This window comes from Phascolarctos cinereus, unplaced genomic scaffold, assembly GCF_003287225.1.
Source record: "Phascolarctos cinereus isolate Bilbo 61053 unplaced genomic scaffold, phaCin_HiC Scaffold_5;HRSCAF=322, whole genome shotgun sequence".
Lineage (NCBI taxonomy): Eukaryota > Metazoa > Chordata > Mammalia > Diprotodontia > Phascolarctidae > Phascolarctos > Phascolarctos cinereus.
The window spans coordinates 256507360-256579448 of record NW_027555958.1 but is presented as its reverse complement, the minus strand read 5'-3'; the positions used below and the strand labels follow the sequence as shown (position 1 = coordinate 256579448).

At 38.1% G+C, this 72089-nt stretch overlaps 1 protein-coding gene and 1 pseudogene across 5 annotated transcripts; both read left to right on the top strand.

Annotated features, from left to right (window-relative positions):
- Positions 1-21566: 21566 nt before the first annotated feature.
- Positions 21567-22066, top strand: LOC110194207 (vacuolar protein sorting-associated protein 26A pseudogene; annotated as a pseudogene).
- A 3007-nt stretch (positions 22067-25073) lies between these two features.
- On the top strand, positions 25074-60468 carry ZNF496 (zinc finger protein 496). Of its 5 annotated transcripts, none has more exons than XM_020966747.2 (8): positions 25074-25171; positions 36898-37831; positions 38701-38956; positions 43173-43211; positions 44148-44233; positions 46030-46162; positions 46742-46891; positions 56905-60468. In XM_020966747.2, exons 2-8 carry the CDS (start codon positions 37442-37444, stop codon positions 57696-57698), a joined length of 1848 nt encoding a protein of 615 aa, XP_020822406.1. In that variant the 5' UTR covers positions 25074-25171; positions 36898-37441; the 3' UTR covers positions 57699-60468. The 5 variants fall into 5 exon arrangements, with proteins under 5 accessions (XP_020822406.1, XP_020822411.1, XP_020822412.1 ...); XM_020966751.2 differs by lacking the exon at positions 25074-25171 and adding an exon at positions 34019-34109; XM_020966750.1 differs by lacking the exon at positions 25074-25171 and adding an exon at positions 34082-34167.
- Positions 60469-72089: the final 11621 nt, after the last annotated feature.

The window sequence follows — 72089 nt, the reverse complement described above, 5'->3', positions numbered from 1 at the left end:
TTCTAAGGATAAAGGAGATGACCACCCAGTAAAATCAGTAAGGAGACTTTTTTTACCTAAAAATATTCTTAAAGTGTCTGGAAAATAATGGTGCAAAAAATTAATGTGGCTTTTATTTAATAACTAGGAATACAAAAATTTGCAAAATACTTTACATAACACTATCTTCTTTGAGCCTCACTACTACAATGTAATATAAATGCTACAGTTATTATTATGCCCATCTTATAGGTAAAGAAACTAAGTATCAGAAAGATTAGGTGATTTGTCCAAGGTCATACATCTAGTGAATTTCTGAAGTATAATTTAGACTAAGGTCTTCCTAACATCAAGTTCAGCCCTCTATCTACTACGATCCACTGCCTCCCTGGCAGGAGGCAGAGCATCAGTGACCAAGTGTGAAAAGAGGTGAAGAGTGATGGAGAAGAGAATAAAAATTTTCAGTGGTTATGGAGAAGGTGAGCATAGAAGCAAGGGGCATGAAAAAGGTGGGTTAATTACTGACCCATCTTGTGGATCCTCCTCAGATTATTCCCACTTGGAGCACAATCTGCAACGCAAGTAAAGCTTCATCTCTGACTCTTCTCTTGGAAAGGGACTAGCTCTTTGGTTAAACAATACACTGAGTCTACACAGATTACCTCAGATTTCACAGAAATCTACAACCTTACTAACATGACTTTTAATTTACTGGCTATATGGAAACTGATCTGAAGAAAACAATCATGGTTGGCTACTCATGCTACCTCACTATGTTTTCTAAGTTTTCTTCCACTTCTCCTGGCCTCTTTCTAAGAGAGATTAAGTTTATCTTGGAAAATAGAAGGGAAAATAATTTCTTCTCTTTCATTTCTACCCATAAATTGTAAGGTTAGACAAGTTTCCTCAGTGCTACTTTAGTTTATAATTTAGCTGTGATTATGAAATACAAGTAAAACATTCATTCAACATGTATTCCTTCCACAAATATTTATTGAGTGCCTTCTGTTCGCAGAGTGCTGTGCTCTGTACTAGAAGATACACAAAGTTTGAATAAGACACAAGCCCTTATAGAGCTAACAGTCTAACAGTTGAATAAGACACAACATAAATGTCTATAATATACAATGTTAAATGTACCAGAGTTTTGTAAAACAGTGCTGTACGACATTCAGGCAGGATGTTTCATAGCAAAGGTGGTATTTGAGTTGAGCTTTACAAGGTAGTCAAAAATTTGACAAAAGAAGATAGGAAAGATAATCATTCTGGATCTACAAAAAAGCATAAGCAAAGGCTAATAAGCAAGAAAATACAGTGCTTTGGAATAGGAGGGGACAGGGAAAGGAGAAAGGAGGTAGAATGACTTTGGTTTGCCTAAAATATGAAATATAGAGAAGGAAGTAATATTAGACAAGGCTAGAATACTTTTCCAAAGGTATTTTGGTGCAAATGAGAAGGCAATGAGTTTGAACAATAAAATAGGTAGTAGACAGTCACTGAAGCTTTTTTGCAAATATAATCCATGGTTCATTACCCTATGTTTGAGGTTTGATCTTAGGGCCTGACCCCTCACCCCCCAAAAACTGTGTCTCTACCCAGAGTTTACTCTGAGAAATGTCAGAATATAGCTTGTGTGTAAATCAAATCTAGCTTGTATCTATGTTCCCACATTTATGAGTAAAAGGAACATATATTCACATAGTATTTTAGTATTATAAGCGAACTATAGGCATTCCCATAATATAGTGCAATAAAAAAGATGATTGCATATGAAGTTGTAAATCTACTATGTATAACTTGCTCTTTCTTCCAAATATACAACAAAATTATCATGTAAATTTCTTCTTTTTTTTTACACAAACATATATTGAGTGCAGGATGGCCTTCATTCTAGTCCATAGAAAATGAGGGAAAAACACATAAAGAGATTCACAGGAGCCCATAAATAGTATAGACAATATGTAAAGGTCTCAGTGTCACATAAACGATTGATGTAATTCCCATCACTCTACAGTATCACTTTCCATTCTTTTCTGAGGAAATGCATGCAGTCTCCATGACTGTCATGTCATGCACTAATGTCTAATACATGTCATGCACTGTCATGTATTAAACTCCCTATAGGAAGCCTTCCTTGAAGTTGCTAGACATGTACCTCCCTTCCCATCAGAATGGCACCATCAAAATTATTCAAGGAAATAAAATAGTGCAAAGTCCAGGTTTATTGATGATATTATAACTTTTCCACTTTCCCACTCTCCAGTTTTGGCATCTATGGTTAAGTCACTCTTCTATACGTGAGCCTAGTATTTCTCAGGAATGCCTTCTCTTAAGGAAAAAAAAAAGGGGGGGTGGATTCTGAAACTCTCAGACTTGCAGTTGCTAAAGAAGTAACTAACTAACCCCTGAGGCTAGTCCTGGCTGGGAAATCCCTCTTTTATTTTTTTTTAAGGCAATTAGGGCTAAGTGACCTGCCCAGGGTCACACAGCTAGTAAGTGTTAAGTGTTTGGTCTGAGGCCGAATTTGAACTCAGGTCTCTCTGACTTCAGGGCTGGTGCTCTATCCACTGTGCCACCTAGTTGCCCCCAGGGAAATCCCCCTTTTATAGCTAGAAGACACGAAATATAGTTAAGGCATTCTATCAGGACAATGCAGTAGATAGAGAGGAGGGGGTACATTTAAGAGATGTCACAGAGTGGATTGCTTTTTGAATGTTCTAGCATACTTGATCAGTCTGGTGTTACATGCCTTTGAAGGATATCATCTAAGACAAGTATAGCAGTACTTTTGTAATAGAAAAGAATTGGAAACAACATTTTCAGATTCTCATCAACTGGAAGTGGCTAACAAATTGTACTGTACAAATGTAATGGAGTATTACTGTTCTGTAAGAAACCACAAATATGATGAATACAGAAAATATAAACTCATATAAACTGATGCAAAACGAAGTCAGCAGAGTCTAGAAAACAATGTACATATTTGCTCCAACATAAACGGAAACAGTAACCACAAAATAATTTTTAAAACTTCAGGTTACAAAATTATGAATAATAAGCTTAGCCCCAAAGAAGTCACTTGAGAAGACATCTTTCCCATCATACCCCTACTCCTTTGTGGAGTACTAACTTCAATATATTGATTGATTTTGCTAAATTTGTTTTCTCTATTAAAAAAAAATCCTCCATTTTATAAAGAATGGCTCTCTGGAAGAGAGAGGGAAAGAGATACAGCAGGAAATTTGAGCAATTTTTTAAAAAATAGCAAGAAAAATTTAGTTCTTTAAAAAAAAAGCTCTAGAATCAAACAGTTAAGAAAGAACATGTCGCTGAAGTAGAAATTATTGTAAATCCAGAGGTAAGTGACCTGTCAGAGATCATCAGATAGCAATGGAGAAAGAAAAAAAGCTGACATGCACCCAAGATTTGGGGACAGCTGATCTCAAAATTTAAGGGAAAGAACAGGCAGGGTTCTAATATCCAAATGAATCTTTTACCCAAAATGAGTGATAAGTTATCAAAGAATGAAAGACATATGAAAAATTATTCTTGTGATGCAGAAAAGAAACAAAGAACCTGAAGAGATCCATGTACCTGTAAGCAAGGGGAGGTAAATGAATGTGGATACAAAAGGATTTCACTCTGTCTTATAAGAATATCAGAAGTACTAGATCATAAAATGAGCTTTTTATCAATGACTTGTACGAAGCTGTAGAAAGTATATTTGTCATATATATAAATTACATGAATCTGGAATGGACAACTAACATATGGAATGAAAAAAATTAGAATGTAAAAAAATCTTAATAGGCTAGAACGGTGGGCCAAAGTGAATAATGCTAAATAGGAATAAATGCAAATTTGTATGTGTAGATTTTTAAAAATCAATACTACCCGTATGAGGAGGCATGACAAGAAAAATGTTCCTACGAAAATATATTTAGAGACTTTAGTCAACTGCAATCTCACTGTGAGTCACAGTGTGACATGGCAGCTAAAAAGACCAATATTTTTCTAGACTGTATTAATGGAGGTATAGTGTCTACAATAATAATTTATTTCACTGTACTTACCTCTGGTCAGATTATATCTGGGGTACTACATTCAGTTCTGGGTGCCACATCTTTAAAAAGACATAACCCAGCTGTAGTTCATCCAGAAAAGAGAAAGAAGAATGACAGGAAAATTGGAAACATTTGGTTTTTGTCATGTGAGTATCAATAAAAGGAACTAGAGAAATATTTGAAGCACTGTCATGTCAGAGAGGAATTGGACTTGTATATTTCCATTTTAACCCACTCTACTCATTAGGCTTGAAGCAAGGGAGCAAGTAATCCAGTAATCCAGACTTTTAAATTCTCTTATGTCTACTAAGTATTTTCCAGTGCTTGATGAAGTCAGCCTAATTTAAGTGAACCTTACCTGACCCTTGAGTGTGTCCTTGCCTCAGTAGCTGTCCATATTTTCTGTTTGTTTCTCATTTGCTTTAGAAACCACATGGTGTCCCAATTTCTGGAACAGAAAATTTTGGAAAAGATCTAGAAAAATCTGAACCTAACAAATGTTCTCAACTCTTAAACAATACATCTTTATTTTTTTGTTGGCTCATCATTCCATATCATGTCCTATAACTGTGGGTCTTCCTGAAGGTTCTGTCCTAGGTAGGTACTTTTCTTGGAAACCTTATCAGCTCAAGCAGATTTAATTACCATCTCTGTATAAATGACTAAAAGATTTCATATACATATATACACACACACACACACATATACACACACCTATCTGTATGTATATGTATATGTATATGTATATGTATATGTATATATGTATATGTATAGGTATATGTATAGGTATATGTATAGGTATAGGTATAGGTATAGGTATAGGTATAGGTATAGGTATATGTATATGTATATGTATATGTATATGTATATGTATATGTATATGTATATGTATATGTATATGTATATGTATATGTATATGTATGTTTATTCCAGTCTTTCTCCTGAGTAGCAGTCCTACACCACCTTCCCATTAGACATTTCATATTGGATATCCCAATGTCCCAGAAACATTTCAAACTCAACAAAAGAACTCATTAACTTTCTCCTCCAAACTCACCCCTTTTTGAAACTTCATTCTTTCTTTGAAAGACATCACCATTCTTCCAGTCCACCAGGTTTATATCCTCAGCATTGTCCTCAGCCCCTTATTCTTACTTTTATAGTATGCACTTAATAAGTGTTTATTAATAAATTGATTACTCCAATTGATTACTCAGGTGCTAAATCTTCCCGTTTCTACCTCTTTAACATCTCTCACATCCAATCTCTCATCTCTTCACACAACCTTAGTTAAGAAGTTAAGAAGATTGTCTAGAAGATTACAACAGCTTTCTAATTGGTCTCCCTCCCTCAAGTCTCTCCTCACTGCAGTTGTCTGTCTTGAAATAATTTCCTTAAGTAGAGATCTATGTCATGCTCTTATTCACTTAAGTCAGGGGCTCCCTATAGCTGAAACTCCTTTAAGTTTTAAAGCCTTTCACAACCTTGCTCCAATCTATTTTTCCAGTCTTATTGTATGTTATTCCCCCTCCTGTTCTCTGCAGTTAAGTGAAATAGAACTTTTCTCTGTTACTCACACATGGCACTCCCATTTCCCATCTTTGCCCTGGCTACTCCCCTTGTCTAGAATTCATAGCTTCCTCATCTTCACCTCCTAGAATCTCTTCCTTCAAGATACAGCTTACATGTAGCCTTTCCTGATCCTCCCAAATGCTAGCGTATTTATCCTCTTCAATATCTCTTCTGAATGTGTGAGTATATACAACTTTATTTTCTCCCTTTCTTGAGTGTGAGCTTTTTTAGAGTTGAAACTATTTAAATTGTTTTTTGTATTCCTACTACCTAGTTTTCCCACTACCTGGGTCCTTAATAAATGCTTTCTTTTTAATTAAATGATTACTGTTCAGTGATGCTTATAAGATACTTTGATCTCTTAAAAAATGGGTGCCATTTCCTGAAGAATCATTGTACTTGCAGCTTGGACAGACTGTCTTAATAAAGCTTCAAGCAATTTTACCTCCCAAACAGAATGTGTTCTTTATTCTACAACAGACCTATTCTGCTTAATCCAGGGAACAGAACTAGAACCATGGGTAAAAGTGGCAGAGAAGCATATTTAGCAAGAAAAATTTCTTAATCATTAGAACCATCTAAAAAGTGTACTACTCAGAATTTACCTGTCACTAGAAGCAGAGGCTGAATGATAACTTCTTGTAGAGGGAATCTATGGTTAAATTCAGATTGGAATAAATGGTCTACGAGGTTCCTTCCAACAATAGGATTCTGTGATTCTATGAAAATTCTTACTAAATGAATTCACACTTAAAGTCAAAAGGCAATCTGTTTTGAAAATTCCTAGAAATCTCATTTATCTTTAACCTTCAAAATTTTTTAACTAGGAATCTATACACTTGAAGTCATATGCATATTCTCATATGCATAATGAAGTGTCCAACTACAGATAATAGGCCATGAAACATTTTCACCCTAAACATACATTTAAAAATCACTTCTTAATGCTAATTGCAACTTTGCTCATTTTAATTAACTAATATTTACTGAGTATTCATGGTATACCATCAGAGATAAGAATGGACTTTTAGGAGTACTGAATTATTTAATTGCTTCCATTTTTTAATGAATGATGCAACCTTAAAGCTTTTGGAAAAGCAGAATATTGTAAGATGGCTGTGGAGTCAAGGGTATGGGAAGGGAGTTTTCAACACTCGCCATTGCATAGAAATCCTTGGTGTCTTGATGATTGAGGAAGGGAAGAAGATTAAAAGAGAGGGAAAGGAAGGTGTGTGGGTAGCTAAAAACACATAAGACCAAGACTTAGTTATAACCCCACCAATAACTAACAGTATGACTGAACAACTCCCTTTGCTTCTCTAAGCTTCAGGTTCTTTAAATGCAAAATGAGGGAGGGGAATGGTTTGAACTAAATGATTTCTATGATTTCTAAGTGATTCCATCTCTACTTTCTATGACTGATACTAGAGATAAAGAAAAGGAGAGGAGAGAGAAAAGATGTGGAAAGAAAAAATAATAATAAGAGGGAGAAAGGAGAGGAAGATGCAAACAGAAAAAAAAAAAGATCAAAAGAGTAGAAAGGGTTATGGAAGGCATTCAGAGGAATTTCCTGCCATATTCCCTACTCAAATCAAACAAAATCAGGCTCTACAAAGCAAAGAGAGACAACATATTGTGGGCTCCTAAAATCAGTGTAACAACTCTTACTTTTTTTGTTCCAGCTTCTTTTCTCCTCAGTGCCTTCATTTTAGGGCTTAGGTAAAAATAAAATAAAATAAAATAAAATAAAATAAAATAAAATATAACTTTAGGAAGCAACTCACTTCTGTTCCTTTAAGTATAGTACAAGCAGCCAGGTCTCCTAGCAGCAGAATCTCCTGTGGTGGAAGAAGAAAATGCCCAAGATTACTGCAAAGCCAGGTCTGTTTCCAAAGGGTTTGCATAGGAAAAATTGTGATAAAATATAGGAAGGAAATATTCTCCATTTCCATCTCCCCCTCAGCATAGTAAGAGGGTATCATTGGATAGGGATGTGTAAAGATGTCCAGTTTTAAATTGAAAACCAAGAAGCTAAGGGAAGAAATCCTTGGTGCCAATGGAAATATCCAAATTATCAAGTTCCCCAAAGCATTAGGAAATTTGTTAGCTCTGGGGAAGAGAGGGCCCCAGTTCATTGTACTGAGGCCTTAGGGAGCATGGAACCCCTGAATGAAATTAATATTGAGGGTTTAGGAGTCCAGAGTAGAGACTCAGGAATAAAAGTCCCTAACGTGGTACCGCTCGGGACTCAGATTAATTTGCTTTTCCTCAACTAGTTTATAAAACAGTTCTGTTTTCAAGCAAGGTCATTATTTCTTCTTAGACATAATAAATTGAATCCTCCCCTATATCAGAGGAGTTTTGAGTTCTATTTTTGATGACTACTTGGTTCCAAATTTTGGAAAAATCAATCTAATCTAAAAGTGAGTTAAGATTTCACTAATATGGAAACTGTCAAATCTAAACTTGGATGGGCTGAAACTGACCTTTATACAACCTATTAAGAAAGATCATTAAATAAATTGAGTGTAAATAGTCATAAGGGGTAATGGTTAATTAACTTAAAAATTCAAAAAACAATTCAGACCTTCTGTATAATACTTATACATAAGTATGAGTTCCATTTGGAGTGGGTTCATATGGGTATATAAATCTGACTTTCTACCCTCTAACTTCTTTTATTCAATTTCATTAAATATTTCCCAATTACATGAAAAAAAAATTAACTATCATTTTTTTAAAATTTGAGTTCCAAATTTTCTTGCTTTCCTCTCTTCTCCCCCCTCTTTGACAGAGCAAGCAAATTGATATTGATTGTACATATGAAGTCATATAAAACATTTCCATATTAGCCATGTTGTAAAAGAATATAGGCAAAAAACAAAACAAGAAAAATAAAGTTTTAAAAAGTGTATTTCAATCGGCAGTCAGAATTCATCAGTTCTCTCTCTGAAGGTGCATAGCACTTTTCATTATGGGTCCTTTGGAATTGTGTTGAATCAGTGTATTAATTAGAATAGCTAAATCTTTCACAGTTTATTATCCTTACTGTACTGCTGTTACTGTGTACAATGTTTTTCTGACTCTGCTCACTTCATTTTGCATTTTATTTAGTCTTCTCAGGTTTTTCTGAAACCATATTGTTCATCATTTCTTATAGTATTCTTTCACAATTATATACACAACTTGTTCATTCATTCTCAAATTGATAGGCATCCTCTTAATTTCCAATTCTTTGCCACCACAAAAAGAACTGCTATAGTTTTATATTTTTGTACAAATTAGTCCTTTTCCCTTTTCTTTGATTTCTTTGGGATACAGATCTGGTAGTGGTATTGCTGGATCAAAGAGTATACACAGTTTCATCGCTCTTTAGGCATAGTTCCCAATTATTCTCCAGAATGGTTAGACTATTCATAACTACATGAATTTTAGTAGTGTACCAAATTTTTTTTGTCTCCTCTAGCATTTGTCATTTTCTTTTTCTGTCATGTTAGCCAATCTGATATGAGTAAGGTGGTATCTCAGAGTTGTTTTAATACAACACCAACAAAACCCAGCAGCAAGAGATAGAAAGAAAAATTCCATTTAAAATAATAACAGGCACTATAAAATACTTAGGAGTCTTCCTGACAAAACATACCCAGGTATTATATGAACACAATTACAAAATATTTTTTACATAAATAAAGACAGATCTAAACAATTGGAGAAATACTAATTACCATGAATAGGCCAGGCCAATATAATGAAAATGACAATTCTATCTGTTAATTTATTTATTCAGTGCCATAACAATAAAACTACCAAAGGCTTAATTTATAGAGCTAGAAAAAATATTAACAAAATTCATCTAGAAGAACAAAAAGTCATGAATATTAAGGGAATTAAGAAAAAAAATTGAAGAAAGGCAGCACAGGAGTTCCAGATTTCAAATTGTATTACAAAGTGGTAATCATCAAAACGATCTAGTACTGGCTAAGAAATAGTGTGGTGGATCAGTGGGATACACAATTTCTAAAAACGAAAAAGAGCTGGATTTCTCTTAAGTAATTATATGGTGCTTTTTATTGACTCAAGTCTTACCATGAAGTGAAGGACCATATTTTAAACACTATTATTGCCAAGAATATTGTCATTATTCTTCTTAGAGCTAACAACTTTGGCAACGTTCTTCCAATGATACTGTACATCTATGAGACATGGAACACTACTGCCTCTGAAAGGACTGAAGTTGAATACTATCCAAATGTCAATAGAGAAGCCCATGGTGGGCATAAGCAGGCTGCAACACATTACAAAGAGTTACTCAAGAGATATCACATATATAAGACATAAAAGTATAAAAGATATCACCAAAGAAATGTATGGCAAAAGAGACGGATCATCTTGTAGGGATAGCTATGGCTTTTTGTTTTCTTTTTCATATTAAAAAATGTTTTGTTGACGCTTTTTTCCTGCATATCATCACTACTAGAAACCTACCACCCTCCCCACCTCCTCCAGTAAAATCTCTTCCTCAAAACAGATATACATAGGGGGCAGCTAGGTGGCGCAATGGATAGAGCACTGGGCCTGGAGTCAGGAGGACCTGAGTTCAAATCCGGCCCTAGACATTTGACACTTAATAGCTGTGTGACCCTGGGCACGTCACCTACCCCCATTGTTTAGCCAAAAACAGCAACAACAAAAAAAATAGATATACATAGTCCAGCATTATGGATCCACATATTAAGGAAGGGAATAAGCATTTATATAATACCTACTATATGACAGGCATGATGCTAAGTGCTTTTTACAGATATTATCTCATTTTGATCCTTACAATCACTTTGCAAGGTAGGTATTATTATTCTCAATTTATACTGAGGAAACTGAGGCAAACCAAGGTTAAGTGATTTATCCAGGATCACCAATCTTGTAAGTGTCTGAAGCCAGATTTGAACTCAGGTCTTCCTGACTCCAGGCACAATGCTGTAAGTATTGTACCATCGTGTGTAATTATATTTCAGTATTATCCATGTCTGGCCCATCCTGGCCCATCCTGATTCCCTGTAGGCCAGAACATCTAGATCTCTCACTGGCCCCAAGGCTATCTGGTTTAGTCCTTCTTTCTCTTCTAACTCCCTGCCATATTATAAATAAGATTGACTTTCTATCCTAGAACAACACCAAACTGATTTTGGAGACTGAGACATTTTGATGTGCCAAGTTTTGCTCACTCATAGCTTCTGTAGTTGTGAACTAAAGTTTCTGCCCTTTCTAAACCATCCTCGACACCGCTGCCAAAGTGATAGTTTGTGCCAAAGCATACCTCTTGAAGATAGCAAGTAACCAGACACAGCCATTCTCCCCGAGGAAGATTAGTCTCTCTCTCTGGGAGATTGGTACTGATTCCAAAGATCTTTATCCATATACATATCTTACAAATAAATTTACATTTATGTCCTACAAATTTGGAGTTATCCATATACATATCTTACAAATAAATTTACATTTATGTCCTACAAATTTGGAGTGGAGTTAGAGTGAATGGCATGTAGGAACACAAAAAGGTTTATTGATACTCATAGGTAAGCAGAGTATTGGAGGGTATGAACAGTTATCGAATTAGGGATAAAGTCCTATTCAACCTCCCTCATTGTCATCATCACACAGACATGCAGTGGGTCACTCTGGTCAAAAGTCCAGGGCCACTGAGGGCTTACAGAGGGTTTTCAGATGAAGGGCCTTCCATGACAGCTGTCACATCACTCGCAGGGAGATGGGATCAAGGAACATGGATCAGGAACAAAGAGAGTTTTATAAAAAATTAACCACAAAAGTACAGTCCAACTGTGCACAAAAGTATTCACTGTGTATTCAGCTGTGCACTGTGTATTCTAATATGGAGCTCAAAAGCCCTCTGGGTGAGGAAGATACAATTTTAAGAAGGCCACTTCAGCAAGCTTGCAGAAGAGTATTGGTAGCCAGTTCTAACTAGAACTGAGTACAGTTAAGCCTAAAGCTTAACTTACATTGTGTAACATGAGCCAAGCCTGGGAAGATGGGGCCACAGACTTCTCTGGCTATTCAACATTTTGTTCCGCTCTCCCCATGAAATGTAAGCTGGTTGAAAGGAAGAACTGTTGTTTTTGGTTTTGTCTTGTATCTATAGCTCCTCACAGTGTCTGTTACACAGTTGGTGCTTTATAAAGGCATACTAATTGATTAGCTCACCCTCAGTCAATCAGGAAGCTTCCTGATTAAGTAAATGGAGAACTTTCAGTGCTTCATCTATACTACCACAAAACTACTTAGCACATCTACATCCTAAAGATACTGTTAGGAATACTGTTAATTCATAAAAGATAGCTAATATATCCTAGAGTGCGAAGACTGCCCAGGTGTGCGCAGATCCCTCAAACATAAATCTTTACTTCCAACAATCTATACTCGGGGATTAGTGCAATTGTGTCAAAATTATTTGATTTATAATACCTTCTACTCTGTGGCATAGTATTAGTAGTTTTGCTGGAATAATGAGTCCCTAAGAGCTCCATGATTGCAGAAAAGAAAAGGATGGAAGAGTGAAGAACCTGACGACTCTACTATTGCAATATTCTTGCTTATAGGATCAATTATTTATCTTAATCTGGTTTTCAAGATCTTCCATAGTGATTTAACTCACACTCCTACCTTTCCTAAACACTTATTTGATTACTGTGACCCTTACTCAGAGTTTAAGATGTTATTGTTGTACTCTCCCTATAAAAATTTTGTGCTGATAAAATGATAAAACAAGACTTCTACTCTGGTTAATAACCAAGAGGAAATGTAAAGTACCCATTCAACAGTCCTACAAACTATATTATATCTAGATATTTAAATTTTAACCTCCAGGAAAGTGCAATAGCAGTTAAAGTATTTTAGCGAGTTTTTATTGTTATCTTCTATTTTTCATATCCTTATAGTTATATCAAATATCCTCTCTTCCCCCCACCCAGAGAGCCTTCTGTTATAATAACAGTATTTTTAAAGAGAAAAAAGAATCAGCAAAACTGATTAACAAATTGAAAAAGTCTGAAAATCATATGCGATGCATACTGCTTATAGATTTCTCACCTCCACAAAGAAGTGGGTTGGAGATATACTCTCATATCATTTCATTCAGGTCCTGCTGGATCATTATAATTGTGTTACATTTACTCTGGATTTTCTGGTATATAGTTGTTCTTTGCCTTTACATTATTATAGTTACTGTGTATATTGGTTTCTTGGCTCTGATCACTTTATTCTGCATCAGTTCATATAGATCTTTCCATCCTTCTCTCTATTCCTCACATACATCATTTCTTCCTGCACAGTAATATTTCATCACATTCATGTAGCAAGTTTGCTTAGCCATTTCCCAATTAAGAGTTTTCAACTTCATTTCCATTTCTTAGCTATCACAACAAGCATTGCTATAAATATTTTGGAGCATATTAGCACTTTTATCTTATTGATGTCTTCATTGGGGTATAAGCCACTAACAGAGTCACTGGTTTAAAGAGTATGGACATATTCATCTTATTTGCATAATTCCAAATTGCTTTCCAAAATGGTTGCACCTGGGGCATCTGGGTGGTACAGTGGATAGAGCACCGGCCCTGGATTCAGGAGGACCTGAGTTCAAATCCTGCCTCAGACACATAACACTTACTAGCTGTGTGACCCTGGGCAAGTCACTTAACCCCATTGCCTAGCCAAAAACAAAAAACCAAAATGGTTGCACCATTTTACTGCTCCATTAACAATGTGTTAGTATAGAATTGGACAAGTGGAAACTAATGAATCTATGAGGTATCAAGAATCAATCAAACAAATTCAAAAGAATGAAAAAATAGAAGAAAACATAAAATATCTCATTGGAAAAACAACTGACCTGGAAAATAGATCTAGGAGAGACAATGTTGGAATCATTAGACTACTTAAAACCCATAATGGAAGAAGGACCTAGACAGTATCTTTCAAGAGATTATCAAGAAAAACTGCCCTGATATCCTGGAACCAGAGGGCAAAATAGGCATTGAAAGAATCTATCAATCACCTCAGGAAAGAGATCCCAAAATAAAAACCCCAAGGAACATTATAGCCAAATTAGAGAACTATCAGGTCAAGGAAAAAAATACTGCAAATAGCCAGAAAGAAACAATTCAAATATCAGGGAGCCACAATCAGGATTACATAGGACTTAGAGGCTATAACATCAAAGGATCAGAGGCCATGGAGCATGATATTCCAGAAGGCAAAAGAGCTAGGATTTCAACCAAGAATCACCTACCTGGTGAAACTAAGCATAATACTTCAAGGGAAAAAATGGTCATTCAATGAAATAGAAAGATTTTAAGCTTTCATAAGGAGAGGACCAGAATTAAACAAAAAAAAAGATCTCCAATATCAAGACCCAAGAGAAGCCAAATAAAAAAGAAAACAATGCATTAGTGTGCCTGTCAATACACACACACACACACACACACACACACACACAAATTCTTAATATTGGCATTTTTACAATTTGCATGATATAAAATAAGACCTCAAGGTTGTTTTCACTTGCATTTCTCTTACTACTAGTGATTTAGAACTTTCGTGTAGTTATGAATATAATTCTTTTGAGAACTGTTTGTTCATATCATTTTTATCACTCTTCTATTAGTGAATGGCTGATAGGTATATATATGTATATATATATATATATGTATATATGTATACGTATATATATATATATATACATATATATATACACATATATACATACAGAGAGAGAGAAGAGAGAGAGAGAGAGAGAGAGATTATATACTTAGATGTTCTCTTTTGTAACAAATTTTGTACAAAGATTTTTCTCCCGTTTGACCACTTCCATTCTTGTCCTTGGAACACTAATTTTGTCTGTGTAGAAACTTTTCAGTTTCAAATAATTGAAGTTATCTATTTTATCTTTTATAATTTTATCTTCTATAATTCTATAAAACCTCATTTGGTTAAGAATAAATCTTCTATCCAGAGTTGTGAGAGATACATCATCTTCTTCCCTTTTTAGCTTTTTATGCTTCTCTTAAGTCTTGTATTTGAAGATCCAATTTTCTGTTCATCTCTGGTCTTTTCATCAGGAAAGTTTGAAAGTCCCCTATTTCATTGAATATCCACCTTTTGCCCTGAAAGATTATCCTCAATTTTGCTGAGTAGCTGATTCTTGGTTGTAATCCAAGCTCTTTTGCCTTCCAGAATATCACATTCCAAGTGCTCAGATCCTTTAATGTAGAAGCTGCTAAGTCCTGTGTAATCCTGACTGTGGTCCCTTCATATTTGAATTCTTTCTTCCTGGCTGCTTGCAGTACATTTTTCTTGGCCTGATAGTTCCAGAATTTGGCTACAATATTCCTTGGAGTGAGTTTTCATTTGGGGATCTCTTTCAGAAGGTAATTGGTGGATTCTTCCAATGATTATTTTATCCTCTGATTCTTGGATTGGGGCAGTTTTCCTTGATAATTTCTTGAAAGATGCTATTCAGGCTCTTTTTTTGATCACGGTTTTCAGGTAGTCCAATAATTTTTAAATTATCTCTCCTGGATCTATTTTCCAGGTCAGTCATTTTTCCAGTGAGGTATTTTATATTTTCTTCTATTTTTTCATCTTTTTGATTTTGTTTGACTGATACTTAATGTCTCATAGAGTCATTAGCTTCCACTTGCCCAATTTTAATTTTTAAGGAATTATTTTCTTCAGTTAGCTTTTGTACCTCCTTTTCCATTTGGCCAATTCTGGTTTTACAGGAGTTGTTTACTTCATTGGACTTTTTTTCCACTTGGCCAATTCTATTTTTTAAGGAGTTGTTTTCTTCAGTCTATTTTTGTGCTTCCTTTTCCAAACTGTTGACTTTTTTCATAATTTGCCTGTATAACTCTCATTTCTTTTCCCAATTTTCTTCTACTTCTCTTACTTGATTTTTAAAATCCTTTTTGAGCTCTTCCAGAGGAGTTTTTGGGCTTAAGACCAATTCATATTCCACTTTGAGGCTTCACAGGTAAGCATTTTGATATTGTTGCCCTCTTCTGAGTTTGTGTTTTGATTTTCCCTGTCTCCATAGTAGCTTTCTATGGTCAGGGTTCTTCTTGGATTTTTGCTCATTTTTTATAGTTGAACTCTAATCCAGGGGTACAGGGGTCACTGTCCCAAGCTTCTTGTGCTGGGGGCCAGAAGCCAGTCACTGGCTTTCCATGAAGGGGCCTCAGATGCTGGTGGCTTGCCCACTATGCTGGGGTGGCCTGGCCTAGTCACATCTGCTGTGCTGGGGTTCCAGGGCTAGCAATTTGCCTTCTGAGCTGGGACTGGAAGCCTCACAGCTGCCCTGCTGTTCCACTAGCCTGCTGAGCCAGGACTGAAGGGCCTAGGATGCTGATCTGTGCTGTGGTTAAGAATCTTCCACTGGCTTGCCTGGACACCATTTGTGCTGGGCTGTGCTCCCCTTTTATTCAAGTGAGACAGACCTTTTCTGAAGTCCTTCTAAGTTGGTTTAAGTTGGAAAATTGTTTCACTCTGTCTTTTTGTGGATTCTGTCATTCCAGAATCCATTGAGAGCCTTGATTTAACATTGTTTCTGAGAAGAATTGGGGAGAGCTCAGGCAACTTCCTGGCTTCTTTCTAACATCTTGCCTCTGGCTTCCTATAATCTTTAATATTAAGGTCACATATCCATTTAGGATGCATTGTTAAATATGGTATAAGGTGCTGGTCTAAGCCAAATTTCTACTATATTGCCTTTGAGTTTTCCCAGTAGGTTTTTGTTAATCAAAGAAGGAATTTTCCCTAGGGAATTTATGTTTTCTACTTTATCAAACACTGGGCAATTGATTTCTATCATTTCTGATTCTCTCTTGTCTAGTTTGTTTCATTGATCTTGCCCTTACTCTCTCTCTCTCTTTCTCTCTCTCTCTCTCAATATACCATCATATCTTTTGTAAAGAGTTATTGTTTCATTTCCTCATTGCCTATTATAATTCCTTCATTTTTTGTCTTATTGCTAAAGCTAGTAATTCTAGTACAATATTGATAGTGGTGATAATGGGCATCCTTGCTTCACCCCTGAGCTTACTGGGAAGGCTTCCAGCTTATCCATATTACAGATAATACTTGCTGATGGTTTTAGATAGATATTACTTATCATTTTAAGGAAAGCACCATTTATTCTATGGTTTCTAATGTTTTTAATAGGAATAAGTGCTATATTTTGTCCAAAGCTTTTTTTACTAATATAACTGAAGACTATATAAGAATTCTAGGAATTCTATTCATGTTCATTATGTCAATCTTTGGTTACAATAGGACTGTGCTCTGAGCATGTAACAAACAAAAAACTCAAAGGCAGTATGGTAGAAACTTTCATTTAACCTATGTCTACATGATTTCCTTTAGGCCTGAATTTTCTCATCTGTCAAATGAGGGGAATGGAATACATGATCTCTATGGTTCAAAACTCATGACCAGGTCAGACTCTCAGCTGACTTTCCCCTTCACCTTGCCTCCCTGCAATGATGTGGTAATTGAGAGGGGCTGAAAGTTTCTAACCTAACTCCTCATTAAATGTCCACCAATCAGGGTTGTTTCACTGTCATGGGAGTTTCCTATTTGAAAGTATACACCTGCTCTTTAGTTTTGTATGTCTTAATTTTACTCATTCCAAATGATCTCTTTGTTTTCTTCCTAAAAATGTTTTGAATACTTTATTATTAAATGTCCATCTTTTTTATTTATTGTTAGGCTCAAATTTGCAGTTTAGGTCATTCTGGATTCCATTTCCCTTTGGAACACATCATTCAGTTCCCTCCTGCATTTTCCAGTGGGTTGTCACAAAGAAAACCCCAAGAGACAGAGTTTCCAGGTATTAATAATCAATTTCTTAACTAGGCTAGCCCATAATCAATAAATTGATGGTGAGTGATTTCTCTTGGTAACCAGACTCTGAAATACCTTAAATTAGGTATGTACCTTCATTTGACAGATGAGAAAACTCAGGCCTAGAGCAGTGAAACAATCTGCCCAAGTAGTAAGTGTCAGTGCCAGATTCTAGCACTCTTTCTATTCTGGCACATTGCATATGCCCATTTATCCAAGAAAAATTGTTGTCCATAAACTAATAGGTCTGGAGATTTATAACTTGAAGGAAATCATGTAGACATAGGTTAAATGAAAATATTTTCCTATCATGTCTGTGCCTGAAAGGATCGTGTTACAAAATGCAAAAGCAAATATGGGAAACTTTGCAAAGAAAAGTCAGTTTTCCCCCAAAGGTTAACTACATGAAATTTTCTTTTCATTTCAGAATACAGTCTTCCCTAAAGCCTGACTATATTGTCATCAATGACAACAAATTATTTCTACTTGGTGGCACAGTAGATAGAGTGACGAGCCTGGAGTAAGGAAGACTCATCTTCATGAGTTCAAGTCTGGCCTCAGACTCTTACTAGTTTTGTGATGCTAGTCAAGTCATTTAACCCTATTTGCCTCAGTTTCTTCATCTGTAAAATGAGCTAGAAAAGGAAATGGCAAATCATTCCAGTATCTTTGTCAAGGAAACCCCAAATGGGGTCATGAAAAGTCAGACACAACTGAAAATGACTGAACAATACATATACTTACATATATTGGGTACTATATGTATATATGTGTACATAAATTTATGTATTATAAAAATATATGTGTATAAAATATATACACATGTGTAACATATACATACATACATATCAAATATACACATGTATACACACATATATACATATATATATTATGTGCATACATATACATATATATGTATACAGTATGTGACACGTCTCCTTAGATAGAAGGTAAGCTCTCTGAGGTCAGGGAGTATTTAATATTTTTCTTTATGTCCCAAGTACCTAGCATAGCTCATGGCTCCTGCTACTTAATAAACACTAGTTGATTGATTGATACAATAAATTTGGTATAAATAATTGATATGAGACAAAGGAATCAACTAAATGACTGGTTCACTGTGAAAATAGTATAATAGATTTAGAACTAGAGGAGTCTTTAAAAGTCATTGAATCCAATACCTCATTTTCAAATGAGAAAATTGAGGCCCACACAGAGAGTTTAAGTGATTTAAACCTAGGTCCTCTAATCCCAAATCCAATACATTTCCTATTCTACTATTCTACTTACCAAATAATTTACTCTATACTGTTCTCTTTACTTGAGTTCCTAGCCCCCTTATTATATTGCTAAACTTGCCCCGCAAAGCCTCGGCCTTGGAACACTCCCACTTCTTTTGTTCACAGGGACTGCAGAACAAATATGACGGGAAAAGTCAAATGTTCTAACTGGGTCCACTACTAATTTATGCTACATAACTTCAACTTGGCTCTCACCATTTCAAGACAATCTTTTTAAACCTCCCTAATTAACACAATGTTCCACTCACCACAGCAAGTCTTCCAAACCTTTCCATATATCCTCAAACCTCCCATAGAGCTCTCTCTCTCTCTCTCTCTCTCTCTCTCTCTCTCTCTCTCTCTCTCTCTCTCCTCTCTCTCTCTCTCTCTCTCTCTCTCTCTCTCTCCCTCTCTCTCTCTGTCTGTCTCTTTCTCTGTGTGTGTGTGTGTGTGTGTGTGTGTGTCTCAGCTAAGAACCTTGCTGCATATTTTATCAAAAAAAAAATCAGCTCATTCACTGGAATCTCCCTCTTCTCTCCTTCTGGTCTCATATTACCCAGATTCCTTCTGTTACTATCTCCTCCCTCACTCCTGTCTCATATAATAGAAAACACAGAAAAACATCCTCTCTATATTTATGTAAGTCATCTTCCCTTTAGTTTTTTCCCCCCAGGATTTTAATTTTTTGTTATTCTGAACCTGACGAACAACAAACATGAACATTTCTCAGACAACAAAAAGATAGTATACAAAACGTCAAATCTTTTTATATACATTTCCTTTTTTAAAAAAATATATTACAAATTCAACAACTAGCTGCAAGTCTCTCCAGACTTCTTACTGAAATTGTTATATACTTTAAAAAATGCAGCTCAAGTACTAACTTATAAATGAAGTTTTTCCTGATCCTCTTACTCACAAGTGCCCTCTTTCCTACGTGATCTTGTATTTAACAAACCTACTTTCTGACAGATTGCTTTCCATCTTCCTCAGCACCTAGTAGTGTTAGTATATTCGTTTCTGAATCTTGTGTAAATAATCTTTCCAGAGTGCATTGTTTCCTTGTGAAAAGGAAATCAATTAGTATTGATAACTTTGATTTTTAGTTTGATTGTAGGATTAAGCTCCCATCTTTAGGAAAAGCTAGCCCTAACAGCTAAGCTATACTAATATAGATGTTCTCTTAAGTCTAGGTTACCTATAAATTTAGTGGATAGGTTGATAAGACATTTTCATTTAGCAGCAGATAATTTAGAGTAAGATGTATCTTTCTAGAAATAAAATAATCATAGGATTATAAGACTCTTTTTAAAGGCTAAGTTCCCCTTTCTAGCAGCTGGAGAAAGGGGGAATTGACTAAAGGTTAAGTTCCTCTTTCCAGTGTAAGGGGTTAAGTTTTTTTTTTCTTTAGCTAGAGATTAAGTCTAAGTTGAGCAATAGAATCTTCTAAGGCTGGCAGCTGGAAGATGGGGAAGGGGGGAGGGATGATTGATAACTACAAACCACAAGTTCCTTTTTCCCAGCAAGCTTTCTGGTCACAAAAGGCATCACCTGTAGGGCAAGGACTTCTGGAGTAATATCACTTTGACAGCTAGATGTTGCCTGGAAGAAATGAACTAGTCAGATGACCTGTCTTGTCTAACTGAATTATGTTCAAAACAAGTTTCCCATTTTTTTCATTCCTTTTTTTCTGTTATAAAAATAAGCTCTGTAAATCACTCCTTTGTCACTAATTCGTTGACCTGATTAAATGGTAACTTGATTGCCTTACTATTAAATCATTATTTATTACTTCATATTTGTACCTCAGTTGTTTTTTTTAAATTTCAGATAATTAATTTTAAAACTTGTTACATATCCTTGCTGCGTTAGGGCAAAGCTAACCTTGCATTAAGACCAGGAAAATGTTTCTTAAAAAGATGGGAATTGAGCTGATTCTTCAAGGAATCTAGGGACACTAGGGAACAGAAGTGAGGAGGGACAGCACTCCAGGCATATGTATCACTCTGGGTTAGAGTGCTGCAATCTTCAGCTCCCCACTCCAGTCCCACTACCCCAAGTATCTATGTCAGAGCACTGCTAGCTCCTAGCCTCCAGAGGGCTCCCATCTGTGAACTTTCACTGAATTTACACTTTCCCTTCAGAAGGTTGCAAGCCTCAGGTGCTCCCTCAGGCGCAGACTTCCAGCCTGTTTATCTAAGCTGATGCTGGCTTTTCTAGTGGAATCTCTCTCCCAGTGACCATAATTCCTGTTTTTTTCTCCAATTTTGGTCTGGATGAAGGCATTTACTATTGTTTCTCTTTGAATTTTTTGACCATTATTTCATCTTGTGCCTTTTTAGATTTTTGCTGGAGTATATGTGGGAAATGTGGACTTTTTTATGCCTTTCATGTCACTTTTCTAACCATAAATCTTCCCAAAGATTTTAAACTTGTTGAAAACTGTTTATCCCAATTCTTGAAAGATTTATCAGTAGAGCTCAAGTTCTGCCTCTTCTACCAACTTGGAAAGACCTACAGTGATGAAAACCTGTGATTGGAGGGTCAATTTAGCTAGATTTGCCAAGAGACACTAGGCTTGGTTTTCTATCTGGGTTGATGGTGGACAATAAGTTGTCTCACAGAGAAGATAGCAAAGTAGAAAAAACACACTTCTTCTATGATGGTGAATCTGTTTCAAGATAATTATTTTCTTAAAGTGCTAATATAATAAGATTACTATCAGACTTGGTATCATTTATCAGCTTGAACCTATTCTGATACTAACAATTCTATTAAGATGGAAATCAGCATTGAAATTGTCTACATGTAGAATTTGAATATAATACATCTTTAAAGTATCACTTAAAAGATGTCATAATTGGAAAATAATTCTTATTAGTAAGAATAAAAATTCAGCGTATGATGTTACAGTCCATACAAAGAGATCATTAGAATTAAGCCCAGCACAACATAAATAGAGGCCATAGCTAAATAAGATATAATGGATGGGATACCAGCTAAAGGTGAATTGACTCCTTCCAGCAGGATATGACCCAACTTTATTCACATCAGTGAGGTGTGAATAATAATTTCTAAGTATATCTTTTTGAAACTAGTCCTCATGAATAAGGAAGGCAGATGGTACTTCAAGCAGTAAAAGATCATGTTATGGAGAAAAGCTTGTGAGAAACTGAGAAAGTTAAGAGAACAAACTTTCACCAGCATTTTGAATCTCCAGAACCACAGGTGTACGCTCAGCAGCCTCAAATATGAATTAAGGATGAAGGAAAACTGTGAAAATTCAAAAGATTCGATATGGTTGTAGCCTATAGGGGGGAAAAATAGGCCTAAATTCCATTCATAATTGTTATCCTTAATCTGATCCTCCTGTATTTATTTTGCTAAAGACTAACTAAACTTTCTTCAAAATATTTTTTCCCCTGAAACATTGGAACTTTCTCAAGGTTTTTTTGCTAGGTTTTTTTTTTAATTTCATACTTTCATTTGATAATATACACTGAAATATGTTAATATTTTATAATTTTATTTTCCTTCTATATGATATAGATTATAAAACTTCTTGCCCCCATCCACTTCTAGGACATTGATATTCTCTCCAAAACAAGATGTGCATTTAGATGATATTAGAAAATTCAAGAGACAGCTATGTGGCACAGTGGACACAGCATCAACCCTGGAGTCAGGAGGACCCGAGTTCAAAACCAGTTTCAGACCAGACACTTGACACTTACTAGCAATGTGACCCTGGGTAAGTCACTTAACCCCAATTGCCTCATCAAAAAAAAAAATTCAAGTGGTTATGGTGTTATATAAACATTTAGAACTAGGTATTCTATGTGTACACTTCTCACCAAATATTCTTTTAAAAGTCTTGTATGTGTCTGAGAAGTTTATATATAATTTTTTGTTCTGAGGCTCCCATTCCATAATGTTTTAAATTTATAGCTTCATTATAACCTTGCAAATTAAGGAAGCATGTAACATGGTAGGTTGGTCATTTTAATTTCATTCTCCCTTTTTGCCATTCCTAGTTTACAACACTTCTGTAGATTTTCTACAATGTTGTTAATATTTTAAAATTTTGAATTTTCATATAAGATTTCCCCCCATACTTTAAGGCATTTTATTTCTTTTAAGTACTAGGGAAATTTTAGATGTGTATGCAGAAAACACTAATTTTTAAATTCACAAACCTATTCATTAGTAGGGTAGATGGACTTTGTATCATCTCTGATCCATTACAACTCAGATTTCACAAGCTAACTTTTCTAGGAAATACAATGTCTGTCTTACTTTTGTTTAATATTGAATTTAAGTCCTCATTTGTTGAGATTCTAAAGAGAAGGCTGCAATTGTTCACATATGTTCACAAGCATGAGTTTAGTTCTTAGATATAATTAATTATATATATGTATATATGTGTGTATATATATACACACACACACACACATACATATATATATTTCTCATCTGATGCACAGAAGCCACTTGCTCTTAAGGATCATGGACCACCTAAGATTTTTTTAATAAAGCTCAGTGCAAGCCTTATCAATTAACTTTATGTGTAAGCTAAAATCATCTGGATTACATTTATCTAAGATCTGTTTTTCTACTATTCAATTTTGACAAAACAGTCAGCACTTAATTCTTCTTATTGGCAGAAGATTCTATGTACTGTGTATAGGATATCCATTAATGTGGATGTCCAGAAACAGATTGATTTTATTCCCTCATGTAAGTGCCTGTTAAGAATTTTTTTAAATGCCAAATATTTTCATGGTAAATTGCATATTATTATCTAAAAACCGTTTTAAAAAATTGTGAAAACTATTTAACTAGCTTCAAGTTGTGCTCCTGAGTATAATAAAGAATTTGAGATGGATATTGAACTATTTGAATGATTAAAAACAGTAATATTCTCAAAAAATATTTTACTGAGGCTCATGGCCAAGCTGGCTACAATGGGATGAATTTTTCAACTATTACAGCTCTATTACAATTGCCTAATAAATTCTAGTATGGGTCTAGTGGAGGATATACCCATACTGATGAACTCACAAATCCTTTGCAAACCTTAAAACAGATCTTGTCACCATTATGACTCTTATCCTTCAAGTAGATACCTCAACTTATTTTGTTTCCCTTACAACTTCGAGCACAATCATTACACAAATGATGGCTCAAGAAATATTTTAATAGAATAGTGTTTAAGATTTTGAAAGCACTTTACATCACAAGAATATAACAAGTAGATACCTCAAGTATTGTATCTACTTTACAAATGATAATTGAATTATTAGATTCAGAGCTGGAAAGGACCTCAGAAGTCTCATAATTCAAGGCCTTCATTTTACATATGAAGAAACTGAGGTTCGAGAATATTATATGACTTTCAAGGTCACACAGGTAGTAACCCATTTGAACAGTACTCTTTCCAGTTTCCCAGCTGGTTGCCTCAGATGACTAAGATTAAACTGACCATGATCACAAAGTTAGAGTTGGAGGGATCCCAATTCAGCGTCCTTACTTGTAATCCTGCACTATCCACCATGCTTCACTCCTACTCTGAACTCTTGCGTTTAATGGATCCCTTGCCTGTATCCAACAAGCGAATCTAAGGACTAAAGGATTGCGTCTGGTCTTTCTACAAAGTCCACCCTTAATTGCAACTAGACATCTCATAGTAAATGATGAGCAATACTGCACAATAACCCTGAATTTGTTCTTTTAGCATCTGACTGTCCACTCTGTGCTTGAAATCCAAAACGACGTAGTAAAGAATCTGCAATATTTCTCGAAGCAGTGAAATAAATATTCGTATTCAGAAGGCTTCTTCCCCAAGCCTGGAGTCAATGAGATCTAGATCGTCTCCTCTGCGAACACTGGACTTCTCAAGACGCCTATTCAGTTGATTCGTACTCTCTCCTCCTACTGCCCACCCGTCCCTTCGCAGAATGCCCGAGGACATCTTTATCCCTCACAGTCCTCTCTTTTTCAAGAAGCCCTTCTGAGTTCAGTCTGTGCCTCTGTTCCTCTTCAAGTCGAAGCATCCCAAAGCCCAGTGAAGACACTTCAGAAGGGGTTTAAAAAGTGAGGCCTTCGCGCAGATGGAACACATTTCTTTGGGAAACTTCTGTCATCTGGCCCAGGAAACAGGCCTGGCCCAGGAACGCAGCCGGGCTGCGCCACCTGTCGGGCAGAGGTTTCTTCTGTCCCAACTTTTTCCCGTGTGACGTCACCGCCCGGAGCCAATCAGCAGTTCTCCGGGCTCTTCCCAAATCCTAGCCAAGCGAAGGAGACGAAGTGAAGAAGCGCCGAGACTGAGTCCAAAGATTCTGATCAGTCCTGAGGTGGAGGGTAAGAAAGAGCGAGAGGCAAAGCGGCTGTGCGCGCGGGGGGGGCCGCGAGGAGCTGGGGCCGGAGGAGGGGGAGAGCGGGGCAGGCCCGCGGTCAGACGCCCGCCGCCATCACGCCGAGGTAAATGGAGGCCGGGCAGGCCCCGCTGTTTGGGGGAGAGGCCGGGTTCCGGGCGGAAGTAGTCGGGGCCCCGCCTCACACGCTGTCATCCCGGGGGATGACTCGGCACGTTTCACTCCCCAGCCAGCGACTGGGGCTCCCGGGGCCCGGAGCTGGCGGGGTCCTCTCCTCCCGGCCCTCGACCCCACTCAGTGGCCGCCGGGCCTGGGGACCCTGGCATCCGCAGCAAAGGAGGCTTCACCCCGCCGCTGTCGTCCCAGCACGGAAAGCTCGTCGCTAGCCTTCAGCAGCTCGGCCTCGCGTTTCCTCCGCCGCCTTGGGCCCCATCCTTTATGATGGTGCGGCGGCCAGATGGACAATCGGACGACCGAAAACCTGACTCCCGTGTAGTCCTGCGGCTTTAGACAAATCCCTTTTCGGTGGGCCTCGGTTTCATCGTATACAAAATTGTGTGTGTGTGGTGGGGGTGGATTTGTTCACCTCTAATGGTCCTTCTGACTCGAAATTTTTATCCTGGTTTGCCCAACATTCGTTATGGCATGTACTGAAACTTAGCCTTCTCTCTCATCTCCATCAGATGCCTTTATATTCTCTCCAAGGCTCACTCCTTCCTCCCAGGAGGAGGATGAGTTGGCATGTCAATACTCTTTTAAACATCGTCTTACCATTACCTAGCAACCACCTGTAAAGATCTTGTTAGGTCAATCAGTCAACAAGCATTTATTAAGTACCTACTTTATGCCAGGTACTATCTCTACAAAGACCCCCCCCCAAAAAAAAGATCCCTTGCCCTCAAGGAACTTGCATTTCATCGGGGGAAATAACAGGTATACATATAAATAAATGCAAAATATGCAGAAAATAAACACTGATCATTTGCTGCTGTTATCTGTGGATCCACAGATCATGTAAGTTCATTCATTACCTGGCTCAAAAATCTCTATGATCGTTGTCTCCTTTGTACACAGACCTGGCTTCACAGCTTTCCCGATACTCATGACTTCTTTCCCATTTTCTCTCAATCATATACAAAAGGGTTCATAGCCAAGACTCTTCCCACCCTCACATGCATTTACTTCAAATGATGGAATTCCTGTTTATGACTCTGTCTTGGATGTTTGTTGAATTGCTGAGGACAGAAAGGAGACTTTTGACCATGCATGATGCTTGTTGCTTTACTAAGGGAAGTGGGAAGAATGGGCCTCTGCACCCTTCTGCTGCATGCTCAGCTTGCTGCTTGGTGAATGGAGCAGTTTAGGAAACAAAACCCGAAATGGATAGAACTTCATCAGGGTAACAATGGAAAAAGTGCTAGATTGAGAATTTTGTTCCTCAGTGAAAGATCAAAAAAAATTAGGACTTAATCCAAGTCTTTTGTAATGCATTATGAAGTCTGTTCTAAGATCTAACATGATGTGATTAAATCTTCAGTTAGTTGTTGATGGTCCTAACTCAAATGTTTGTACCTGTTTCTCCTTTTTATCTCTTCTCTTCTTACCCTTCCCCAATTTGCCCTCCTTTTCTTTTCATCCTCCTTTCTTATTTTTGTTCTCTCATGCTTCACATAACAGGAGGAAAAATATATAAGAAGTCAGTAATTATTATTTCTAAAACAAGGTTGCCTTGATGGCCTTTCCCTTACCTCACATATGCCATCAGATGCAAAATCTTATTATTTCTATGTTAACATCTTTCTCATAGGTCCCTTTTTCTCCACTGACAGAGCTTCTACCTTAGTTCAAGCCCTTATTACTTACAGCATTGCAGTAACTTCTTATTTGGTCTCACTGCCTCAAGTTTCTCCCCATTCCAATCCTTCTTCCTGCCAAAGTGATTTTCCTCAAGTGAAGGCCTAACCTTGTCACCCCTCCAGTCAGTAAACTCCAGTGGCTCTATTATCTCTAGGATCAAATATAAACATATAAAGTTGAATATAACTTGGGCCTTTCTTACATTTCCAATTTTATACATTATTCTCTTTTGCCTAATGCATGGTCCAGCATTTCTGGAGTTCTTTCCCTCCTACCTCTCATATCCCTAGTTTCCTTCAAAATCTAACTCAATCAACACCTTTTATACAGTGTTTCTTGATCCCCACAAATGCTAATGCTCTGCCTCCCCAAACTACCTTGTATTCATCTAGTATATATTTTTATGTACTTAAAGGTACATATTCTGTCCCCCAAATAGAGCTCAACTCCTTGAGGGCAGGGACCTTTAACTTTTGTCTCTGTGTCCCCAGAGCTTAGCACTGTGCCTGGCACATAGTAAGCTTACTAAATGATTATTGATTGAACAACTAATTGAGTACTATCAGGTCTGACCTATTTAACTGCATTGTGATTTGGGGCTTCAATTCAGAGGTACTGAACCACAAGATCACGGAATGCTTGAGTTGGGGGACCCTGGGGAACCATTTCTTACCTTCTCCCAATCTTCCTCTTCCTTATGTCTTTCTATTCATGTTTAGCCATTAGGCCTGGCCTGTGTATTTACTAACCCCACAGATAGCCCTCATGGAGTGGATCTGTGCTGCATGCAACTCTGGTTTAGAAAATGGAGAAGAACAATTGTAAGTGAATTGTTAGCCCTGTTTTGGCAGTGAGAAGTATTCTGCTAGCTATCTGATGTTCATATAAATAGAATTCTGCCTTGTGACTCCAGCATACCACTCTCTAGTTAAGATAAAACGTTTCTTCTCAAACAAAATTTATATTTGTGAGACATGTTGCAAAGGGGTTTCTTGTTCAGATGCAGATTGTACTAACATGCCTTTGAGATCATCTCCAGCTCTATGATTCTGTAAGGAGGAGATAAAGTATTTACTAATACCCAGAGGAATATGATTTCAATGAAATTAGTTCTACTACCCCTCCAATTTTTTTTTTGTCTAAGAAATTTAGTTTGCAGCCAGCCCTTTTAGCTAAGAGCTAGCCCCATGGGAGATGGACAAACAGCCTACAATTCAAATATTACGAGCCTATAAGATAGCGATATCAGAAAACTAAGGAAAAAAAATAAGAAATGAGACAGGGGTTTCATCAGTGGAAGTCTGCTAGCCAATAAGAAGTTACTGAGTACCTGTTGTAGGTAGGACTTTGATTTAGCTGCTGTGGGCAATTCACTCAGCATTCAACAAGTGTTTATTAAGTGCCAAGCACTACACTAGGTGATGATAATATAAAAATAAAAACTTAATAGTGTCAGCCCTCACAGAGATTATCTGAGAGCCAGTGTGGAAAGAGTACTAGATGTAGAGTTAATGGACGTGGGGTGAACCTAGTTAAGCTATTTAATCCCTCTGGACCTTAGTTTACTCAACTGAAAAATGAAGGGGATTAGATGTCCTCTAAGGTGTTTTCCAGCTTTAAAAGCTTCTTGCCAACTATCTACAAACATCTTCCTGTATTCCGTTCTTCCTAATGTCTTCATTACTGTTACCATCCTCCCAAGTCACCCAGTCTGAAAACCTTGTCCTAGTTGCTTGTCCTTGACTTTTCATTTTCCTTTACCTCCCATATCGAATCTTCCTGAGGCCTTTGTACATCTCTCAAATATACTTCCTTTCCTCTGATTACCTCACATATGGATTATTGCAATAGCTGCTTGGTCTCTCTGTCACAAGTCTCTCCCCACTCCAGTCCCTCTTCCACCCAGCTGTCAGACTGATCTTCCTAAAGTACAGGTCTGACTATGTCAAACCTTCCCCCAGTCTCAACCCCCCTTTCCCCCAATACACACACATGCACATTCAACAAATTCCAGTGATTCCCTGTCACCTTCAGGGTCAAATATAAATTCTTGTTCGGTGTTTGTTGCCTTTTGTAACCTGACCCCCCACACACACACACCTTTACAAGTCTTCTTACACCTTAGAAGGGAATCATGATTTTTCACATTACGTCCCTCCCAATACTTTTCCCTTTAAGTGCTAGTGACCTCCTTGCTCTTCCTCAAGTAAGACATTTCATCTTCTTTCTCCCAGGCATTTTCACTGGATGCCCCCCATGCCTAGAATTCTAGAATTCTGTCCCTCATTTTTGCCTCTTGGCTTCCCTGGCTTCCTTCAAGTCTCTGATAAAATCCTATCTTTAATAGTAAGCTTTCCCCAATCCTTCCTTAATACTAATGCCTTTCCTTTGTTGATAATCTCCAGTTTTCCAGTATGTGTACGTAGTTGTTTATATGGTGTTTCTGCATTAGATTGTGAGCTCCTTGAGAGCAGAGACTGTTTTCCCCCAGACTTAGCATAGTGCCTGGCACCTAAAAGGCACTTAATAAATATTTATTGACTGACTGATCCTCTTGGGGAAAATAATGTGTACATATATAAGTAAGGACAAAATATCTACAAGGTATATACAAAATACATAGAGTTGGGAGGGGGACACAAGCAGCTGGGAAGGAGAATTGGGAAAATCTTCTTGAAGGACATGGCATGTGAACTCAACTTTGAAGAAGGGGATTTTATGAGACACACCAATGAAGTTGAAATGCAGTGCCAAGAATTGTCGACAGCCTGTACAAAGACAGTGAAGCAAGAAAAAGAGTGCTGAATTTAGGGAACAATGAGTAGATCTGTTTAACTGGATGCCGGAGTACATGAAGTGGAGTAATTTGTAATAAGCTAGGAAAGACACGTTAGAGCTAGATTATGAGGGGTTTTAAATGCCAAACAAAAGTTTGTATTTTATCCTAGAAGGTAATCGGAAGTCACTGAAACTTCTAGTTCCAGGGAGTGATGTGGTCAGTATCTGCTTGAGTACTGTCAGTTACTATACCATACTACTTCTCAGGTAAGCCTTATGAGGGCAGAGGCTTGAATAGTTTTTATTTTTTTATTATCTGCACCTAGCTTGGCATATAGTAAGCTCTTAATAAATGCTTGTTGAATGTGTTGCCCACAGTTTCTAGTACTAGCAGTTCTGTGGTGTATGATTTAGAGAGAGGAGACACTTGACAGACCAGTAAGAGGTCGCAGGCAAGAGGTGACAGAGACTTGTGCTAGGGTGGTGTTTGTGAAAGTGTGGAGAAGAGGACAAGTTCCAAAGATGTTGGGAAGGTAGAATCAACAAAAGTAACTGATTAAATAAGAAATAAAGAATTTTTTTTAAAAAGTGTGAGTTTGAGAGAAGAGAGGGGAAAAGATGTTTTAAATATGTGGAGGTTGAGATACCTATGGCATATCCATTTGGAAATTCATTAGGCAGTTGGAGATGGGGTACTAGAGTTCAGGAGACAGACAGAGGTTGGATACATGGATCTGGGAGTTATATGCATAGATGTGATAACCACCAGACCTGTAGGAGCTTATGAGGTCACAAAGAGAGAAGGTAAAGAAAGCAGAATTTTACAAAATACTTTTTTTCACATCAATCCTGTGAAGTAGGTAAAAAATACAATAGCATATGCAAAATAATAAAATCTGTATTACTGAGTATATAACAAAGAGCACTGGACTTGGGACTCAGAGGACTAGGGTTCAGATCCTATTTACTACCGAGCTAAAGTAATAATTCAGGGAATATAGGGTGAAAAGGAGTGAGAAAGGAGTTCACTTCTGCAAGATCTCAAAGATCTTCCTATTCATTATGCTACTAGTGAAGATTGAATGCAGCCACACCTAGGAAGGAGCAGCCCAAACTCAGGTTCTGTGGCATCTAAATAGCCTAGTCCACAATGATAGTTCCCTACCAGCTCAAGAGGAAGTGGTGGAAGTGATGAGCATTATCTAGACCTGGGGTCCTTAGCCTAGGGTCCAAAGAATTAAAAAAATTTTTTTGATAGCTGTTATTTCAATAGAATTGATTTCCTTTTTGATCCAATATCTTTTACTTTCTGCATTTAACAATATTTTTTTGAGAAGGCATCATCCATAGACTTAATCGGACTCAAATGGGTCTAAGACCAAAAAAAAAAATTAAGAATCCCTGCCCTAGACTCTGTACAGGAAGTCCTAGCTTTTTGGGTGGGATAAAAACCCTGAGGAAGACTGAAGGATAATGTAGATGTAGGGATAATATAGGACAGCCAGTTTGTGACCCATATCATTAGCTCCTCAGCTCCCCATCCCGTTCCTTCAGATTTTTTTAGCATCTCATTTCCCCTTTCTTCCATTTCTTTGGAAGATTGCTGACATTGAAGTTTATGAGATTATTCTATAAATCTTTCCTTCCTCTTACATTGGATGTTGGGAATTAAAAAGAATGGGTTTTTTTGTTGATGTTTTTCAGACTGGTACCTTGCCTAGGGCTTTCTAGGAGCTGAGGCAAAATGCTTTATAATGATAATTATTTTTGTACCTTTAATTGCTCCCATTCTGGACACACTCAATAAGGTGAATTGGAATGTAAACTTTGGAGTGTCTTGTGGGGATATACTCACTATGTAGATATTATTCCTATTGATACTTAAGTTTGCCTGCAAAAAGCTTTATTGTGAAACTTATATGCAAACAGAGTTTTTTAACCTGCTACTACAACTGTGAAATAGCAAAAATTGATTTGAGTATTCAGAGCCCAAGAAGTTAGGGCCAATAAAGAGGAAATCTTGTCCACGTTAGACAAATGATTTGGGAAATAGCTATGACCTTGATATTCTGGCTATTTTTACATCTGATACACCAAATAATGCAAGAGACAAATTGTGACTTCTCACTGGGGATGAAGCAGTGCCCCTCTAAATTTCAGTGCCTAAAACAAATCCCTGCTTTCTCTACCGTAGTCTATATGTCCTTCAGTAAATTAGTTAGCTTCTCTCTGCCTCATCTTCAAAAGAAGGGAGTTCCATCCAACTTTAAATAGATATCCTGTGTTGAGAAGTTGTGAAGTGTAAACTATAGTGGGATGAAGTTCATCAGTATTTTATGGTAGGAATACCCACTATATAATCTCCACCTGTTGGAAATTCTAAGGCCTGTCTCAGGTGGGTACTCGAGCTTTTCCCTGAACCCGCCTCTTCCTGTCCTCAGCCCTCTTAAATAATATTAATGAGAATGAAATTTATGTTGGGTTTCAAGATTTACAGGGGTTTTACCTTCATTGTCTCATTGACTTCGATGACTGGAGCAGAGAGTGTGGCTTATGACTTTGCATAGCTCTACCTCACTCATATTCAATTCATGAGCAAGTCAAGACTCTTGATGTCTTTGGTCCTCTTCCAGAACGAAGGATGAACAACAACCACTATGACCCTTACAACAACCCTGTCTACCACACTTGGGACATCTACTATGCTATGTATGCACTTACAACATTTATATTATAACATATTGTCCTCTCTTTTAGATTCCTTGAGGCAGATTTATCTTTGCATCCATAACACCTAACATTACCTAGTAGGCATTTAATTAGCATTTAATTGAACTGAGAAGGCTTGCGTTGAGAAAGTTTATGTTTCTGTAGAAGGAGACCAGTTGAATTAGAAAGTCTAGTAAGGGAATTCCAGAGCTGATTACCTTGCCTGGAATGGTTCCTGTGAGTCACATATAGCTACATTTCTTCATCTTCTGGTTGATAAGATAAGAAAATTCTGAAAGAACCTAGAATGGAGTTTTTCAATTTGAAGAATTTGGTCATCTGTTTCATCTATAGCTGAAATCTTTGTAGTATCCTGAAACCTGGGCTACAGAGCTCCCTGTGGATTGTGCTGGAACCTAATTTGCTTACACAAGGCTGCAAAAACAAACTCTCACCCCCTCTGTACCAGAAACCTGGAAGAAAACTGGACCAGCGATTAATTACTCTTTTTTGGTGGGTACAGGAGTGAGATAAGGAAAAGAAAGCTGTGTAACTGGCACAGTCTTATTTTTTCTCACTAGTTGGACTTGCCCCACCCCCCATCAGTTCCTCCATTCATACTGTCGTGGGGGTGGCTTTTTCCTGGGAGCAATTGAGGGTAATCTGGCTAGAGGACTGCGCTGTTGCCTCCTCTTGGGGAACAAGATTGGGATGAAGTGCAGGTACAGTAGATATGGAGGTATCAGAGGAGCAAAGAATTGGAGAAACGTACCTCGTTCACTTCCCGTGGATTCTGGAGTGAAGTTTGGCCATTCTCTCCACTCCATTCCTCCTTTGTAGAGGGTTTTCCCCCTCTACAATCAGATCTTTTATCTTTCACGTACACCCCCGCCCCTCCCCCACGATATGAAATTTGAAAATGACTAGGCTGATAGATTGGGGGTGGGGAGAATCTTCTTCCTTCGAACACTTCAGATCCTTTACTTGCTGTTCTGGCCATTAATACACACACCCCTTCTGGAAATTTTCTTTGGTCACTGTTCATTGACCTGTGCAGGTTACGCAAATTTGTCGTTTCTTTTGCTGTAATCCGCCTAGAGAGTGAGGATTGTATGTCTCCTCTGATACTCTTCCTTATCCGGGCTGTGAAGTTTGGGAGTGTATAATGTAGACCCTGCAGTTCTGTCGGCAAGAAAATAAAGATATTTAGTACGTCCCTTCACCCCAGTCTTCCAAGAGTACAGAGCTGACTGAAGGAATTGATCTCCCTTGGAATGCAGGGAGACGAGATTGTAGTGTGAACCTGATGGAACGGGAGGTACCAGCGTCTTTGTACGCGGTGGGCTGGGGGGTTTCAAATGTCATTCCCTCCCCCTTACCCTCCACACACACCGTGTGTGAGGAGTAGGGTGGCGTAGAGGAAAACCACTGAGATGCTGAAACCTCCAAGGTCCTAGAGAGGAGCAGGAAGTGTCCCTAGGGAGGGAACTGGAGGGCTCGCTCTGTCCTTTCCATCCACCGGGGCTCGGTGCACACGGCTCAGTGTAGTCGACTCTGAGCTGGGGACCCGGGGCTAGGAGGTGAGTCTGGGCAACCGCGAAATCTCCCAGACTGCAGAGGAACGAGAAAGAGACCAAGGTTTGGAGAGACTTCGTTGGGAAACTGATATCTCATCTTTGCTTTTCCTTCCACCTCCCTCCCGCCCTTTCTCCCTTCTGCCACTCCATCGCCTCCTCGACTTACTTTTTCTTTCCCCCATCTTCATTCTCTCTTCCATAAGTTTTCTCCCCTTCCTCTTCCTTCCCCTTTCTTAGATTTGCTCCTTGCTTCTAGTTGGTCCTCTCTCCGCCCCCGTCCTTTTCCTGCTTGTCTTCACCTTTTCTACATTTCTTCTGTTTTTTTCCTTCTGCCTTTCTTTTTTCTTTCCTTCTGACAAGCCTACTTTATTTTCTCCCTACTGAGCATCACCTACTGCTTCCCTTTTTTCTCCCTTGTTCTTCTTTTTCTATTCCTTATCCATCTTCTTTACCTCTTCCCTCTTCTTCCTCCTCCCCCTTTTCCTTTTCCCTTCTCTTTCTTTCACTAATTATCATCCTTTATTTTACTTTCTCCTCTTCCCTTCTTTCTTAATTCGATAGTTGCTTTTTCTGAACCTTCCTACCCCTTTCCCTGCCTCTTTTTGTGCCTCTATCCCCCTTGCTTTTTCCTTTCCTTTCCTTCTGATGGGGGATGTTGGATATTGGGCGGAGAGAGGAAAGGGGTAATCTCTCTGATTTGGAGGGAGCCTAGGCTCTCTCCACGGTTATGGGTGGGAAGAGGAACCAGGCCCATTCACTTTTTGAGTCTGGGTTCAAAAGGTAAGTTTTTCATTTAAGAGGGCCTTTGCAAAAATGAAATATAAGAAAGGATTATCTTTACATTGTGGTAAGCTGCTGCTCTTTATTTCTGCTGCAGTAGAAGAATTCAAATTAGACAAATTCAGACACTATTCTAGGAGCTGGGGATACAAAACCAGAATTTAAAAAAAAATTCACCTGCCTTCAGGTCAGGAAGGTGTGTACAAATGTTGTTCAATCATGTACTTCCTGACCCAATTGGGGGTTTTCTTGACAAAGATATCTGGAGTGGTTTGCAACTTCTTTCTCCAGTTCATTTTATAGATGAGGAAACTGAGAGAAACAGGGTTAACTGACTTGCCCAGGGTCACAGTCTGAGGCTAGGTTTGAACTTGTTTTCCTGACTCCAGGCCTGGTGTTCCATCCACTGCACCTAGCTGCCCTTATGTACACAAATAAACAGATACAAAATAATTTGGAGTTTGTGAAAGTAATACCTCCTGGGGAGATCAGGAAAGATCTTTTTTTTTGTAAGGGATGGTGCCAGTTTGACACTAAAGCATATGAGGAGTGTAATATAGAGGAGAATAAGAGTTTCTGACTATGAGGCCACTGGACCATAGATTTAAAGTTGGCAGGGACTTTAGAGCTCATTAAATCAAACCCTCTCTTCCCCATTTAACTGCTGAATACTGGGAGGACGAGGAAGGTTAAATTACTTGTCTAAGTCATATAGATCATAAGTGATAGCCAGGATTTAAACCTAGGTTCTTGGACTCCAAATTCAGTGTGCTTTCCATTCTGTCAATAACAATACTATAGCAAGTTGTTATTGGAAGTTGCAGAATGTATAACCTTGTTGATGGTATTGAGCTGTTGGTCAGGTGCCATTAAGGGAATCACTTGCTTAATAATCTCATCAAGGGCTGTCCTTTTTTACCTTCAGCTTCTGGGTGTAGATAAAAATAGTATTAAAAGATATTTAGGATTTTGCACACAAGAGCCATATGGCTTTGGTGGGCAGCCAGCAATATTAGGGCAGTCCTTAACCTTGTTTATGTCATTGGAAATCATGTGAAGCCTATAGAATCTTTCTCATTTACTCTATAAATGCGTAACATAAATAGGATTGCAAGGGAAACCAATTTTGTTGAAATACAGTTATCAAAATGTTTAAAACTCCATGGATTCCAGGTTAAGACCTTGTGCAGGTGGGGGAAGGGAATGAGGTAAAATGTTAATTCAAACAAATTTATGGTAAGATCAGTTTTAATTATAGATTATCCAAAATGCTATTTTGTTACTGTCAATACTTTATGATCAGTGAAGTACATTAAGTTGTCTGTTAAATCATCTTAATTTTTAAAAAAAAGTTTTTCCGTTTAGCTTTTTGATATGTGTACTCATTGAATCAATTTAATTATAATTTCCTTGATATTTGAAAACAGTTCCTGTTATTTTGTATCCCCTAGAGATCCTACCAAAATACATAGTAATATACTCTTATCTTTAGATAATACTTACAGTTACAAAGCACTTTCACATTATCTCATTTAGATCCTGGCAAAAACTCTGTGAATTAAATAGTGCATATATCATTACCTTAATCTTATGGATAAATGACTGATATTGAGAGAAGTGGAAGTGGCTTAGTCTGGAGGAGAACTAGGTTTGTAGGCAGAAGGTTTGGTTTAGAATTTATCTTCTGCTGCTTACTACTACCTGTGTTACCTTGGCCAAATTAATTAACTTTTCTAGGCCTCATTTTGTCATCTATAAAGCAAGGGACTTAGACTAAAATATTTCCAGTTTCCCAGATTTATAATATGTGAATATTATTTTTGCCTTAGGACTCCCAAACCCAGACCTCTTTCTTTACACACAAGCTCCTCAAGGGCTGGTGCAATCTTTGTATCCTCAGTTACTGGCACATAATAAATACTTGAATGCTTATTGGTTTGTTGATATTTATTTAGTGATTGATTATTATTTTAAGTGTTTTTGAGACTTTATACCTTTTTTTTCCTTCTAGCTCTATTTCTGTTTGTAAATTCATCGAGGTCAAAGTTCCAGTCTCCTACAACCTTGGGATAACACTACCTGATATAATACAGAATCAAGTATAATGGTAAATGCATTTTAGACTCTAAGAGGATTTTATTATTTGAAGTACACCAAAGATATCATTACAACATTATTCCACCTGCAACATAGTTCTGTGACATGGACTTCAGGGACAGTATTACATCAAGACTTGAATATATTTCTTCTGGATTCCTCTCCCACCTACTTCCTAGTGTGGTGCTCAGTAAACAGAACAACTTTCTTTTTAAATGTTGTTGACTGATAAATGCCTTCAGAGGTAGGTGAAACTGCCATCCTCTGTCTCACATCTGAGTATCAGCTATTTGTATTCATCCTTCACATTGTATCACATTCCCCATCACTCCTGTGAAGCAGTTTTACCATCCTCTTCCTCTGAAATAAACACAAAGGACCTAAACGTTGAAGCCAATAATTTTTGCCTGGAAGTAGGGTTTCTGACTGCCTCTGCTCATCCATCTTCAAAGTCTATCATGCCTACAGCCCTTTGCCCCAGAGTCTTAGCCCCAAAGGAGCGAGAGGAACCCATTAAAATGAGGAACCCCCGAGGGCAGGACCCTACCCCACAGGCAGAACCCCCTGGCCCTGAATCCTTCCGAAGGCTATTCCGTCGTTTCCGCTACCAGGAAGCTGCTGGTCCCCGAGAGGCTCTAAGACGGCTTCGGGAACTCTGCTGGGGTTGGCTAAGGCCAGAGCAACATTCCAAGGAGCAAATTCTAGAGCTCCTAGTGCTGGAGCAGTTCCTGACCATCCTGCCTGGAAAGATCCAGAATTGGGTGCGAGCCCAGGAGCCAGAAAGCAGTGAGCAGGCAGTGGTTGTGGTGGAGGATTTGGAGACAGAACCTGGGAGACCATGGCAGTGGGTGAGGACAGGTGCTTGGGGAAAAAGGACTCTGCAAGTAGTATAAGTCTGTAACGTACTCAGGAGAAGGAAAAAGTGTGAGGGGAGGAAGGGAGGGAAAGAGAACAATAGAGAACTGAAAGAATAGAAGACATGATTTTTTTTTAAAAGATGTTGGGCATAGGGTAAAGTTTCCACTTATCACAACAATGTTGACTGACTTTGTGTTAAATAGGGCTAGAGACTGGAGTGGGAAGGAAGGCATTGGGATTCTTGAAGACAGTCTTGCCATAGACTCAGAAATATAGGGCTTTCGGTGTCTGTGTGAAAGGAGAGGCATTAAAGGAGGAACAGTTCATTGCTTTGACTTCTTTCCTCTTTGACTATTCTAAGCAGTATCATGGGCACTTAATTATTCTGTAATTAAGATTCTGTGATCTTTATGATACTTGGGTTTAATGAAAGGAGAAAGAAGCAAAGGGAACAAGCAAATTTGGGTTAGTAACTGAAGGGGTCAGCTGTTCAGTGACCAAATAGGTAGTTAGTGGTGGAGCAAGCCACTAACTTCTCTTGAGCAATTTAAGAAGACTCCCTGGAGCAAATGAGATAATGACTGTAAAGTGCTAGCACAGTGCCTGACACCTAGTAAGTGCTATATAAATCTTAGCTATTAATCGTGATTATTACCTAGAGGAGATAAGATCATGTAAGTTGTTTGAACTATGGGAAGGAAGTGGGCCTCTGGATCAGGAGATATTTAGCCATGGACTTGATTGGTAGAACACTTAGAGACAGGAATAGAGTGAAAAAGGCTGGTGAATTTGTGTAGCCCTTTACAGAACTGCATTGTCCCTAGAGATTGTTCCTGAGATTTCCTCTCTGGGATTTTAGCTCCAGCTCTCTGAGGATCCTGTGGTGATTGATGATGGTGATGGTTCCCCTGTCCTAGTTCGGGGGCCAGAACAGGAAAGACTCTTATCAGACACAGCATCCCCTGTGGCAGCATCAGAGCCCTCAAACAGCTTGTCAAAGAGACGGGTCTGCCATCCTCCATCCCAAGAAGAAGGGCTAGGAAACCCAAACCCAAGATCAGCAGAGCAACTCAACAGGGGCATTGATGAAGGGCTTCCATTCACAAAAGAATCAGGTAAGGAGATGCGGTGGAAGGGGCACAGGACTTGGGGCAGGAAATCTAAGTTTAGCTTCCTATTCTGTTTCTAACTTTGAGCAAGTTATTTCATCTTTCTGGACCTCCATTACTCCCTTTTTAAAGTGAGGGGGCTGAGTGAAATGATAATGTGAGATCTTTTCTATTCTGTGATTCCCTGAATGGAGCTTGTTTGGGAATGTCAGGGTTTCTACTTACTACTAGCATCCTGCTTTCTATGTTCTTCCGAATACTATAAATCAGACCTATTTTCCTATTCCCTTATTATAATTTTAGAATAGATTTATCCATATTTCTGTCAATTTGGCTTTCATATTTCACTCTACTCTTTATAAATACGGAACATTTAATAACCTGGAAATATGTTCTGCTATATATGAGAAGGCCAGAGCAAAATACCAAGGGATTTAAAAGAATTCTTTTGAAAATAGAATCTTTCTGTAATTCAAATAATACCAATTTAATTTGCCCAACTTTCTCTTCCCCCCAGAAGGCAACTAGATATAGCATAAAAAAAAAAAACACTGCATTAGGAGCTAGAAGACCATCTCTCCCACTCTAGCAGTGTGACCTTGAAGTCACTTTGACTCATTGAACCTTTTTCCTTAGCTGTAAAATAGGTTTAATAATGCCTGCTCAAGCTTACCTTACAGCGTTGTTCTCTTGTTCAAATAAGATAATGAATGTAAAAAACACTTTGCCAATTGTATGGTGCTACATTGATATATTCAATACAGCACGCATAGATCAAGTAAAATTGATTGGGATACAAAAGAAATAGAAGATAAAAGAGGTTTACATTGCGGACGTTGCAGAGCTGGCCTGTCTGATTGGAATGTCTTACGGAACATTAGCCCTAAGATGTATTCTGGTAGCTTAGAAGTACCACAAGTGATGTACATATACTTATGTGCTTGAATGATATGTGGTCTCATTGATATAAGTACTTTATCCATGATGATGCATAAGAGGGCAGCCTATCTTTGTTGTCTCCTCTTGTGCTACAGTTGTTCAAGATTTCCCATAAATCTTCGGAAAGGGAGTCCATGCTAGGAATTTGGATCCTAGAATTGCTCATTGGCTCTGTTTAAGTTGTCCTTTGCTCTTGCCAAATGACTTGCCCACCTATCAGATGTCTCACTGTTGGCATCCTTTATGCTACTTCTGTGTAATACTTTAGTTGACACTTTGTTACAGCCTCTTCATTCTTACTCTGGTCTTCTCTGTTTCACTTTGGATGACCCTAGCTTTTTAATTCTTTAGAGCCTGGTATCCCATGATACTCCAGAAGAATATTATTGAAGCAGTGGGCCGTTGTTTCTGGTAGAAGCTTGTGGTCATTAAAAGCAATCCACAGTTTCTTCAAGGCAGTCCAACTCATTCTTCTGTTAGATGCTGGACCCAAGTGACCGTGCAGTTTCTATCTAAAAGACATACACAGATAGATTTTTTTTAGAGTTACCTAAGCACTTCTGTCTTGTTGTGTTTGCTACATTGATCATTTGTTGGTACTAAGAAGAGTCCCTGTCCTTTCATAGATTATCAGACAGATAATATCTCAATAAAGGGTGAAAGAGAGAAATGCAGTTATCCCATTCACATCATATGGGTGAGGGGCAGTGCCCTTGCGATCTCAAAAATCTGTGTAAAATTTTTTGGCCCTCCCTTCATATCAGAGAAGAAGTCTGAATTTTTTCTTTTATGGGGTGTTTACAGTATCTTATCGTAAAATTTGGGTTAAATATTTGGTCATGTGGTCTGTGTCGGCTGCTGGCCTTCTCGTGTCATCTGTGGATTCTGCAAACTCTCCAAAATTCCCATTTAATTTCTTATTCCAACTTGCAATATATTAAAAACAGCAGTGGGGAATGTAGAAGGGATAAGTGCGGTCCAATATATGTTACACTAACACAGCACTTAAGATGAGTTCAAATATTTGCAACGTGTGGAAGAAATATGTAGTTTGTGATACAGTTTTCTCCATGAGATCATCTGTGATACCTCCAGCTAGAAGTCGTCTCTCTTCCCTTAAATGTTTCATGCCTTTTTGTTTGACCTTTCCTATGTATACCCTTATCTCATTCTTACTTGTATTATGATTATATTTGTAAATTCTTATTTCCCAACTATATTGTACATTTCCTGAAGGGAAGAACTGTGTCTCATTTCAATTCTGGCTATGTTACTCTGTTACTCAAAACTAGAGAGGCTCCCTTTTACCTCTAGAAAAAAACATAAACTTCTCAACCTGGCATTTAATACCTTCTACAATATGAAAATAACTCACTTTTCCTTGCTTTTTTCATATTACTCCCCTTTATGAATTCTTTCAGGCAAATTAGCTTGCCAGGTGTTCCCCAAACCCAACATTTATTGCCTCTCTCCATTTGCATAAGCCTTTACTCATGTTTAGAACAATAATAATAATATTTATATAGCTATTCAAGTATGTTAACTCATTTTATCCTCAAAAAAATCCTGTGAAGTGAGTATGATTATTATACCATTTTAAAGATGAGGAAATGGAATCACAGAAGTTAAGTGACTTGCACAAGGTCACATAGCTAAGTAGTGTCTGAGGAAAGGTTTGAGTCAGGTCTTCCTGACTCTAGACTCTGCATTCTGTCCATTGCACAACTTTGCTGCCTTTTCTTTTGGGAATTCATTGCTTTCTTAAAGTCATCTTTCTGAATTCTTATCTTCCCTAAAGGCTCAGCTCTGGTGTCACCTCCTCTGTGAAATCTTCTTGGATCCTCCCAGTTATCTGCTAGTGCTTTTTTTACCCCCTTTTATTTTTACCCCCTTTGTTTTACCCACTTTGTTATACTCTTGTTTACCCACCTAATTGTGTAGTTGATGAACATCTCACCATTCCCCTCCCCACCCATCCCGAATGAGGTAAGGTCCTTGAGGGCAGCAATTTGTATAAGGTAGGCACTCAATAAACGTTTGTTGAATTTCATTGATAGTCATGCTGGTAGTGGCAGAGGTAGGAATAGAATTTTCAGGTATTCTGACTTCAAGTTTAGGGTTCATTTTCTGATCCCTCAAGCCTTTTTCTTTTATAAAGTCCTCTTTTAAATGCACAAGTCCAAGTGGGCAGAGGAGAGCCTGGTAATACTTGAAATCAATAATTAATTCCTTAATAATTATCATCTATTTAGTAAATAACCTCAAAGGCCATATAGTTCAACCCTCCCATTTTAGAGATGAGAAAATTGAGCCTCTGAGTTTAGTCTTATCCTAGGTCATACAGTTGGTAAACAACAGAAGTGGGATCTGAATTCGAATCCTTTGATGCCAGAGCCAAAGGGAGCCAGTGTTTTTCTTACTATACCTTATAGTACTTGTTTTAGCAGAAATTAATTACAGCTTAGAGCAGTATAGAAAAAAAATCACTTGTAACACAAGAATTCTTCCCTATCTTTTGGCTCCCACATCCAATTAGTTGCCAAATCCCTTCAATTATACTTCTGAAAGGGAGCATCTGTCCCTCTTTCTACTGCCCCTTCTACTGCCGTCACTCTAGTTCAGGCCCTCATCATTTATCAACTGTATATTGTAATAACCTAACTGTTTTCATTGCCACCACTCTTTCCTTCTACGTTCTTTCCTGTACACTGCTTTTAAAGTAACCTTAAATCTAATCACACCATTTCACCCTGCCTAAAAGTCACTGGCTTCCCTTTCCCTACCAACCACACAGTTCAAGCTACTTTGTCTGACCTAACATTTAAGGTACAACGTAGTCTTTCTTCAGCTTACTTCTCCAGCATTTTGTCACATTATTCCTCTTACTAAAGTTTACAGTTCAAACAGAGAACCACTGGCCTTTTAAAAGACTATTTGGATTTCTTCTCTGCTTCTCACTTGTGTGACTTGGGCAAGTCAGTTTTTCTCTATGGATGTTAAGTTTTCTTATCTGCAAAACAAATGATTTGTACTAGTTGACTTTTAAGGTCCTTTCCAGTTTTGATAGTCTTCGAGTCTATAACTACCTGCATTCTTCTGTTTTTTCTCTCCTACTTCCATTCATTTGTGCAGATTCCCTTTGTATCTGTTTCTTTTCAAATATTCTGTATATGTGGGGGGAGGTTGGAGGGACTGAATGAACTTAGAGCACTGCATGTGTCTAGACATTTTGAATGTGTTGGTTAATTATCTGAACTTTTTTCTCTTTTCTTCTTTGTTTAAGGGATGGCTCTCTGGGAGGAGGAGGGATATATTGGGAAAAGTAAGTGAAGTAAACAAAATCCTTTTCCTCCTCTAAGGCCCAGCTCGAATGCTACTTGTCCCATGAAGCCTTTCTCCTAACTAGAAAAGATCCTTCACATCCTTAGTTTCTCATGACTATTTGACCTGTCCTATATATTTAACACATTCTGACTTATAGTTACTATTGTTCACCACTCATCTGCCTTCTGGCCTATCAACTTCTTGAATGCAGGACTGCATAATTTTTCATCTTTGTAATCCTCAGTATCTGATACAGAATAATATGTATCACATGTGCTGCACATAATAAATGCAGCATGATTATTTATTGAATTGAAAAGGGGGAGAACAGTAACATAGTGCATTTCTATAGCACTTTGAACTTTAAAAGGAACTTCCCTCACAATCCTGTGAGGTAGATATTTTACGTATTACTCCTGTTTTATAGATGAGGAAACCATGGCTTTGAGAAAGTATTGGGAAAGTATTTGAGAAAGAAATTCACCTAGAGACTATAAAGCTACTAAATGTTTGAGGGGGGATTTGAATTCAGGTCTCCTAGCTTCTAGTCCAGCACTAATTTCCTTGTGCCAAGTTTCCTCACTGGTAAGATACCAAAAACAAATTCTGCATAATGAACGATTTTGCTAGGGTGAGCCCTGGTTGTCCCATTTAATCATATTGTACTTGTTAGCTCCTGGTTTAGATAATTACTTGAATATTCTTTTTTGAGATCCCTTCCAGCTATAGAATTCTGGAGTTGGTCCCCCGAAATTGTACTCCTTGTCTTTGATTGACTTATCTTCATTTTCTGACCTATGTCTACAACTAAAATGAACAGTGGGAAAGAGAGAAAAAAGATAATTTTAGCAGGAGAAGCAGGGGCACCTACTTATCTGGTGATAGGCCACATTTTGGAGTATGTTGTTCTGATTTGTTCTTTTTCTGGTTTCAGTACCCCCTGTTTCCCAAGTTCCTTTATTTCCTGAGGAAGGGAGCTCTGAAGACCAGGAAAAAGTGACCTCACTCCATCTGTCTCAGGTGAGTTATTATTGCTCTCTTCCTTAGGGAAATTCATCTTATTGGGAAGCAGGTCTGTGTTCTAGTCATGGCTTTGCTGCTAACTAGCTATGTGACCTTGAACAAGTAACTTCATTTCTTTGAGCCTCATCCTTAATTATAAAAAAAAAATAGTCAGTTGGATTTGTAAGAATCATTCTAGCTCTGTCACAAGAGCTGAAAGAATCCTTAAAATTATCAAATTTAACTGATAATCTGGACAAGAATTCTTTCTCTGTAATATCTGATAAGGGACCATCAGGCCTCTACTTGAAGATCTCCAGAGGTGGAGAAGTCATTGTTTCATGAGGCAGCACATTCCACTTTAGGGCAGCTCTCATTGTTATTAATTTTCCCCTCTCATTAAACTGAATTTTTCCTCTTTGTAATTTTTTATTACTCCTCATGCTTTTCTTTCAGGTAAAGCAGAACAAAATATGCTTTTATACATAATAAGCCTTACAAATCTTTCAGGTCCTATCTTGGCAAACCACCTTTGGATATGCTCCTGTTTGTATATGATCTTCTTAAAATATTGTAGTTTGAATTGAATGTACTATACCAAATGTAATCTGACAAGAACAGAGTTCTTGTAAAATTGTAAGTTATTCATTCTGGACATTTTGCATTTATTAACATAGCCTAGTCTTACACTGCTTTGTACCTAAAATCCCATCCTTCTTCACCTTACACTAAATTCATGACATAGGAATTCCTTACTAATGCCTCTCTACTCTAAGGGAAAGGTCTTAGCCTTGCCTTCTGTTTCTCTCTCCTTCCCCCTTTCCCCCTCCCCATTCTAGACAAATAAGAAAATCACAGTACCAAAATCCTGACACTTCCAACTATTTATTCTCAGCTTTTAGGCCATTTCTAGGAGACAGCCATGGTCCTGTGGAAAGAAGTAAAAGTTAATCTGTACTACTTAATAGCTGAGAGTTATCTAGGCTAAGAAGACAACCCTTATCTCCAAAAGAAGCCTACTTCATAGGAATATTTTGATATCAATTATGGTAGAATATAGATCATATATCAAGGCTTCTAGATGGCACAGTGGATAGAGTGCTGGGTGTGAAGTCAAGAAGACCTGAGTTCAAATCTAGCCTCAGATAGATACTTAGTAACTTAAAAGTATGACCTTGGGCAAGTCACTTAGCTTCAGTCTGGGGATAATAACAGCACCTACCTCACAGGGTTGTTGTGGGGTTCAAATGAGATAATATTTGTAAAGTGCTTAGAGTTTTATATAGCTCCTCCTTATGCCTGGCATAAGCGCTACTGAAATATACATAAATGCTTATTTACCTCTCTCTTCCCCCCCATCATGTGCAAGAAATGTGATAAGAAATAATTTTGACTATGTATGTGTATATCTATCTATCTATATATGTATGTATGTATATATATATATAGTTCTATAGATGCTAATACTCAATAAATAAATTCTATTGACTGAATTTTAGTCCAGCTTTGCTTTAGTTTCTGACCCCCACAGGGATTCCTGGTCCAGTCTATTATCCACAGCTTCATTCACTGCCTTCTCTCTGGTTTCTTCTGTTAAACATTCATTGAAGAATAACGAAAGCTAGAATTTTAGTGTCTTGTTGATCTGTGTTGCTCAAAGATTGACCCAATGTCAGAGGTAAAAGTATCCTCTTCACCTAGTACATGTATGACATTTGGGCACCTTTGCTTTTAGCTCTAACTCTCCTTGGGTCTGACGTCTGTCAACATCTTTGGACTTATGGGTCCTGAGTAGTTGTTTCATCTTGTTTCAGAACCATGTGACTCAGCTCAAGGATGTGATCCTGTGTTTCTCTGAGGAAGAGTGGTCTCTTCTGGACCCTGCTCAGACTGGCTTCTATGGAGAATTCATCATAGAGGAGGACTATGGAGTCTCTCTCCCCATGAGTAAGGGTTCAGCTCTCTCCTGGCCTGGGATTAATAATCGAAGGAGCTTTGGGAGTGAATAGCAACTTCTCTCTAGCTTCCCTTTTCCTCCCCGTGATACCTAGGTGATTTGTTCATGATTGGTTCTAAAAATAGTTGCTAACTACCTCAATACCTTCCCAAACTGCAGTCAGATTTAGGATCAGAGATGTAACTACCAATTTCTGCTCTTATGGTCAAAAAGAACATATCTGGTTTACTTTGTAACCAGTAGTTTTACCTTGTCCATTTCTCTGCAGTCATAGTCACCTTTCTCATTCCCTTTTTGACAGATACAACTAATGGGATTAAGAGAGAAATGTCCTAAACTCTTCCCTCTTCTCACTTACAAAGTAATATCCATCTGTACTATCCTAACCCCAGGAATGGTGTCTGCTTGTGCCCCTGTCGTGTTTTCCTTCTACCTTCCCTCTTTGTCCTCATCAGGGACCTAGGTAAATTATCCCATTCACCTCAACCTGGGTATAGCATTGTTTAGGCTGCTGCCTCTAAGTAGGTTGCTGGACAAATAGATATCCCCTCCCTTCTTCTCCTTAATAGACTATCCAGGTCCCCAGCCAGTCCCAGAGAGAATAAATGAATTGCCCAAGGTCATGCAACTACCAGATTCCCGGGTAGAAGAGGATGAGCCATGTGTCCCGGAATTCCAGGGCCCCCAGGATAAGGAGATCCCCAAAACTACTTGTACAGGTGAGGAATGAGGTAGTGACGAGAGTGCAGTGCTTTCTGATAAGGAGTGAGATCAACTCTGGAGCACTTTGATTAGGATATTCTCTCTCATTTCTACTCCATCCTTGCTCCAAAGGTTCTCTGATTTGGGACTATTAATTACCTGATTTGATGTTGGTAGAACTTGACACTTCAGGTTCCTTCCTTACCATCCTTGACTTTTACAAGGATTTATAATACAGGAAGAATATGGGGCTTCAGCTGTGTTGATTAGAATTCATACTTTTGACCAATCCAGGATTAGAAAATCAAGGGTTTTCTAGAAAAACTCCTTATTCTTTTTCCCCATGGCATTTTTGCATTATTTTTGGCCTACCATATCTGAGATTTTCTCCCTACACTTACTAGTAAAGATGAATGTGATAAGATTTATGAGATGATTGGCTAGGCTTAGGCCAATGCTCTGGCCATTGAATGGAATAAAGCATACTCGCCTTTGTGAGGGTTTAACCCTATCTAATTAGAGCAATGTTCCATGCCAATGGATGCTCAATATTGTTAGTTGACTACTACTATACACATTTACCTTTTTTAAATCTTGAATCTAAAATCTAATATCATTTGAGATATGACGGGCTTGTAGATCCTCCTTTTTTCCTTTACTCTTAGCATACTAACCTGGTTTTACTCAAGCAACAAAATTAATTATCTAGTATGTGCCAGGCATTTTGTGAGGTACTGGGGATAGAAATATAAAAGTGAAATAGTACTTGCCTAAAGTATCTTACTTACTTACTTACTAGAGGATTGCAACATATATTGGAAAATGATAACAAGGGAAGGTCCAGACAGTCATGGGATTTTAAGTAGAGCGATAGGGCAATAGATTGTTTTGCACTTACCAATCATAATGATACATATTGATTTGATTATTTTTCCCTCAGCAATAGGTAAAAACCAGAGTGGGTGGGGGAGTCTTTATGAATGTTTAGATGGGATACAGCATGGTCTGGGGGCCAGCTAAATTTAGAGAACTTAGGTAAGGATTGACCCAGTCACCCTCTAATACCAGCTGTTTGACCTGCTAAATAGCCATTTTAGTGTAAAAGAAAAATTTAGTTTTGTATCAAAAAAATTCAATGACTCCTTGGAGGAGGTCTCCCAAAACACTGATATAGATGAAGAATGGGATGGAGGCAGATTGGAAGATGGAATCCAAGGTCTTTCAGAGCTAGTCTGGGTTGGAACTCTCAGCTGTCATGATCCTGTCCTGATAAGAAATGTCTCTTCTAGTTTTCCACTATCTTTTCTGAATCATATTCAGTTAAACTCAAGTCAACAAACATTAAGTGATGGTAAGGGCACTGGATCTTGCAGTTTACAACATAGAAGTTTATGTCATTTACAAAGTCACTGACATTTTTATAACATTTTAGGCTTTGCACATAGTTGTACATTTATTAGCTCATTCAATCCTCATTAAAACCCAATGAAGTAAGCACCATACTTTACAAATGAAGAAATAGAACCTTCCAAAAGTGGAATTTGAACCAGATCTTCTTGACTCCAATTCCAACTCACTGTACTATACTGTCTCTCACCATACATAACTATAACATAAAATGAAATGTTTTTATGTTACATACTGGTTCTTTGACACTAGGGAAATCATTTAAGCTCTCATTGCCTTGGGTAATTCTCTAAAATCAGATGTTGGAGAATAATCGACAAATTGCATGAGACTAGGAATTTTCCTCACTGGAGAAATCACAGATTCAGACCAGGTGCACGAGAGAAGTACCTCAAAAGTTCTATATGAAGACTAGAGAAAGAAAGACATTTCTTATTGTGGGATCAAGGAAGGATTCATGAAAAGGTGATATTTAGATTGACTTCTTGAAGGAACACTAGGGTTTCAGCAAGCTGAAAGGGGACTGGTGTGCATTCTAAGTATAATGAAGAAAGACACAGAACTGGAAGAATATATGATGTATGGGGGATAGTAGATGGCTTAGTTTGGCTGGAGCACAAGAATATTTGGTAGAGAATATTGTTGAACAAGGCTCAAAAGTTAGAATGACACCAGGTTTCAAACTAAGGAGTTCAGACTTTATATAGTAACCAGTAGGGAACTAATAGAGGCCTGAGCAGAGAATTGACATGATCGTATCTATGCAGTTTATCAAGCAGTGGTAGAAAGGATGGATTAGTAATGGTAGGGAGTAGAGTCTGAAAGACTATTATAATAATCCAAATTATGGTAATAATACCAAATTATGGTAAGCTGTGTCTATAGAGATAGGAAAGAGGTGATGATTTCAAGAGATACAGAGAATAGCTATGACTTGGCAATTCATTACCTTTAGTGGAGGTGAGGGCCTCATGAAGAGTCAAAGCTAGGACCACAGTTTCCACTAAATAATAGTGGTGCCATTTATAGAAATCAAGGGAAAAAAGCAGGCTAATTTCCATTTTGGAAATGCTGAGTTTTCAGTATTGGGTGAGAAGTCCAGAAGAAAATATGGATCTGGAGGTCCGGAGAGAAGTTTGGATTAGAGATACAGGGTATCCCAAATGCCAGATGCTACAGGTTAAGAATAAGCTGAAAAGAATTTCCTGAATTTAGTACCTTTGAGAAAGATATTTCAGTTGACATGTTAAGGTAGATGATAAAAGGTTAAATTGAATGGTAAGATAGTAATGCTACAAGACAGAATACTTTTTTAAAAAGAGTACTTTGATGCCTTTTGTCTTTACATCACAATTATTTCACATACCTACAAACACAATTTTTCAAGAATTTCGACCATGAAATGAAATTGAGAGATGGATGTTGTAGCTCAAGTGGTACAAGAATCAATTAAAAGTTTTTTGTTTTTTTTAAATGAGTGGCAAGAAGGAAACTGAGTGACAGACTTCTGGACAAGGACTCATGAAGAGGGAGGGATTAAAAAACACAAGAGACAAGTGAGGATTAAAAAAAGACTGGGTAGATAAAATTAGATTTGCCAAGTATAGGACCTCTTGAGAAAAGAGAGGAGGAAGAGGAAGCAATGGATGAATGTGTTGAGAAGTTGTGGAATAGGGACAAGAGAATATGGAACACTGGGGTCTTCTCAATGAAGTAGAATATCAGGCAAGTGTTGGGGTGGGTCTGGGCCTTGAAGACAAGAGAAAATAGCCACCGTATGAAGTAAAATTAGGGGATTGATAAGAGTTGAAAAGAAAGATTCCAGAGCAGCATGTCAACAAAGCTTACATGACTTTTCCCACAGTGCTTATTCAGCAATGTGGCGATAAAAGTAAGAGTGAAGAAATTGAGTACTGGAGATCAGCAAGAGCTGAAAAGTGGAGGAAAAAGTATGTGGTAGTGAGACATCCTGGAGTGGTAGTTCCTGTCTCATTGGATTTGCCGACTGTGGCACAGCACGGTGTTTGGCATATGGCAAGTGCTTGATAAATGCTTGCTGGTGTGTGTTAGGGCAGGGAAAGGTAGGTAGTTGTGGTAGAATTTCAAAGTTCAGCATCTTATAAATGATTATATGTGGTGATAAAATTTAAGGTGTGCACTTATACAGTATAGTAGGTACAAAATATACACATGAATCTCTCCTTGGTATTGTACATGCTTGGTATTGAATTTTTAAACACTAAAACATGTAATATAAAGTGTGTGTGTGTGTGTGTGTGTGTGTGTGTGTGTGTGTAAATCAGTTTTCAATTTTCTATAGGTAGTTTTTCAGGCATGGATTTGCATTCCCTTTCTAGGCTCTCCCAGCCCCCCAGCCACCTCCCCAGCTAGGTGACCTTGGGTAACTTAAGCTCTACAGAATTTAGTTTCTTCGTCTTTGATTCTTAAGAATCCTTCTAGATCTGAAATTCTGTGACATATATTTTTTTTATTTTTTTTCTGTGATGTATATGGAAGGGAACTCAGAGATAATATAATTCTCAGTTAATGGAAATTCATTTTTATTCCAATTTTCCACTTAAAAATAGTACATGAACCTAGGAATGTGGGGATAGAAAAAGACAATGAATGAGAATATAATGATTTGTTTGAAATCCCATGAAGGAATTCTCTCCCCCATTAATAAAGGGAGAATCTCTCAGAGTCAAGATCACATACCCTGTAACATATGGAAGAACAAAGCATTTTAATATTAGCTTGAGCAAGACAAAGCATTAGGAAGAAAAATCAACTGGGAAAAGTATAATAAGCTCCATTATACTTACTATGTCATAGCAAGCTTTTATTTTATATAAATATTATATATTACATATTTGTCTAAGTGTAAGACTAGGGTATTGATTTGTGGTCCAATGTATTTAAATTGTTATGACAAAAAAAGTATGTGTAATGAAGATAATACTGCATGTATGATGTAGCCCCAATGCTAAGTAGAAATAAATTTTAGATTATCTATTTTTGAATTACTGCTCTATTCCATTGGTTGAGATAATTGAGAATTGACTCCATCACCCTTTTTCTGACCTTCTATAGAATATGAGCCCTTTAATAGTGAAGACTATTTAATTTATATTGCCTGGAACATAGTAGGTACTTAGTAAATGTTTGATTATTGATGATAATATTATATGTAGTAGGTAATTTGGTTTTGTTTTGCTTTGTTTTGTTTTCCACTTAGTCAGGGAAGGCTTCTTGGAGAAGGCACCACTTAAAAGAAGCAGGTTCTAAGAGGTACACAGTAAGAGAAGACTTGGAGAAATGAGTGCATGAGCAAATGAACTTAATGTTGAATAAACAAATGCCCAGTTGATTTCATTCATACTCCACCTAACTTTCCACTTCTTCATGGTATGTTAGTTAAATTACTAGGCTGGAGTTGAAGTTGTAGAAGAAATCTTAATGAAGTTTTTAAAATTGATTCCAGATTCTCCGCACCCTCTGCCCTGATATCTGTCTGCTAGTGTATGTTTAAAGAGGCATAGGTGTAGTGGTTGCATTTAAGGTGTCTTAAGAAAAGTAGAGTTACACTTAATGCATTCATTTTAAAAATGACTTTTGTGTTGTCTTTTGATTTTGTCAGTATAGGGGATTCCTACAACTAATGCAGATCAGCAACTGTTCTGCATCGATCAGCCTGGAAATGATTGGAGCACTGAGAAGTTAAGTCACTTGCCAGCACGTATCAGAAGTGTGACTTAAACTTGAGTTCTTCTAACTCTGAGGCTAGCTCTTTATCCACTGTACCAAGCTCTCTCTCTCTCTCCCACATCATACACTCAAATATTGGAAGAAACAGAAATCTCTAACCATTAATCATCTACCTTGACATTGATGGTAATTGTTTATAATTTCTGGTTCTCTAAATATTTATTCATATATTTTTTGTCTCAGCTATAAGCTGTTACAGGTCCTTTTCATTGCTTCTAGGTTTTTTAGAACCCTGGTTATAATTGTTCAAACTCAGAACATTTTGCTGATACATAGTTTCTCCTGCCATCCAGAACTCTTAAGTTTTAGTTTAATCTCTTGACTTTGTGACTCTGAAATACTATTTAAAGGGAAAACACTTCACGGGATCTTATTTTCAGAGCTAAAAGAGACCCTAGAAGTCATCTAGGTTAACATTATCCTTTTTCTAGGAAGTCATCTGAAACAATAGGGCAATCCATTGACTGGCTCTTCCCAGAGTCAATGGTACTATTTTTTAACTACAATTTAAGTAGATTACAGACTAAAGGGGGATATGTGGAGGGTGGGGTAGGGAAAACATGACATCAGGGTAGAAAATGGCTAGGGTGAAAATGAAGACACATGGTCCCAGAGAATTTGTAGCTGAGTGACTTAGTTCCTTCTGGAGAGGTTCTCTAGAGTTCTTTAGGTTTTCCTCTACTCCATATGGAAAGGGACATAACTTTGGCAACTGTGTAAGAGATGAGGAAATAGGAAGACCAAGGAGGAATCTAATGCAGTCATTTAGCTGAGAAGCAATGAAGGTCTGTACTAGAGTGGTAGCTAAGTGAGTAGAGAGAATGGGACAGATACCAGAGATTTATCAACTGACTGGATATGTGAGATAGACAGAATGAGGAGTGACATACGATGCTCAGCTTGTGAATTTAGGTAACTTAAATTATGATGGTACTCTCTTCAGAGGGGTAGGAGTAGAAGGGAGAAGTTGGGAGTTTAGGGGAAGGGAAAAATAAGGAGTTGTTTTGGACATGTTGAATTGAAGTATATGTAGTACAAGATGTCCAACAGGCAGTTGATGATGTTGATGATGTGAGAATAAAGCTCAAGAGAAAGACTAGGGCTGAATATATACATCTAGAAGTCATCTATTTATAAAAGATAATTGAACCTATGGGAGATAATGACATCAGTAAGTGAGAGAGTGTAAAGAAAGAAGGACCAAGGACCATAGCTTTGGAGCCATACCTATAGTTTCAATGCATAATATGGATGAAGATCCAGCAAATAAGGAGCAGTAAAATAGGTAGGATGAGAAGCAAGTATAACAGTGACACAAAAATTCGGAGGTAAAAGAAAATCCAAGAAGAGTGAGTGGTTAACAGTGTGAGAGTGTTAGATGCTACAGAGAAATCAAGTAGAGCAAGTTTTGAGAAAGTTTCATTACAGCCACTCTGGAAAGCAATTTCGAAATATGCTCCTAAAGTTGCTAAATTGTATTACAAAATTATAATACCATTTGACTCTGATAGCACCGATAGATTTCAAATACAGAGAAAAGGGATCCATATGAAAAAAAATGTATAGCAGCTCTTTTCATGGTGGCAAAAAACTGGAAACTAAAGGGGTGCTTATCAGTCAGGGGATAGCTGAACAAATTATGGGATGTGAGTAATGGAATGCATTGTGTTCTAAGAAATGATGAAAGAAACAGTCTCAGAAACCTCAGGAAGATTTGTATGAGTTGCTGCAGAATGAAGTGAGTAGAACCAGATCAATTAATAATGAAAAAAATGAACTATTTTGAAAGACTTAAATTCGGTAATTAACTGTAATTCCAGAAGACTGATGATGAAGAATGCTGCATACCACCTGACAGGAGTGATGGACTAATAGGTAGAATAAAACATATTTTGGGATATGACCAATATGGGAATTTGTTTTCTGTATGTATTACAGGGGTTTGTCTCCCTTCCCCCCCACCCTTCTCCGATAATGAGGGGCAGGGTGGGAAGGAGAAAAACTAAATGCTTCAGAGTTAAAAAAAAATTATTGGTAATTTTGGAGAGAGCAGTTTCAGTTGACTAGTTGGGTCAGAAGACAGATTACAGAGTGAGGAGAGAGGAAGTTAAGGCAATGTGTACAGCTGCAGCTTTTCCTAAGAGGTGAATGAGAAGAAGAGGAAAAGAGTTCAAGATTAGTAGCTTGAGAATATGGGTAGGATTCAGTTAAGTTTTAGTTTTGTTTTAAAGCTGAGGGAAGCTTAGGCATGTTTGAAAGGAATAATAGTAACAATAGTGAGAATTTACATACTTTGTGGTTTTTGAAGTGCTTTACTTGTTATTTCATTTTTGAGAAAAGTTGAAGATAAGAAAAAAAGAGGGAGGGAGTGACTTAAGAGCACATTAAAAAGAGATAAAGGTCTTACCAAGGAGGACTACCACACTAAGAAAGACTGAGAAAAATTAGTAGAAAATGAAGGATGATGTCATTTTTAGATGTACAAAAGGGGAGAAGAGAGTATTCACAGAGAATTAACTCTTGTTTTCCAAGTAAAACATAAGGCAAGAACCTCACCTAAAACTTCAAATCCATTTTTACTCTGACTTAGAATCACTAATTTGTATAACTTGTTATCTAAACTTTGTCCATTTTTTTCATAGTTATCTGAAACTGACTTCCTTCATGGATTTTGCCTCTTAGTAAATTTCTGGGTTAGTTTTCCTCATATAATACTCTCTGTGGTTTCCAGTTTGGAAGATACCCCTATACAGAAGTAGTTTTCTTCTTCCTCATTTTCAGATTAAGTTTCCCTTTCATTAGATTTCCAAGATGCCAGACAAATACATTTTTACTAGCCATTACTAGGAGATTGCTACTTGCTAGTATCTCCAACCCGGAGTCCATCATTCTTATCTTCTAATCCATGGCACAGAAATTCAAATTTCGTCTCCAGATATCATCTTTTAAAATTACTTGCTTACTGATCAAATCTTCATTTCTTCTAAGGTCTTTACCTTTGAACAATGGCAATGTGAAAATACCACCTGTTGCCCTAAGTCTTCAGTTTCTTTTCCAAGACTTCATAATCTTTAGCAGTACTTTTTAGATTATTTCTGGCAGCAGTATTTCTTTCATATGAATCACCAGAAGCAGGTAGTCATTGTGGAAAATATTTTCAGTCTGCCTGCAGTTGTTGTAACACTACTGTGTCATAAATCCTAGTTGGATTTTGGAACCTCCTAGAATGACAGTAATCTTTATAGCAGTCAGTGTTTTCTCTGGGTTACTCATCTTTAGCACCTGGATCTGCCTCTTGCTGTGTTTTTGAATGGGATTATAGGCCCTGCTCATTCTCTGCTTTAGTCAATTAGGTTTCTATACTTCTGTCTCCTGGAATTAAGCCATTTGGATCTTTGAAGTTCAGAGCATGAATCTTCATGGCCTTCTCTGGCATAGTAAGACAGAGTACTAGAGATTTTGGAAATTTAGAACATCCTTGTCTTAGCACTGCTGGGGCTTAACTGTTTGGCTTAGTGGAAACTATGGGTTTCTGACCACCCTGAGGCTTTCTCATGGGAGCCCCTCCACCTTTGCTGCTCCTGAACACAGAATTGTTCTAGCTGTATTGAATCTATGGTGGCCGTGAGTGCTGCCAGCTCATTTGCCTGAACTGGACACTGGCTTTGCTGATGAGCCTCATGGACTTCTAGCTGACTTTTATGCAGTTCTGGATTGTTGTTGTTTTGTATTGAATGTCTTGATCATTATTTGACCTGGTACGATTTTTAGCTTTTTGCTAGAGTAGTTAGTTGTTGGGGAACTGATCGTGCTTTCTCCATTCAGGCAGCTATCCTGGCTAAAGTATACTTCTTTAATTTTTAAGTTAATAATTGATTGCTGAGATTGGCTAAGGGACTTTCTTTCCAGGAGTTGGATTTTAAGGTGGTAATGTAGTACAGAAATTATTGATTTAACTTTATCTGCCTCTAAATGTTCCTTACTGTAGGTCAATTTAGGAGGAAATAATAAAAAGAGAAGTCTCATTCAAAATTACTACAAAATGCATAAACTATCCAGAAGTTAAAAACCAAAAAATAGGGGAAGAGTATAGATCCTTGCTTTTTACAACATTTCCATAGCATTGTAGAGCTGAGAGAGTGAATACCTTAGAAATCATCTATTTTAACCTGTTCATTTTACAGATGATGAAATTGAGTCCCAAGGCATATTACACAGCTAATTCATACCAAATAATTTAGCTAGTTGACAGTCAGACTACACTATAAGTTTTCTCATCTCTAATTCTTTCCATTTTGAAACTATCAAAATAAAATATTAATAAAAAAAAGTAATAGCAATAGACATAACTGACATTTACATAGCACTTTAAAATTTGTAAAGTATTTTATATACATCATCTCAGCTGAGTTAATTGACAACCCTGTGAAGTAGATACTTTTAAGTATTATTATTATTATTATTATTATTAATTTCCATTTTACAAATGAGAAAGTAGACCCTGAGTGGATAAGTGATTGGCCAGTGGTTGCATAGCTATTGGGTGTCAGAGATAGGATACTATCACATCTAGCGTCTTTTTGTGGTCTTATAAGGAGACTATTTCTGGGTCATGGATTAGAAAGCTCTTTAGGGACTGCTTACTGTTGAAATCAACTGGCAGACATAAAGCATAGACATAGAGAAGTAGAAATGGAGGAAAGAGAGAGAGAGGGATTTGGTAAGAGGAAAATGGAGTTTAAAAATTGCCCCTGGGCTGGAGAATAGCAGCCAACACAATTATGTCAGTCAGTATACTACTCTGGGTGTCATAATTTATCTCATCATGGTCTGGATTCTCATTTTCCTTTTTCAGGAGATAGCAACATGAACAAGAAGGAGCTGCCTCAGCAGAAAAATCTAGGAGAGGAAGTTTCCATTGAAATTGTATTATCCAGTTCTGGAGATGAGGATCCCAAACAGAGCCAGTCCTGTAGAGAAGATCTTCCAGGCTCCAAGAGGAGGAGACGCAACCCTTCCCTACCCCACAAGAATAACATGACTGACTTCAGAGATGCTGTCCATTCTCAGGTTGAGACTACATCAAGGAAACCTTACACATGCCCTGAATGTGGGAAGAACTTCCGCTGGAGGGCAAACTTCATCAGGCATCTCAAGAGCCGCAAGGAAGAGAAGAAGGTTCATGAATGTCCTGTCTGCCGGGAAACATTTACTGAAAGTGAGGATCTCAAAGAACACAGGGAGACCCATGAAACTAAGAAGCCCTACATATGTGGTGAGTGTGGGAAAAGTTTCCGCCTCAGCTCCCATCTTGTCTCCCACAGCAGAATGCATGCCCAGGAAAAAGGGCCTGAACTAAGCAAGAAAGAGCAGCAAGGGTCATCATCTTCAACTAGTCCATCAGAAGAAATTACAAATTCTAGCACCTTATTTGGAGAGGAGAAGAGGGAACAAACACATAAGTGTTGTTTTTGTGGAAAAGCCTTTGAGCAACATGACCACCTGGTCCAGCACAGCAGCATTCACACAAAAGATAAGTCCTTTAAATGTCGGTACTGTGTCAAAAGTTTCTTGCATAAGCATGATCTCATTCGACATCAGCGAGTACATATGAAGAGACGCTCTAAGCAAGCTCTGAACTCATACTAAATTCCTTTTTACCCCAATATGCTGGGAACATTAGAAAAGAGCCTTATGTCACTAGGTCACTGTGATCTCACTATTGTGACTTTGTTAACAACTGTTACTGAATTGTGCCACTTTGTGTGCTGAGACTCACACCAACACAGACATTTCATTTCTATTCATTCATACACTCACACAGAGACCATATAGTTATTATTCCTTTACTCTGCAACAGTGCCCGTATAGCAATACAGTATTCAATAGGCATACAAAACATGAGTAATACAGTCAATAAGCTTCTCTTCCCCCTCACCCCACCATTGCCAAATAATTGTTACTCATTTCCCCCCTACATCCCCTTCATTTTCATCATACTGATTTGAAAATGACATCAATCCATTGCTTTGGCATCTTATAGATAAATTCAGATAAACCTGGAGGATCATTTCTTTCCTGCCCTTAGGAGCTTCTTTCTGGCCTGTAACCCCTTTAAATTTCATCTTTCCACTGTACCGCTTTGTTTTTAGTTAGAAGGCTCCAGAGCATGAGGTAGTACCCATACCGGAGATTCTTCTAGTAGTCGTGGCTAGAGGTCAGAAAACACAGGCTTTACTGACAGAACCGACATAAAGCTGAAGTCTTCTAATTAAAGTAGAACAACTTTCACTAGACTCTGCTATCCCTTGAAGCTACCTTCCTCTCCAAAGCACATCAAGCAAATCCCCGTGCTAAGCTACTAGATAGTATCAGGTACTTGCTGCTCTTTCCCTCTTATTCCTCAGTGTCATCAGTGCAAATGGTAACCTCTCCTTCTGCTTGACCCCCAGTACTTGCATATATAAATACAACATGACTCTACAATCTTTGAGGGAATTTTATTTGATTCCCAAGACTATTTTGTGGCTATTCAAGCCTACTGTGTAGATTAGAAAAACATTTCATGTTTGTTATGTTTTGTCTTCTCACTAGATACGTGCATTCTAAATTTCATGTGGCCAAGCTACTCTAACTCATATTTCCATCCTGAACACATCTCTTCTAGTACTTTGCACATAGAAAGTATCTCTTGCTTGTTTATATTTTGTTTTAAAAAGCCAAATTTTAATATGGGTAGATAATTCTTATCTCCCATCCAAGAAAAAAGTAGTGTTGAGGGGACATAAATAAGGCATTCACCTATAAAGCAGAACCTTCTGGATAAACTCGTGGATTTGAACTAGTGGTCCAACTATAAATCAGGGAAGCTGAGCAAATTACCACCAACTCATAGTATTTAATGGTCTTGGTATAACTTAAGCCCAGGAACACTCAACTCTCTCTCTCTCTCTCTCTCTCTCTCTTCTCTCTCTCTCTCTCTCTCTCTCTCTCTCTCTCTCGAGACATAGGGGTAGGACTAAGCACAAAGAAGGATGAGTATGTGGGTATATATGGATGTGTATAGCTTATAAAGCCGCACCTAAAATACTTTTCATTTAGATGTTGGCTGACATATTATTCTCAAGGGATACTGTAAGGTTCAGAAGGTAGGAACACATTTTCTCCATCCCCATATAATTTTCCGAAGCTAGAAAAAAAGTACATCTTTACTGTTGCTGTAGGGGAGTACAGGTATTTTATATCTAAGTGGGCATTAGTTGTTTAGTGTTTTGTTTTGATCCAAAGAGAAAGATTTCTTTTTGGCAAATTTTATTAGTCTAAAGAAAGAAATTTAAAATTCATATTATTAATTAATCAATAAAACCAGACAGCATTGCCATTACCTAGGATACAGTCCCTGATTTATTCAAAAAGAAGACCTTTGAAAATTGGAAAAATGAAAGCATCATGCCTTGGTTATTGAAGGAAGTAATGCACACTAGTACCCAAATAACTGAATGCTCTCCAAGGTACCAATTTAAGGATAGAGGGATTAAAAATCATGTTACCTCCGTCTGATTTTTTGGAGTGTTCCCGATTACTATTTTCCAGTGTTATCCCATTCGTGCCCCTTGCTCTGGGTCAGAGAATCTCTTTTTGCAGTTGGGGAACATCCTCTGGAGAGTAGGTCAAAGGTAACTGAGTTAAAGCTGAGTACAGTGTTTCCCCCTACTTAGAAAAGCAAAACTAGGAGCAGGGAGCAACTTTCTATGTAATTTTTCAACATTTATTGAAAGTTAAGATTTAGTGACCTCCCAACTCCCATTTCCTTGCAGGCTTTTATTGTTCTTGGGATCCTTCCACTGAGCTCCATACCCTCCAAGAACCTTTAAATAATATAGGCTTTATTCCGACTCCCAGGAATTAGTCTCCCTAACCCTTCCCAACTAGGAAGGAAAAAAATAATTGTCCCAAGGGACAGTTAAAGTGACTTTGTCGGCAGTGGCTTTGATTTATGCAGTTGGCATAAGTGAAAACCTGACTTCTAATGGTGAAAACATTGTGATTCGTACCACACATGTTAAGAATTTCCTGAATTGCTTTATTTATAAAAGTACAGGGAAAGGTTTACTCCAGACTAGTGGGTAATGCACTGGGTCTGGAATATTGGTCTCTGTTTGGAAGTTCTGATGTTGACTAGCTGTGTGACTTTGGCTAAGTCACTTGCCTGTTTCTTTCTCTCTGTATATAGGCATTCTTACTTTATCAGCTGGGACAGTATGAAGATAAAAATGAAATTATAGACATTAAAGTATTTCAGTAAGTTAAACATGATTATGCACAGTTTTTAGTATATGAACTAAAATCCAGAGATTAACTCCTACCCCTACACACAATCTGCCTCACCCCCAATAAAGTTATAAATCTTTTTTTCCCATTTCTGGAGTGGGCCATTCAGTTAATTTTCTGAATTTGGGGGAGCGGGGTAGGGGGCAGGGTTGGGGGGAGACAGATGTGGTTACCTCAAAAATATTAAGAATTGCAGAATTGCATTTCAAAGCATTTCTCAAAATCAAGCAGATTATATGGATTATATTCAAAGCAATCACCCTTCAGCACTAATATTGAGTGACTGATTTTACCTGGAACCCAAGAGGAACTGGCTTCCATCATCCAGTGAGTGGTTGGAAATTTCATTTCCAAAGGCTGGGGGGAGGGGGGTGGAGAGGGGAAGGGGAGAAACAGCAAAACAGGCAATGATAATGCTCTGACTTCTGTTTGAACATCATTCACCTATCAGTACCTTAGTGAATCTTGAGATTCCAAATCAAACCTTTATTTTCTAAGAGGTTGAAAAAGCTGTTTGTATATGAATTATGAGGGAGAGGGAAGGAGCTAGCAAGACCACCAAGAGGGAGCATTGACACTGCTTCCCCTCCGGTCGAACAAGAACAGCACACAGATTGGACTCGGAACAGTCTATCCCAGGAGGTTTTCAGGACCTGCTTGGGGAAGGTTCTAGAAATGCTCCGCTGTCTCCCAGTCTGTCTGATCCTTCCTAGAAGCAAAGTCTCTAATCATTGCCAGCTGAGGATAGTTGGCCTCAGTGGTAATACAGCACTTGTTAAGTTCTCTCATGATGGGTATGGAGCCTGTCTTCTCCCAGCTAGAAGCAGAAAAGATGGAACAGTGTGAGAGCAATGATGAAGAATGTGGAACATCTACTTTTCATCCCACTAATGGGCTTACCTTTTCTCTTCTGTAAAATGAGGGGCCTGAACTAAATAAGACATTGATCTAGGAAGGAATATAAATAGTAACTTGTTCATCTCACAGGTTAGGATCAGATGAGTTAGTTATATATACCTATGGGGCTACTAGTGAAGACTCGTGAATGATGATTTAGGAGAGCAGACACACTTTGATCCCTGTGTTTTCCACTCCCTCCACACTTGCACAAATGGGGGAGGGGGAGACAGAAGATTGAGGGGAATATGGCTAAGAATGAAGGGCAAATAGCTCCTGTAGTCTTTCAGGAAGAAGAGAGCCTACAGGAGAATGTGTAATGAAGCAAAGGGAAGGAATGAAAAAGGGGTAAGAAAGGAAGGAAGCCTTGTTTCAGTGGTGTGAGAGGATATCAGTGATAAATGTTCTTAGGAGAGAAGGGATATTCTATGAAACAAAATGGGGACCTTGCAGTAGGTCTGATCTGCAGGGATCTGGTGCTTAAAGAGACCATCCATCCTACTAAGGGAAACGAGTTTCTGAGAGGTGATGGGCCTAGGGATAAGATTTGGAGATAAATAGGAAAAAAAAAAAGACCGAGGAGGGGGTAATGGTCAATAATGAACTGCACAATAATGGACATGGGAAGATTCCTACCATGTGGGCAGTATCTCCTTTATCACCTGAGGTAACTGATATTTCTAAGACTCTGGCACGTCAGAAGAAATGGAGCCAGGAGGCAAGACCTTTAAGGCAATAACAGAAGCTGTTTAGAAGACAGAACTCAAAAATAAGTACCTCAAAAGTTTTCATTCCAGAGGCAGCTAGGTGGCAAAGTGGATAGAGCACCGTCCTGGAGTTAGGAGGACCTGAGTTCAAATCCAGCCTCTGACACTTGGACACTAACTAGCTGTGGACTGTGGGCAAGTCACTTAACCCCATTGCCTAGCCAAAAAAACAAAACAAAAAAAGTTTTAATTCCACGAGGAATACAAAGAACAGAGAAGTACTAAATAAGTATAAGGGCCACAAATCAAACAAGAGTCTAGACAGAGAAGGAAAATAAATAGTGAAGAAAACAAGGGAAAGAAAAAAAAGACATACAAAATGGAATATTTGAAACTCACAAAATAAAATGAAGTTGTTGTGGTTTATACTGGGCAGACTCTTAAGGGGTCTGAACATGGGTAAGCAACGGCTAGATTATAAGAATCTAAACTGTGGCTAGATTTTAGGAATCTGAGCTAGATTATAAGAATCCCAGCAGTGGCTAGATTTTAAGAATCTAAGCATGTTAATGGAGACAAGATGGATCTTATATACAGAAAGCCTGTGGGAGGGATCTAGGAGTGGTCAAGTAGTTTGGGGTGACAAGAGAAGGAGCCTGAGGAGATCTGGATGGGAGTGACCAGTAAACTGGGGTGAACAGAATTCCTGGGATCTGGACTCCTGGCCAAGGGAAAATGGAGCCTAGCTAGGATTAAGGGTGGGAAATGGCCAGGGGCTGTAGGGAGGTAAGACAATGGAGGGGAGATTGAGTGTAGCCACAACTGAAAGGCCAGTTGATGGGATTATAGCCTCAGGCTGAATGCCAGATGTATGGCCAAGTGGGAAAGTCCAGGGTTTTTCCTTCCTGGATCCCAACCCCAACAGTTTCATGAGAGAGAAAGGTAAACTGAGGCACAAAAAAGAAATAGTAAATACATCCTTTACAGACCATAATGCAATAAAAAGTTCAAAAAAAAATTCTGTTCAAAGACTGCAAAAAAGACAGATCTAAATGGAGACAATAGAATCTTATGTAATGAGTAAGTCAAAGAACAAATTGGAGAAAAAAATAATTATGCAAATGAAAATGATAATAGTGAAACAATATCAAAATTTCTGGGATGTTGCTAAAGTAGTCCTCAGAAAAATCACACCCCTACAAAAATACATGAATAAAATGGAAAATTAGAGAGCCAAAAAATAGACAAAACTAAAATAAGCACAAAAATAGATAAAAAATTAGAAGACAAAGTGGAAATTTTTTTTAAAAAAACTAGAAATGATAGATTAAAATTAAAAGCTGATTCTTTGAAATGACTTAATAATCCAGTATTTGATAAAGCAGAAAACACAGATTTCTTAGGGGGAAAAAAATCCCCATGTGATAAAAATTTTCTAGGAAAGCAGTATAGTAGAAATTAGGGTTAGACAGGGGTGGGGAACTTGTGACCTCGAGGCTGCATGCGGCCCTTTAAGTCCTTGGGTGTGGTCTTTTGACTGAGTCCAAGTTTTACTGAACAAATCCTTTTATTAAAGGAAATGGGGGGGGGAGAAACTTTGCATCAAATTCTCTGTTAAAGAAGGTTTGGCACACATAAACAATGAACATATATACAATATGCACAATGACTACAACAATGTAAATCAAAGGAATGACCACATATAAAAAAAATCGAAAGTGAATGTTGCAAACTTATAAAGAGCAAGCATGGCTCAAAAGAAGACACACTCACCAGCTCATTTGCAGATGCATGAGGTCCATAAACGTGGCACATCACATATTTTCAGAATTTTCCAATATTTTTATCAGTTATGCTGATTTTCCTTTTATTTTTGTCTTAAAAATATTTTTGTATGGCATGGATCTGTGGGAAGGAAAGAAGGTAACAAAAAAAAGGGAAAAAGATATAGGGGAAATTATGGTTATGTAAAAACCATTGCATTGAAAATTTGTTATGTGTCAAACACTGTAGTAAGCACTAAGGATACAAGAAAAGGCAAAAACAAACAAAAATTTTAAACCAATCTATGCTTTCAAGGAGCTCATGGTATAATGGGGGAGACAACATGCAAACAACTTTATATAGAGTCAGTTAGCATTTATTAAACTCCTGCTGTGTGCCAGATGCTATGTTATAAGCAAAAGCCAGTCTCTGCTCTCAAGGAGCTCACGGTATTAATGGGAGAAACAACACAAAAAATTACATACTGAAGATAATCAATGGAGGGAAGGCACTAGTATTAAGGGGGTTGGGAAAAGTTTCTCGTAGAAAATAGAATATTAGCTGGGAGTTGAAGGAAGCAAAGGAAGCTGGGAGACAGAGATGAGGAGGTAGAATGTAACAGGGTAGAGGACAGCCAGTGAAAACAAATAGAATTAGGAGGTGGAATCTCCTGTTCAAAGAACAGCAAGAATTATTGGATTGTTTCTGGATTAAAGAGCGCCTGGAAAGAAGGAGGTATAAGAAGGTGAGGCAACTAGGTGGCTCAATGGATAGAGCATGGGGCCTGGAATCAGGAAGAGCTGAGTTCAAATTCAGCCTCAGACAAATAATAGCTGTATGACCCTGGGCAAGTCACTGGAGAAGAAAATGGCAATTCACTCTAGTACCTTCACCAAGAAAAACCCATAAGACAGCATTGGTGTGCTGTTATGGGTCATGAAGACTCAGACAGGACTGAACAACAAAAACAAGGCAGAAGAAGACTTGAAAGGTAGAAAGGAGCCAGGTTTTATAAAAGGTTTTAAAAGCCAAACAGTATTTTATATTTGTTCCTGGAAGTGCTAGTGAGCCACTGGAATTGATTTAGAAAAGGTGAGGATGGGGATTGCATTGTCAGATCAGTTTCACAGATGAGTGGGGGATAGACTGGAATATGAGCATATTTGTAGGATACAAAAAAAAATCCTTTTGGATTGCAAAGGACAGAATCCAAATGTTTAAAAGGAAATAAATGCCTAATGTAAATAAGGAGATAGCACCTAGATTCCCTGGAAAAATTCAGTCACTTGTGGAGAATGAAATACATTCTTGAGTACTGAAAGGGCTGACAGATTCTTGAGCTACTGTCAGTGATATTTGAAAGCACATGGAGAATGGGAGAGATACTACAGGAGCGTAAAAGTGAAAATGTTTCAGTTTTCAAAAATTAAAGATCAGTATGCAATCTATAGGCCAGTGATTTTGACTTTGATTCCTGGGGAAATTCTAGAACAGATCTAGAACAAAAGAGATAGTAAGGGACCAAATATCTAGAAAAGGAAGTGGTGATTGTCCAGCTTCGTTATGAACAATGGCAGCTATGTACACATAGAAACAAGAGCACGTGCTGCCCAGGCTGCCCAGAATCCCCGGCTGCTTCCTTCTTTCTGTTGTCTTCCCTAAGCATAAGCCAACAAGTAACAAACCTAACACACAGACATTGCCAGCAGCATTGGAAGGGATGGAGTCAGGGTGGTATTGGGTGATAACAGGTAAAGGGACTTCTCCCTGTGCTAATACCATTGACATGGTGAATGTCCTCCACTCCTACAGAACTTCCTATTAAGAAGTGGAACAGGTGGCAGCCCCACATAGTGATGTAGAGGAAGGGCAAAGACTTCCTATAGGATCAGGTAAAAAGGTATTTGTACTGAAAACAGAGTGGCTGTGGTAATCCAATGATGTCAATTATTTAAAAAAAAAAGTTTTCCAAGACTACAAAGAAGATCGTACTGAAGTTTAAATGTGTTGAGCTCAACTGTTCATCTAAATTGTCTTATCCTATCATACTGAATTGGATCTGAAAGGGACCTTACTAATGAGAAAATCAAAGCCCAGATAATTTAAATTAGTTGTCCAAAGTCAGATAACTAATTTGTAGAAGAGCTATTAGAACCCAAGTCTTCAAACTCTTTGTGTTGTGTTGTTAGTCACAGTCTATAAGATTATGGTATATTGTTTAATAGAGACCATTCCGCACTAGGTTATATTAAATGCTGGAACAACCGACCACTATTTTTGAGCAGTAACCCTGTTGTTTCACTAGGTGGTGATCAAAACCAGTGTAATTACACTGCATTTCAGCAGTGGCTCAGTGTGGTTTAGCTGGTTGGTGGGAACGACCCATCCATCTGCTTGGTACTTAAAGCTTTTTTTTTTCTTTAGGTAGACAAATGTCATAGATTCTTAATAATTATGAATTTATCAATGAAATTGTTAATATATCTTAAATATATGAAAACATTTGAGTAGATCATATGATTTGAAGTATATAAATATATTAATATAACTTATTATTGCACTTAAAAATGTCTACTATAATATCTCTTACTCGAAGTTTCTCCTCACTCCAGTCCATCCTCCATTTGGCTGTCAAATTAATCTTTCTAAAGTACATGTCTGACCATTTCATCCCCCCATTCAATAAGCTCTGTTGGTTGCAGTATCAAACATAAAATCCTTTGTCACTTAAAGCCCTTTATAATCTTTTCCCCTACTACCTTTCCAGTCTTCTTGTGCTTTACTTGACATAGCCCCTTACTCCCATGTGCTATTTGATCCAAAGACACTTGCCTTTTTCTTTTTATACAAAACATTGGAAATGTTTTTTAATTTAATATTTTATTTTTCCCAATTACATGGAAAAAATTTTAACATTCATTTTTTAAAAGTTCGAGTCCCAAATTCTCTCCCCTCTTTGAGAAGGCAAACAATTTGATAAAGGTTATACATGAACAGTCATGTAAAACATATTTCCACATTAGTCATTTTATGAAAGAAAACATAACCCCCTCCCAAAAGAAAAAAAAAACAAGAAAAATAAAGAAGTAAAACAAAAAGGTATGTTTCAATCTGCATTCAGATTCCATAAGTTCTTTCTCTGGAGGTGAATAGCATTTTTCTTTTTCTTTTTTTTGTGAATAGCATTTTTCATCATAAATCCTTTGGAACTGTTTTGGGTTATTGCATTGCTGAGTACAACTAAGTCATTCACATTTGATCATTGTACAATACTGTTGCTACACAATATTCTCCTGGTTCTGCTCATTTCACTTTGCATCATTTCATGTAAGTCATTCCAGATTTTTCTGAGAGTGTATGATACTGGGTATGTGACACATTTTTTCTAAGAGTTAAACTTTAGATCTCTGGCCTCCAAGCTAAAAGAGAGTGAACAGCACCTACTGTTCTTTACCTTATGGGGAAGAGACAGCAGCAAAGCTGAAGACTCTAGTTGAAGGCAAAAGTTGGAAACAGAGAGACCTCCACAACCTCATTCTCAATTGAATCAAACTTAGAAGTACTCAGCAGTGACTAAGAGACTAGCAGAGTACTGTCTAATAGGAGCCACATATGACCATCAGGGACAGGCCTGGAAGGAATGGCATAATGCCACCATAAGACAATATTAATGGTTCTGCAGCATTATAGGCTTGAGTTACACCTCCATATCTGTGCCTTGGACAGGTATATATCCTTCTGCCCATATTCCTAAGAGATGTTCCTACTTTCCACTGATGATTAATGTACTTAATGGAAAGTGTACATGGGTTTATGGGGAAATGTCCTGCTGCTATTTACTTACTATAATATTTCATTAAGTGCCTTTGTTTCAAAGTAGTTGCTTCCTTTAGTTGACTAGTGGCCAATCAACAATTATTTATTAAGCATCTACTATGTGCCTATGCTAGATGCTAGGGATAAGAATACAAAGAATGAAATAATCTCTATTTGAAAGGAACTTACATTCTAATAGGGGAGACATCACGTGCATGTGAAATATACACACATATAATGTTAATAAATACATATATATGTATATTTTTCATATATATACATGTTAAAAACAAGGTCATTTGGGAGGAAAGGAACTATTGGGGGCAATCAAGGAGGACTTCAGCAAAAAATGGTACTAGAACTGCATCTTCAAGGAAGATAAGAACTCTGTGAGGCAAAGGAAAGGGGAAAGTACATTTCAAGAATGAGAGACAGCCAGTGGAAATGCATAGAAATGGGAGATAGGGTTCTAGTGTGAGAAAAGCCAGTTTGACTGGATTGCAAAGTGCTAAAGAGGGAGTAATATCCAATGAGGCTGAAAAGTTAGGCTGAAGCCTGATAATATGGGATTTAAAAACTAAACATAGGAGCTCATATTGTATCCTAATGTATTAAATACGCTCTGGCTCACTCTTCAGAGCTAGGCTAGCCTAATCTCTCCCTCAGGGTTCTAGGGCACCCTGAGAGGTTGGAGCTGTCTCTACCACTACTGCCATTGGCTAGAGCTCTCCACCTGCTACATTACCTCCATTGTTAGGGACCAGTGACTAGCATCATGGTTCCATTTAGCCATCAAATAACTTTTAAAAAGGGATATTTATTACAAATATTTAGCAAGAACAAATGTACAAATATTTCCCACAAACACCTCAGGGGGCTCTGAGGGAAATAATATCCAAACTTACCCAGTTCCTCCATAACATTAGTCCCTCCAAATTCATGTCCAGGTGTTGCATGACTACTACTTGAGTCCTCTGTCCAGATGGTTATTCCATGCTCCTTGAGAGACTGATGCTGCACTGACTGCAAAATTCAACCTGAACTCTGACTCCCAGGTTATTATAGCTTGTTCTTTTTGGCTTTTGAAATTCACAAGATTAAATACTTTATGTCCTTCACTTAGAATGGGAAAAAAACAAGGATGAACAGGAAAAGAACAAGGTCAAGGATGAAGGCCCATTTCTCAGTCATCTGGCTTTGATGAGAAGACCCCAAGGCCTTGCTCCTTAAAGTGGTCAAAAGACTGAAGTGAGAGAAACCCTGGTGGAAGCCCAGTAAGGCTTTTTGTATCCTTCTATAGCCAATCAAAGAACCTGTTATTCACCATATATTTAGTAGACTCTCCTGAAAGCAGACTTTCTAGCCTCCTCTATATAGATAGATGTCATCTGAGGCACTATTGGCATGGGCCAGATTCCCATTACATTCAAGATAAGAGGAAGTTACTGGAGGTGACTGAGTAGGGGAGGAGTTAAATGGTCAGGTCTGTGCTTAAGGAAAATGACTTTGGCCATAGTATGGTGCAGAGAGGGAAAAGATTTGAGTCAGAGAGACCAACTAAAAGATTTCTCCAATAAGCTAGGTGAGCAGTAATATGGCTTGAACTGAGATGGCAGCATATGAGTGGAAAGAGTGGGGTGGATGTAAGAGATGTTACAAATGTAGAAATGGAAACATATAGAAACTAATTAGATATGTGGGAACAGGGAGAATGATCAGTTGAGAATAGTACTGAAGTTAAGACCCTGCAAGACAAGAAGGATAGTGGTGCCTTTAACAGCAAATGGGAGATTTGCAAGAATTTGGGGGAAAGATAATGAGTTTAGCTTTGGACATGTTGAATTTAAGATGTGTCCAGGACATCCAGTGTGAAATTGAGTTATATAGATCTGGGAATCATATACATAGAGATGATAGTTAAACTCATGAGAGATGCTGAGAGAAAGTGTGGAGGGAGAAGAAAAGGGGGACCAGGACATAACCTTGGTGAATATTCATAGTTAGGGGATTTTGGGGTTTAACATAAGTCATGAACTAGCAAAGGAGACTGGGAAAAATGGTCAAAAAGTTAGGAGGTGAATGAGGAGAAAAAAGTGTCATGAAAATCCAGAGAGGAGAGAGTATCTAAGAGGAAAGGTATAAGGGGGCATTTGGTATTTGTTTTGCACATGTAGGTTATGTGTATCCCCATGAGTTTGTTCAGATGTGACTCAAAAGGAAGCATGGATCCTTGTCATTCCTCAACTCACTCTTCTCCAAGGGAGACTTTGATTCCTGCCAGGATGGGAATCAGGAGAGTGGAGCCAGAGGCTGTCTACTCTGCTCTGTATACCAGGCTAGAGTTATAGCTATCAACTCTCTTCAAAATTGTTAGTCTAGGAGAAATAATTGCTATGTTCAAGCTGAGCTCCTGACTGTTATAGCTTAGTAGGGAAGGAGTACCTCATTGCTATATATTGATTCCCTTCCTATCAAGTGTCATGACTTGCAATTAATTTTGATTTGAGTGAGTGAGGGTGACAAAGTCAGCAGCCTTACTTTCTCCTCCAGAGCCATCTGGATCTAGTGGCTAGATATTCATCAGAACAACTGGAGATGGCCTAGGATGCAGTGAGAGTCCTTGGCCCTTTTAAGCTAAGGTTTTTTTTCCAAGTTCTCACTTTGAGTGAGGCAATGTTTGTTCAGTAAATAGGCCTCTATTGACTAACAGAACCTCGTTAAATGATCAAATGGTGGGGCTTGTCTGCACTGACTAGAGACAATGCTGAGGAGTTTTTCTATGAACTCTGCTGTTCTGTGAGAGGAGGAATCTTGGAGCTGAACAGACAAAGTAGAGCCCCCAATATTTTCAGATTTGAGGAACTTGGCAGTTCTCTATCTTAAGAGAGCTACTTGTCATTGTAAAGATCTAGATCTTATTTCAATGCCCTGTTGAATGTGCCTCTGAACAAAAAGAGCTGATCATTGCATCATTAGCTTAAGGGCAGAAGAGGAAGGCATTTACCTAGCAGGAACCTCAAAACCTCCAGTCCAGATCTGTGCCCTGAGCCTCCCTATTAGTCTCCCTATTATTGCTTTAAGTGTGTGTCCACTCTCTCTCTGGACATTATGTTCAGATTGAGGAAAGTGTGACTTAGGTTTTTGGATGGACTGTGATGTTTTTATCATTCTAGCATTTGCTTTATACACAGTAGCTGTCATGATTATTCTTTTTGTCTTATCATTAAGTACATATTTTATGTTTAAGAATTAATGCAGGGGCAGCTAGGTGGCTCAGTGGATAGAACACCAGCCCTGGAGTCAGGAGGACCTGAGTTCAAATATGGCCTCAGACACTTGACACTTACTAGCTGTGTGACCCGGGGTTAAGTCACTTAACCCCGATTGCCTCATCAGAAAAAAAGCAAAAAGCTCACCCTCCCCTATCAACCTCTGAAAACCCAGAAAATGTCACTGCAGAAAAAAACCTTGGAAGACCTGAACTAGAAGAAAGACGGGGAACAGTAGCACAGCAGCCCAGCAAGCAGGTCTCCCAGTGCCTCAGCAAAAATAAGGGAAACAGCACTACAAAAGGCCCCAAGAAGATAAGTACCCTGCAGCATTCATCTGAAAAGAGCTGAATAAAGCAACCTAAAGTCTTCCTAAAGTCTGAGCCTGGCTGATTCCAGCCCAACACCAGGTAAGCTGCTACAACCTCTAACTGTCAACCAGGAAGAGACCCTGAAGCCCAGGTAGTAGAGCAGGCAAACACCAACACCTGGACCCCCAAGTGCCTCAGTGAGGGCAGGGTGGAAACCAGTGGAAATCAGCTCAGAAAACCACCACGTGCCTTGGCACTCTACTGCAAATGAATCTCCCAGTGCATTAGCAGAAATGAGGGAGACAGCACTGCAAGGGGCCCCAGGTGGATAAACACCCTGCATCACCCATCTAAAAGGAGCTGGAGAAAGCTAAAGGAAAGGAAAAGCAGGCAACCTAGGATTGCCTGAAAGTTCCAGCCTTGCTGATTCCAGCCTAACATGACATAAGCTGCCAGAACCATACAGCCTCCAATTGGCAACATAAGAGGCCCCAGCACACAAAGCCAGTGACCATGACCTAGGCTCCCAACACAAGAAGCTTGAGTCAGTGCCCTCTGTTCCCCAGCAGGAAAGCTCAATCTCTTTAAAGGCCAAGAAATAAAGAAATACCATGAATAAAAAGAAAAGCACCATAGATTCATATTATGAGAAGAGTGAAGATCAAGACAGAAATTCTGAAGAGGACAACATTGTCAACAAACCCACATCTGCAACATCAAAAGGGAATATGAACTGGTCTGAAGCCCAAAAAGCCTTCTTAGAAGAGCTCAAGAAGGATTTTAAAAGTCTAATGAGAGAGGTAGAAGAGTCCTTCAAAAATACAATTGGCCAATTGGAAAAAAAGTACACTGAAGAAAACAAGTCCCTAAAAAACACAATTGGCAAACTGGAAAAAAAGTAAACTGAAGAAAACAAATCCCTTTAAAAATACAATTGGCCAATTG

What these genes read in the sequence shown, in the direction of transcription:
- ZNF496 (XM_020966747.2), top strand. Translation starts at nt 37,442, where the DNA reads ATGCCTACAGCCCTTTGCCCCAGAGTCTTAGCCCCAAAGGAGCGAGAG. An exon ending in TCCATTCACAAAAGAATCAG is followed by an intron (nt 38,957 to 43,172) that starts GTAAGGAGATGC and finishes TCTTTGTTTAAG; the next exon opens with GGATGGCTCTCTGGGAGGAG. An exon ending in CCTCACTCCATCTGTCTCAG is followed by an intron (nt 44,234 to 46,029) that starts GTGAGTTATTAT and finishes ATCTTGTTTCAG; the next exon opens with AACCATGTGACTCAGCTCAA.